Below are 70,204 nucleotides of genomic sequence, written 5' to 3'. Positions count from 1 at the left end.
GGGGGTGCGGCGCCTCCCCACTGCCCCCTCGGTGGAGATGGACTTCTACCTCTGTAATGTAGAGGGCCGGGCCAGTCGTTGCTCCCGCCTGGCCTTGGTTGTTTCCTTCTTGGCGCTCTGTCCACACCTGCAGATGGAGCACATGTCTTTGAAACAATCCATCCCTCCCAATATCGTCTCTGCTTTCAGGCATTCTAGAACAAGGTCCTGTTGGTTGATGTCAGAAAAGTATTGTTTTAGAAGTCAGGTCTGCAAGCTCCAGGAGCTGAGGAAGGAGTTGTAGACCTCCCTAAGTCACATAAGATCCTGTCTCAAGCACTGCACTAAAACCAGAAGAATAGAACTAATAGAACTATTAGTTCTGTGTAGACAGGCAGAAAGAGGCCACTGCCAAAAGGCCAATTCCAGGTTGAGGAGGAAAAGAAGCTGGGCACCGGTGGCTCACGCCTGCCATCCTAGCTACTCAGGAAGCTGAGATCCGAGGATCATGGTTAGAAGCCAGCCTGGGCAGGAAAGTCTGTGACTCTAATCTCCAGTAAACTACTCAGAAAAACAGCACTGCCGCTGTGGCTCAAATGTTAAGTGGCTACCTTGAGTGAAAGGAGTGCAGAGACAGTGCCCAGGCCTGGATTTCAAGCCCTAGGACCAAGGAAAAAGACTCATCGCCGCACAGAGCCCTGAGGAGTGGAAATTACACACCTGCTCAGGGTAAAAGCACTTCCACATTCTCTGGAAGACAAATCTTGCTTAACAATGTGGCCATTTACACCGGAAAGTTTTTACATACTCCAAAATGTCCTCTCACCCTAAGATCCAGGTGGGGGAATCTTCCCGCTCTGAGGCCAGTAGCGACGGGAAATGACTGAATCCTGCAGATAGGAGAACATCCCCCGAGAGCTCCAGCACTCCACCAGCACTCCACCACTCCATCACTCCACCAACACTCCATCACTCCATCAGTACTCCACCAACACTACACCAGCACTACACCAACACTACACCACTCCACCAGCACTCCACCACTCCACCAGCATTCCATCACTCCACCAACACTCCACCAGCACTCCACCAACACTCCAGCACTCCACCAACACTCCACCAACACTCCACCAGCATTCCATCACTCCACCAACACTCCACCACTCCACCAACACTCCACCAACACTCCACCAGCACTCCACCAGCACTCCACCAACACTCCACCAGCACTCCACCAGCACTCCACCAGCACTCCACCAGCACTCCACCAACACTCCACCAGCACTCCACCAGCACTCCACCAACACTCCATCAACACTCCACCAACACTCCACCAACACTCCACCAGCACTCCAGCACTCCACCAGCACTCCACCAGCACTCCACCAGCACTCCACCAGCACTCCACCAACACTCCACCAGCACTCCATCAACACTCCACCAGCACTCCACCAACACTCCACCAGCACTCCATCAACACTCCACCAGCACTCCACCAGCACTCCACCAGCACTCCACCAACACTCCACCAGCACTCCACCAGCACTCCACCAACACTCCACCAGCACTCCACCAACACTCCATCAACACTCCACCAGCACTCCACCAGCACTCCACCAACACTCCACCAGCACTCCACCAGCACTCCACCAGCACTCCACCACTCCACCAGCACTCCACCAACACTCCAGCACTCCAGCACTCCACCAGCACTCCACCAGCACTCCACCAACACTCCATCAACACTCCACCAGCACTCCACCAGCACTCCACCAGCACTCCACCACTCCACCAGCACTCCACCAACACTCCAGCACTCCATCACTCCACCAGCACTCCACCAGCACTCCATCACTCCACCAGCACTCCACCAGCACTCCACCAGCACTCCACCAGCACTCCACCAGCACTCCACCAACACTCCACCAGCACTCCACCAGCACTCCACCAGCACTCCATCAACACTCCACCAGCACTCCACCAGCACTCCACCAGCACTCCACCAACACTCCATCAACACTCCACCAGCACTCCACCAGCACTCCACCAGCACTCCATCAACACTCCACCAGCACTCCACCAGCACTCCACCAGCACTCCATCAACACTCCACCAGCACTCCACCAGCACTCCACCAGCACTCCACCAACACTCCACCAGCACTCCACCAGCACTCCACCAGCACTCCATCAACACTCCACCAGCACTCCATCACTCCACCAACACTCCACCAGCACTCCACCAACACTCCACCAACACTCCACCAGCACTCCATCAACACTCCACCAGCACTCCATCAACACTCCACCAGCACTCCACCAGCACTCCACCAGCACTCCACCAACACTCCACCAGCACTCCACCAGCACTCCATCAACACTCCATCAACACTCCACCAACACTCCACCAGCACTACACCAGCACTCCAGCACTCCACCAACACTCCACCAGCACTCCACCACTCCACCAGCACTCCATCACTCCACCACTCCATCATTTCATCATCACTCCAGCACGCCATCAGGAGAAGCATAGGCTGGCACTCCCCAGGCCCTGTTGCTTTGGCCGGCATGATGCAGAACACCATGGCGAGTTCGTTCACACACCGCGGCTGGAAGCGAGGAGAGAGGAAGGCTCCAGCTCCAGCCACTTCCTCCAATGGCCTAGTGTCCACTGAGTTTCAGAGTGTTGTCTCCAGGAAGCATCTGCACGCCATGGCAAGGATGTACGGCCGAGACCAGGGGATCGTGACTACCAGCCACTGCTCGCCAGGGAAAATGAGGCACACAGAGTTCAAGGATCACTGGACAGACCCCAGGCCTGACTGGAAATAGGGCTCAGGGGCTCTTGCAGAGGGGCTGGGTGGGATGGGGCACAGCAGGTCCCCTGCTCTGAATGCCCTGTGGCCTGCGCCTAGGCTGGTGGCACGGAGAGAATGACTGGGTGGAGGGCGGGCCTGGGGAGCACAGGGCCCGGGGTGAAGGTCTGCAGGAGTATTTCCCACTTTCCTTTCCCTCTCCAAGTCAGGCCTCTAGTTTGTTAGGCCAAGCACACCTGCCAGCCAGGCCTGGCTACTTTCCTGAGCTGCTGCTTACTCCCAGATCCTGCCCAGCCTGGACCCGGGTTCTGAGAGCCCCTCCCCTCAACAAGAGGCGCCCACACTGCTCCCGTGACAGCCATTCTCTTTGGAATGCTTCAGGAGTGAGTGTATACAGTTGTTGTACGTGCACTGTCTTCCAGATATCCATGACTGTATGATGATGATCTTCCAGGCTGGCCTGGAACCCGGTCCTCCCGGTCCCAGCCGCAAGTGTGTGCCACCTCACCCAGCTAGCTGTGGGCTGAGGATTCTTTCGAACTTTTGCCCTGGGCCTGAACTATCCTCTCCTGGTCTCAGGCTCCTGCACAGGTAGGGTTGTGGCCAGTAGCCACAGCACCCACTCTCAAGTCTCCCTTTACACTTAGTGTTCTCTTCTGCCCACATTGCCCCGCTCTTAGTCAGACTGTGATATTTTAATCCGGGCACTTAATCACGTCCACGCTGTCCCAACTGCTGCTGTCCTAGAACAGTCATGCGGGCCTTTGTGTGTGTGTGTGTGTGCACATGCATGCATGTACGTACCTGCTCATCCTAGGGTTTGAACTCGGGGCCTGGCCATTGTCCTTTAGCTTTTCTCCAAGGCTGGCTAGTGCTTACCACTTGAGCCAGAACTCTACTTCTATTTGCTGGTTGACTGGAGACAAGAGTCCCATGGAAGATGGGCGCCGGTGGCTCACACCTGTAATCCTAGGTACTCAGGAGGCTGAGATCTGAGGATCATGGTTCAAAGCCAGCCTGGGCAGCAAAGTCCATGAGACACTTATCTCCAATTAACCACCAGAAAACTGGAAGTGGTGTTATGGCTGAAGTGGTAGAGCGCTCACCTTAAGCTGAAGAGCTCAAGGTGACAGCGCCCAGGCCCAGAGTTCAAGCTCCATGATTGACCCAAAAAAAAAAAAAAAAAAAAAGACTCATGGACTTTCCTGCTCAGGCTGGCTTCAAATGGCGATCCTCAGATCTCAGCCTCCTGAGTAGCCAGAGCCATAGGTGTGAGCCACCAACACTTCTCAGTGCTCATTTGCTCCTAACCAACTCTCCCACCTCTCCTCTGCACATCGTGTTTCCTTCCTGTGGAATTCCCTGAGAAGTTCCTCATCAAAGGCAAGTGGGCTCCTCTGGGAGAAGGATGTAGAAACCCACTCCTCCCCAGGCTTCCAGAGACTTCCATGATTGCCAGCCTTTTGCACTGGGCACTCTGGCCAAGCCATGGGAATTTCAGGGAACTGATTCTAGCCCACTCACCGGAGCTCATTCTTGGCAGAACTGGGAATTGTGGGCTGCAGATGTCCCTTAAAGGAACTGCGGTGGTTGGACACACAGTAGGCCTTTTTTGCATTTTAAATGATTTTGTTGTTTTGTGGTGCTGGGAATCGAACCCTGGGCTTTCACATGGCAGGTAAGGACTCGACCACTGAGCTACACCAGCCATACCTGAAGGGGCCATTGAAGTAGATTATGTCTCCTCTCAGTGATAAAATGTGGACAAATACAGGCAAGACTAAAAAGTCTTAAATTCTAGTGCAATGCTAAAATGAATCCACAGATGTGAAACCTGCTATTACTTTTCCCCTTAAATTTTATGTTTCTATATCTTTTAAACGCTGGAAAAAGAATCAGGTTCATATATTTTTTTTCCAGTTTATGCCTTAATTTTTTTAAAAGCAAGTCGAGGCCTACATACTGAAATCTGAAAAATGATCCCTCACTGCATTCCCTCCAAGATTTATTGCACAGTGAATTAGCCTGGTTTTACTCCACTATAATAAGTGACTTTGGCAGAACAAATTGGATTTTTCCTTCTCAAACAATGGGTGGCTTATTTTCCAGTAGGTGAAAGGTGATGTGAAGGGGGCGGGGACCGCCCGCTTCACCGATGCGTGGTCTGCGGTGCTGAGCACTGAGTACTTAGTAAGAATACCACTGATTCAAGGCACCCTGAGAGCCTGGGGCCCTGTGCTCCCTCAGCTCCCAGAGTTGCTGCCCCCTGGCGGCCACGGTGGGAACAACCAGGAGGGTAAGCTGTCCACCACCACTGGGCAACAGGCCACATTGCCTTGAGCGAGGATGTTCCTTTGCTGTCTGCTGTTCTCTTCCTCTGTTCTAGATTGTTCCACTGGTGCACTCAAGCCGTGATGCCCAGCCAGTGAGGGTGTCCAGACCTGCTGTTTCTTCGTAGGTTGAACGCTCGTTTCTATGGTTTGTGTACTCGTAGGGCCAAGGCAACAGGAACAGTGCTGATGAGCTGTCCCGAGCGCTTGCCCGTGGCTGGCCAGTCAGGCAGCCCCACTTTATGGGGCCAGCTTTAAAAGCCTGGCTTGGGCCCTGCGCCGGTGGCTCACACTAATCCTAGTTACTCGGGAGGCTGAGATATGAGGATTGTGGTTCGAAGCTGGTCTGGGCAGGAAAGTCTGTGCGACTCCTTTCTCCAGTGAACCACCCAAAAGGCCAGAGCAGAGCTGTGGCTCAAGTGGGAGAGCGCTTAGCCTTGATTAAAATCTCAGGGACAGCGCCCAGGCCCTGAGTTCAAGTCCCAGGACGGTCACCTCTCTGACCCCCCAGAACTCTGCAGCTTGCAGTGACTTCTCCAGGCGCTGGTTATTCCCAAACTGCTCTGGGCTCGCAGGGGACCCGGTGCGGAGGAGCCTTGTCTACTTCATGACTGCGGGAGGCTGCTCTTTGCCTGGCCCACCTGGGATCGAGGGCAAGGGATGGCGACCTGCTCCCCCGCCCCCCACCTCCTGCCCCGGGCTGCAGATTCACTCCAACACTCCTCCCGTGAGTGGCCTGGTCTCCCCATCAACTGGTGACTTTCTGTGGGTTGCAGTTTCCAGTGGGGGAAGAAATTCCGCGAAGAAAGCCTTTAGCCTCCCGCTGGCTGTGAGGATCACAGCCAGACACAAAGCCTCGTGCTTCGCTCCCTTCCAAACAGCAGTTTGGGGTTCTAAGTCATTCACCTCATAGTGAGAACGAGATGCTGATTTATAAACGTGGAAGGGAGGAGAAGCAGCTGGAGTGTGGAGATTGGGGCAGGAGGGGGAGGGGAGAGAGGCTCCCACAACCACAGTGCAGCAGCGCTGCTGGCGCGGCCGGCCTGCGTCCCCGCATGCAGCCGGTGCAGTCTGCAGATCACCAGGTGGAGAGTTTGAGGCCCCCGTGGGCTCCATGGTCAGGTGAAGGAATGTCCTGAGCTGCCCAGTGAGACTTTTCAAACCCTGTTTGCTCAGCATGTCCTGGGGTGGCCAAAGTGAGCATCATATAAACAGTAATTGAAGCAAATCAAGGTGGGCCCCATGCGGACAGGAAATCCAGGCTCAGCTGCCTGCCCTGCGACGCAGCTCAGGGCGGGCCCAGTGCGGAGAGGCTGGTTCATTCAATAGGCACGAATCAAGTAGCTTCTGAAGAGAGAATACTTGAACTCTCAATTACAGAGGAAAGCAAAAGTAGGCCACACGTGCCAGCATATTTCCCCATGGCTCTGCTCTCCAAGCAGAATCAGAACACAGGTACACAATACAGTGCTGAGGAGTGAACTCCAGGCCTCACATGTCAGACAAACGCTCTACACTGAGCTCCCAGCCCTAAACTCTCTTCTGTCCCTCCCTCCTCCCGCGTTCATTCGTGTTAGGCAGCATTTTCCTACGAAGTCGTCGTCCTCTTTCCTGTCCCAACCTCTTCCCTCATCCACTCATTCATTGCAGACACCTTGTGTGTGTGTGCCAGTCCTGGGCGCTGTCCCTGAGCTCTTGTGTTCAAGGCTAGTGTTCTACCACTTGAGCCACAGCGCCACTTCCAGCTTTTTTGGTAGTTAATTGTGGGTAAGTTATGGGCTTTATTGCCCAGGCTAGCCGTGATCCTCAGATCTCAGCCTCCTGAGTAGCTGGGATTACAGGCGTGGCCACAGTGCTGGGCTCAGACAGCATCTTGCTGTGTAGTCCCCTGGCTTCACAATCTCTATCCCCCAAGTTCAGGTATTACACACCACAGGAATTACAAGCATGCTCTACACACCTGGCTCTTTCAAGAGGTGACAGTTAAGGGTTTGGGGATTAAAATAGCCACTGAAATGTGCTGCTTTGGTACATTTCACGGTGGCCCTGCATGGCTGTGCTCTGGTGGGGAGATAGGGGGTATCTTCAATGCAGATGGCTTCCCCGAGGTTAGAGAACCCATCTAGGGTTGTGTGCCACATTCCCCAGGCGCCGTGATGGGAGAGGCTTGCTCGGCCAGGAGAGAGCGGCCTTGCCTGAAGTCCGACCTGCGGGTCCCCCCCTCCCCCCAACAATCCAAGCTCATTCCTTTCTGGCATAAAACCTCTTAGTGACTTGAGTGTCGTGGTTCTAAGGCAGCCTGGGCAGGAAAGTCCGTGAGACTCATCCCCAATTAGCCACTTCAAAAAAGCCAAATGTGGAGCTCTGGCTCAAGTGGTGGAGCGCTATCCTTGAGCAAAAAAGGCTCAGGGACCGCACTTAGGTTCAAGCCCAACAAACCAAAAAAATCCAGAATGGCCAAATAGAATGATTTCAACAGAGTATTTGTGATTTAGTGCCTTGCAGCTGGCCCCCAGCCCTGAGAGGTGCTGGCACGCAGGTGTGTCCCAGGGGGCCTGGCCTGGTGCTCTGTATGGGGACTTCCAGGCCAGCCTGGCGGAGCCTGTGTGCTTCACCACGTGGGCTCTGGCCTCCAAAAGCTCTAAGAGGTCCCGCAGCAAGTAAATTCTGAATAACTATTTTTAACCAGTTTTCAAGGTTTAGTTGACCTCAGAAAAATCTGTGATGTCTCTCCACTCCCTTCTCTCTTATATAATACCTATAAGCACAGGAGGAGGCGGCGCCCTTGCCCGGAGCAGGGACTTCCTGCTGTGTGGGGTTGGTATGTGATTTGAAGCGAGATTGGACAAGCTTCCACAGGCTCGTTGCATTTCTAAGCAATGCGAGAAGTCATTCTGCCCGCGGTGGGCAGGAGATGGAGGTGCTGGTTACACGTCCAAACCCCAATGCTCCCAATTCTACCAGACGGAGGAAAAAAAGGAATGGACTCCAGAATAAAAATACAAGACTCCAGATGCCATGTGTGGGCTAGGGCTGTGTTCATGAGGCCTTTGCGTGTGACCTCTAGTATTGCAAACCAAACCAAAAGTTCCATTTACATTGTAGTTTATTTTTCATGGTATTTGATAACAGAAAAACACTTCAGCACATTTCAACACTTAGTTTATGGATTTAGAAATACTAAGAATTAGAGGAAAAGTTTTCATTTCACCTTTTCCAGGTTTGAGACGCCGGAGTGCGGTGTCTGTGGCTGAGAGAACTGGGCTGCCTGCCCCCACCGGAAGGTAAGAAGCACCAGGGAGAACAGTCTCCAGCTCAGTGTTCACTGTAGTCCCTGGTACATAGCAGCCTATCAATAGTGACCAGATGGCTGGCGCTGGTGGCTCACGCCTGTAACCCAAGCTACTCAGAAGGCTGAGATCTGAGGATTGCAGTTTAAAGCCAACCCAGGCAGGAAAGTCCATGAGACTATTATCTCCAATTAACTACCAGAAAACTGGAAATGGCGCTGTGGCTGAAAGTGGTAGAGCGATAGGGTAATAGCCAGCAGGGCACCCATAATCATAGCAGCCTTGAAAAGAGGATCTCAGGCACAGTGCCTGAGATCAAGCCCCATAGTCCAACCAATATATATGTATGTGTATATACAGAGACTAGCTGGATGGATGTACACCCACACCCACGTGTAAATACTGCATGGGTGAAGCTCAGAGACGCTGCCACGAGATGGCAGTGTTTACTTGGTTCTAGGGGCATCCTGGCGCTGAGGCAGGCTGGACCTCAAAGTCGCCCCCTTGTGGCAGCTCCACGACACAGCGTTTTTTTTTTTTTTTTATTGGATGTAATCTTAAGATATTTTCTTGTATTTCAACTCCTCACATTTTCAGGCCAAGAAAATGGGGGCTAGGAGCCCGCGCCTGGCAGGGATGGCAGAGCTGTTGTGGTATGGTGGCTATTGTGTAGCCGTCCTTGAGCAGAAGGCCCTCTTCAGGCTCCTGTGTGGAAGTCACGGTTCTTCGCTTCTGACATTGTTTCAGGAATTGGTAGGAACTCGAAGGGGTGAGGCCTCAGCAGAGGAAGACCTCAACCCCCAGCCCCCTCCTCCTGGCCCTCGCTGGTCCCACTTCCTGCCTACCATGATGCTCTGATTCATCACAGGCCTGAGAGCACTGGCACCTGCTGGACATGGACTGCAGCAGCCCAACTGTGAGCCCAGTCTCTCCTCTGCTTACATTCCTTCTCTCAGGTATTTGTCACTAAGTAGCCTAGACTGGCCTCAAATGCGTGATCCTCCTGGGAGCTGGGATTACAGGTGTATACCACAACACCCAGTCTCATGAAGCTGTTTGAACAGTCTTACTGTAACAGACAGACAGATCTGTTGCGGCATGTACCACAGGGGATGTGGCAAAGCACAAGGGATAATGCTTCAGTACTTTCTATCCATAATGAGGCTATAGTTTCTTTGTCTTGTTGCTAAATGTGCAGTGTTTTCTGTTCTTGTGGCTGGAGCTACTGAGTCAGTCAAAGCTGACTCAGTAAAATTGGGTCTAAACATAGGATCATAGTTTTATGCAGAACTGGAGCTCTACAGGAAATCATGGGCTACAGGCACAGTTGAAGTAGGGGTTTAGGAATTGGAGGCATTGAGAGGAAAGTTAACATTTTTAAAAGAATGTTTCAGGGGCTGGGAAGGTGGCTCAGTGGTAGAGCACTCGCCTTGCATGCATGAGGCCCTGGGTTCAATCCTCAGCACCACATAAGCAAAAAGAGAAAGGCCAGAAGTGGCGCTGTGGCTCAAGTGGTAGAGCGCTAGCCTTGAGCTGAAGAGCTGAGGGACAGCGCCCAGGCCCAGAGTTCAAGTCCCACGACTGGACCTCCCCCCCAACAAAAAAAGAATGTTTCACACTTCCCCCAACAGCTTGACTTCTTGTAAGTGGATTCAGACAATGAAATTACACTCTAACCTGGTTTCAAAGTATCCAGACATTTTGAGTTTTGTTATCTTTGTAGCTAATGTTAACAAAAGGAAAGAAAAATCCAGGCACAGGTGGTGGCTCGCACCTGTAATCCTCGCTACTCAGGAGGCTAAGATCTGAGGATCCAGGTTCAAAGCCATGCAGGGCAGGAAAGTCTGAGACTCTAAGGCCTAGGAGTGGGCTGCAGAGGTCAATATAACAGCCAGAATAATAATGAATCAAGATGGGCTCAAAGGAGTATCTCTTTGTGTATGTTCGCCAGTCCTAGGGCTAGAACACAGGTCCTGGCCTTTTTAGCTCAAGGCTGCCACTCCACCACTTGAGCCACAGCTCCACGTCTGGCTTTTTGGTGGTTAATTGGAGATAAAAGCCTTACAGACTCTAATCTCCAATAAAGTACTCAGAAAAAGTCAGAAATGGTCCAGTGGCTCAAGTGGTAGAGCACAAGCCTTGAGCACAAAGAGGCTCAGGGACAGAGCCCAGGCCCCGAGGGACAGCCCCAGGGCTTTACTAACGGAGTACTCCATGTTTGTAGTGTAAAAAACAAAACTGAGTGGACGGACGGACGTGAAGAAGTGTCACAGAAGACTGCCCAGGCTGCAAACGGCTATGTCTGGATATTGCGCAGCCTTTCGCGGGGCACTTGTGAGGCTCCGGGTTCTGAAGGGCAAAGCCGCTCACCCAAGCCCAGGCTGCTTAGGTCGGCGCCAGAGCCGAGGGAGGGAAGGGACTGGGGTGGGGATGAGCGATCCTCGCCCACCCGGCTCCGCGTGTCCTTTCCGGGCCAAGGCCCCCCACGTCCTCCCGTCCTCCCTCGCGGGGGTCCACTCCCCTCCCCGGGCCCGCGTCCTCCCCGCGGGGGTCCCCTCCCCTCCCCTCCCCGGGCCCGCGTCCTCCCCGCGGGGGTCCCCTCCCCTCCCCTCCCCGGGCCCGCGCCCTCCCCGCGGGGGTCCACTCCACTCCCCTCCCCGGGCCCGCGCCCTCCCCGCGGGGGTCCACTCCACTCCCCTCCCCGGGCCCGCGTCCTCCCCGCGGGGGTCCCCTCCCCTCCCCTCCCCGGGGCCCCCGGCGCTGCTTCTCTCGGACGGGCTGCTCGACTACTCACGCTGGGCCGGAGCCCCCGTCCCGCGGGCCGGGCCGAAAGGACGGGGGCGGGCGCGGCCGGGCGCGGAGTTCCCCCGGCCGCCCGGGCCACGCTGGGCCCCGGGGTTCCCCGGCGGGCGGGTCGGTCCCGCGGAGGAGGGCGTGGGGTGCGGGCCCGTGACCGCGGCTCCGGGGCGGGGTCCCGAGCTGCAGGCCGCCCTGAAGAGAACCAGCGCCGCCGGCGGCCCCTGGAGACGTCGTCGGCCGCCGCAGGCCGCGTCCGCAGCGCCGCCGGGAGGGGGCGGCCGCCAGCCTCGTCCGCCGTGGGCCGCGCCGGGGCGGGGGAGGCGACCGAGCTCCGGCCGGGGACGGGCCCGCCGTGCTCTCCAGCCGCGTCCCCGCGGGCCGTGCTGGCGACGAGGGCCGGGAGGCCGGAGAGCACCCCGCGGTCGGGGACCGCGGCCTGGCGCCGCCGGCGGCCGCGCGGCTTCCCTTCCCAAGGGCGTAGCCCCGGATGCGCCACTTCTGGACTCCCGAGAGCCCTCGCGCGGCGGCCGGGCGCGCTGACGTCACGGCGCGCCGGCAACGGTCCAGCTGGGCAGCTCTGGGGGTCGCGGGAGCTGAGCGGCTGTGAGCGCGGGCGTCTCTCGGTGGGCGCCGCCGCTTCGTGGTGAGAGGAGGCCTCCGGGGCGGGCGGGGGCTCCGGGCGAGCCCGCCTCCGAGGCCTCCGGGACGGACGGCGAGGCTTCCGGGCCTCCGGGGCGGGGCGGGGGTCCCGGGGCGGCGGGGCCTCCGGGGCGGGGCGGGGGTCCCGGGGCGGCGGGGCCTCCGGGACGGGCGGGCTCGTGTGCGCGGAGCTGGCCGCCTTGGGCTTCGGTTTCACCCCGAGGCCCCGCGTCCGGCGCGGCGGTGACGAGGAACGGGGTTTCCCGACGGTTTGGTTGCGGCCTTGACGCCGGGGTTTCCTCCCGGTTGTGGCCGCGTCCGGAGCTGGGCGGGCGGCCGAGTCTCGGGTTCCCCCGCCGGGCTGCGCCGCCGCGGCCCGAGCGCTGAGCCGCCGGGGCCCGCGGGTAAACCCCGGGTGCTTCCCGGCTTGCCCGGCGCCTGCCGTAGTGGGCCCGGGGAGCGGGCCTGGGCGTGGGGGCGCGGAGGCTCCGGGCGGCGGCTGCTGCTGCCCAGGCCCCGCCAGGCCCCGCCAGGCCCCGCCAGGCCCGGCCTCGGCTTTAATTTTTGGTTTGCTTTGGAATCGCCGAGGAAGGCTTTATGGGTTTATGTGGCTAATGGCTCCTCTTGTTAAAGGCACCGGCCCCCCGAGCGGCTGGCTGTTCAAAAGGAACTCTGGAGTCTTCCCCTTGCGGTGGACCCAGTGGGTCGCCCTCGCCCAGGTCCCCTAGAGCTCAGCAAAGTGCTAGAGCGGTCTTTAACATCGGAAAGGGAAGGGCCCTGGGGTAATTACTTTTTTTTTTTTAAATGGCACATTGTGAGACAGTTTTTGCTGTGATGGGCGTATTGCGTGCGGTCAGCAGTTTTCCCAACCAGAAACTAAGGGTGATCAGTGGCTGGAATCAAACTCTATTATCAAAACAGTAAATCATTCTTAGACTTTACTGAAGAAGAAGTTGAAGAGTCTGTAAGTTGTATTTGACACGTAAGCACACTTTTCTAAACTACCTTTTTTTTTTTTTTCCTTTTCAGATTTACAGCCCTGGACAATCTTTCCTTTCTTTTTTAACCCCCTGCAGAGATAAACTCCATTGTGGAAACCTTAAAACTTTATAAAGGGACGTGGTGTGAATTCGATGGAGTGTAATTTTGTGTATGAATTGTATTTGAAGTGTTTTGGAGCATTTTCAGAAAGAAGGCTCGATTCGATATAATCAGTTCCTTTAATATTTTGTTAGGCATTTACAATAACAAAAGCTAACTCTCTAGATAAACTGATTCATCCTTACTTATACATAACTCATAACAGAATGGCCCTTACATGAAGAGCAGGTTAATTTTTTTCATGTAGTATAAAGTGTATGTTGTGAAATTTTATGGATAACAAGTTTATGGGGAACATGCTGTCCATTGGCCAGGTATAATAAAGTGGTAGGGTTAGAAGTGGAAGTATACAATATTTAACTGAGAAGAGTAAATTTGTGAGCTTTCAGCAAAGTTCATTTGTCACATATACTATACCAGGCTTAGACTCAATAAAGCTTCAGATGCTGCCTTCCCCAAAAGTTGACTGGAACTAATTTGACCCACTTTTAGTATTGTAATGGTTAACTATATGAAATTTTAGGTGATGTTAACTGTAGGAGACTAATTACTTGTGTTAGAAAAAAATGAGGATGTTTTAGATGTCCTGCTAAAGTGCTTATCAGGGTCAGAAGCCTGCATGCTAACTTGTGGCATGATCAGTACTTGGCTCCATACACAGGCTTCATTGCTTGTCATCAAAAGCAAATTAAAGGCATATTGTAGATGTTTAATAGCTTCTTAAAATTTTGAGAATGTGAACTTTTTTGAAAGAAATTTAATGCTTTCAGAAAATCATAAACTTCGGTTCTTTAGGTGTATTTGATCAGCTTATGAGTAAAAGACTTAATATAATCCCATAGAGTACTAACTAGTATCTTGCTCACTTAAGAGAGATTCAACTAAATAGGAATTATATATAAATAGGGGTTTATCATTCTTTTTAGTGATAAGAATCCACTTTAGTGGGAAGTGATAAGAAACTGGACGTAGAAGTATTTAGGTATCTAAAAGTATTGTTACCTATTCATGCACAAAACTACCTCCCAAAGTTGCTTAAGGTCCCATATATCAACTAGGTGTATAATGGAAGATAGAACCTTCTTGTCAAATTGGACAGAAGACAAACAGAAAATGAAGTATGACTTTTCCTGTGAACTGTACCGCATGTCCACATACTCAACTTTCCCCACCGGGATTCCTGTCTCAGAAAGGAGTCTTGCCCGGGCTGGCTTCTATTACACTGGGGTGAAGGACAAGGTCAAGTGCTTCTGCTGTGGCCTGATGCTGGACAACTGGAAGCAAGGCGACAGCCCTGCGGGAAAGCACAAACAGCTGTACCCCAGCTGCAGCTTTGCTCAGAGCCTAACTCCAGCTACTCTGCAGTCCGCCTCTAAGAACACCTCTCCAGTGAGAAGTGCCTCTGCACATTCCTTGTCCTCTCCTCTGGAACACAGCAGCTTATTCAGCGGTTCTTACTCTAGCCTTCCGCCAAACCCTCTTCACTCTAGAGCAGTGGAAGACCTCTCTTCACTGAGGACAAACCTCTACAGTTATGCAATGAGCACTGAAGAAGCCAGAGTTCTTACTTACAATGGGTGGCCCTTGAGCTTTTTGTCACCATTAGAATTGGCAAGAGCTGGCTTCTACTATATAGGACCTGGAGACAGGGTAGCCTGTTTTGCCTGTGGTGGAAAGCTGAGTAACTGGGAACCAAAGGATGATGCTATGTCAGAACATCGGAGGCATTTTCCCCACTGTCCATTTTTGGAGAATTCTCTAGAAACACTGAGATTTAGTATTTCAAATCTGAGCATGCAGACACATGCAGCTCGAATGCGAACATTTATGTACTGGCCACCTACTGTTGCAGTTCAGCCTGAGCGGCTTGCAAGTGCTGGCTTCTACTACGTGGGTGAGAAATGAGTAGTTGTACATTGTACTGTGTTTGTCTCGTATTAGGACATACAGATAGCCAATTTTTGGCTTTTTTCCTCTCCTTAGATCGCAATGACGATGTCAAATGCTTTTGTTGTGATGGTGGCTTGAGGTGTTGGGAATCTGGAGATGATCCATGGGTAGAACATGCCAAATGGTTTCCAAGGTAATTTAAGATTTTATTTTGTCTTACTTTTTGGCAATGCTGAGGTTTGAACTCAAGACATTGCACCTGTTAGACATACACTGCCACTGAGCTACACTCCCAACTCCCCTCAGAGTAATTGTTTTGAAAAGTATTCCTACAAAAAAACTGTAGGCGTAAAAGTAGAACTGTGCTTACATGGTTATGATGACTTACTAGTTTTTTGGAAACAGTCTCCATGTATAGCTGGGTAGACCTTGTAGTTTTATCCTCCTTTCTCAGCCTCCTCAGAGCTGGAATTACAGGCATGAAAAGCCATGTCCAACCCAGTACAGTTTTTTTCTTTTTATGATGGGTCTATCGCATGCCTTCTGTTTAGCCAATGTGTCCCCTGCTTATTTTGCCATACTTGGAATTGAACCTAGGGCTTTTTTTGGGGGGGGAGGGGAGCGTCCAGTCGTGGGGCCTCTGAACTCTGGGCCTGGGTGCTGTCCCTCAGCTCTTCAGCTCAAGGCTAGCGCTCTACCACTTGAGCCACAGTACCACTTCCGGCTTTTTTCTTTTGGCTTATGTGGTGCTGAGGAATCGAACCCAGGGCCTGAGGCATGCAAGGCAAGCGCTCTACCACTGAGCCACCTTCCCAGTCCCCCTAGGGCTTTTTGTATGCTAGGCATGCACTTTTAACACTGAGCTGCATCTCCAGCCACTTAATAATATCTTCATTATAGCCTAGCAAGAATTTGGGTGCTCCGTTGTTAGAATTATAAATTAGTTCTGAATTTGTAATTGAGTTAGCTTTGAGAACTTGGGCTTTATTTGTAAAATGAAGGGGCTGGATTAACTGATTTTAGTTACTGTCACAAAATATAGCATAAAATTGACTATTTTAACCACTTTTAAGTGTATGTTGTTAGCAGTAAGTCCATTTACATTCTCATCACTACCATTCATCTCCAGAACCTTTCATCTTCTCAAACCAAAACTCTGTAGATAATACACACAAACTCCTTTTCCCCATACATCCTCTGGCAACCACAGTTCCACTTTCTGTTTCTAAATTGACTGTAGTCAGATTTAAGTAGAATCATGCAGTATATGGTTTTGTACATTGTGAAAGTGCATTTCACAGCTTAAAGATCTCTTGAACCTTTTCAGGAAATTTAAAACCCTTATTTTTGTGTGAAACAATGACAAATTTCAATTTTATTAGGGATCAGTACATTGCTTGAACTCAGGGCCTGGGTACTGTCCCTGAGCTTTTTCACTCAAGGCTAACACTCTACTACTTAGAGCTAGAGTGCCACTTCTGGTTTTCTTGTGGTTAATTGGAGGTAATAGTCTCACTAATTTTCCTGCCTGGGCTGGGTTTGAACCATGATCCTCAGAGCTCAGCCTAGTTGAATAGCTAGCTAGGCTTAGAGGCATAAGCCACTGGCAAGAAATTATACTCTTGTGTCATCACTATATCAAGATATATGACTTTTTTCACTCTGAAAGGTTACATGTTTAATGTACTTAAAATTAATTTTGTAAGAAACATGTTTTAGTGTCACAATTATAGATGACTTAATTTCACTTGACTCTATGGAATTATGTACATATAATCTGAACTTTAATTCATGATACCAAAACCAGTTTCCAGAATTCTGGCATTTGAATTACTAATATTTTGTGCTTTATGAAACAAAACAAATCTTTATATTTGAAATTTGTGTTGTGTTTAAAATAGCTGAGGGAGAAGTGCTTCTCTGAAAACCACAGGTATCATTGGCGAGTAAGCTTTTATGTCAGTAAATTAAAAATGTAATTGGATAGTCATTATCAGTATATGTTAGCCCAGCTCACTTACTCATCTGATGGTCTGTGCTCCCGTGAGTTAGAGATAGGGGAATATGGAGCAGCCAGCGTCATTGTTGCTGGTGTCTTTATCCACTATAGATTTGGACCAGTCAAGTAAAATTTAGTTAGAAAGCATAGACATTTTACCATAGACATTTCATGTCTGTAACTAGTACAGTATGAACCAGTCAGCAATAAAATTTGTAGTTCGACAGACTGTCATCTGGGGGACAAGTTTGGATGTTCGGGATGCTTGCATCTTCTTTACCAAATTCTGTATGAGTTCAGTAGATTTATTCTCTAACAGTATTCTGCGTTCAAGGGGAAGGAATGATTTTGTCATTAGTTTCTTTTGAAAAGATTTTTTTGAGGTCTAAGAGTTGATTTAATAAGTTTTCTTGCATACAGTCACCTAACCATGGATGCAATTAAGACAGAGGACATTTCCATTGCCCAAAAGGTTTCCTCAGACTCCTTGGGAGACACTCTCTCCTCCTACCCCAGGTCCTACTACCTCAGGTCCTTCCTATCCCAGGTCTGTTCTCTGTCCTGTAGTTTTGCCATTTCCAGGGTGTCATATAAGTAGAATAAGTCATACAGCTTGTCATGTGCACAGCATAAATCATACAGCCTTTCATGTACACAGAAAAAATCATACAGCCTGTCATGTACACAGAACAAATCACACAGCTTGCAACTTGAGTCTGACTTCCTTCAGTTAACATGGTGCTTTTTGTTATTCATCCGTGTTGCTTGTATATGAGTAGTTTGACCTTTTTTTATTACTAAGTAGTAATTCATTAGATTTTACATCACAATTTGCCCACTTACTAAATGGACACTTGGGCATTTGGGTTATTTTAAGCATAGGTAGACACTGGGTGGATATGTTTTCATTTTGCCTAGGAATGGAATTGATGGGTTATATGGCTCCCTGTTGATTTTAACTTTCTAACTGCTCAATTGATTGGAGAGGGGAAGGGAGGGTGAATATGGTCAAAATACTTTATGAAGGTTGCTGAGATTGGTTTGGGAAGGGGGAGGGGATTTGGGAAATGATGGAGGTGAGGTAATTATATGCATATATGGACATGTAAAAGGAAGCTTTTGTGAATAATTGATGCTAATAAAAATGTGAAAAAAAAAAACCAGAAGAAACCAAATTGTTTTCTGAAGAGACTACCATTTTGATTTTACCTGGCAGTATTTAAGATGTACTGGAGTTATATATCTTTACTAATACTTGGCATGGTCAGTCTTTTTTATTTTAGCCATTCTGATGTAATATAATGATATTTCCCTAATAACTTTAAGAATCATATATGTTTGTGTCAGTTTAAATTTTTTACCTATGAAAATTAAGAAACTGAAAAAAATTATACTTTTTAAAAGATGAAGTCTTGCTGAGCAATCGTGCCTGATAGCTGTGATCTTATATACTTGGGAGGTTAATTTGGGAATGTTGTGGTTTGAGGCCAGTGTCAAAAAAGGCTGAAAGTAGTAGAGTGCCTGCCTATCAAGCATAGACCCTGAGTTGAGATTCTAGGACGGCCAAACACCTGATTAGGTCCTGAGTGTTAATACATTCTGCATACAAGTCCTTTTATCAGGTGTGTCTTTTGAACTTCATGATTGTTTACAATAAGCTTTTTGAGGTATAATTGCCAAAATTAGATCTGTTGAAAGTGTGCAGGGATGGTTGGATATAAGAATGCTTTTTGAAAGTTTACCAGAGTCAGGATTAATACCCAGCATCTCACATAGAAACTTTGTATTCCTTTGGTGAAAATAATACCTACTACCAGCAACTTTCAGGTGTACAGTGTAGAGTCATGTCATCATGTTGTACATTAGATCCTCAGAACTTAGAACTGAAAGTCTGTACTATATGTCTTTTGTAGGGGTAGGATTGTAGTAATGAGGTTTGCATTTGCTGAGCTGTGCTCTACTGCTGAGGTACACATCTAGCTTTTTTTGCACTGGTTATTTTGAGATCAGGTCTTGTTCTTTGCTGGGCTCACATCTGGACTACTGGGTTGTTGGGTAAAATGCTTTTGCTATGAAAGCCAATTTTCTTGAATGATCAGGTTATATTTTGGTATGGTACAATTTTTAAAAGTATTTCTCCTCTTTTAGGTGTGAATTCTTGATATGCATGAAAGGTCAGGAGTTTGTTGATGAGATTCAAGCTAGATATCCTCATCTTCTTGAACAGGTAAATATATTTTAAAAATTAATACTGAAGACTGACCTTAGTGACTCATGCCTCTAATCTTACCTATTCAGGAGGCAAAAATTTTGAGGCTAATGGTCTAAGGCCAGCCTGGTAAAAATGTTAAAAGTCTTGTCTGCAAAATAAAAAGAGTTAAGGAAGATATGGCTCAAGTGGTAAAGAACCTACTTAGCAAGCACAAGGCCTTCAGTTCAAAGCATAGTACCATCAACAAAGGGAAAAAATAATGTTTATTTCTGATATTATAGAAGTATTATTACAAGTGGTACTTATTTCTATGTTCTTACTAATTTAGATACATATTTTATATCTATATTAGTGATGCTTCTTGCAATTTTGGTATATAATGACTCATGTAATACCCGCAATCAGTAGGCAGAGACAGCTAGGACACCAGGTGTGTGCTACCAGGCCCAGCTCTTGGTTGAGGAGAGCTTGGTGACTTCCTCTTCCCAGGCTGATCTTCAGTTATAGTCCTCCCAGTCTCTGCCTCTTAAATAATTGCTAGTATTAGAGGTGTGAACGACCAGCATTGGGCTAGTTGAGACCATTTGAAAGTAACTCAGTTCAGTTACTTTCCAAATGGAATGAGAAACCATTAGTACATCTTCCTGTTCTACTGAGGTGAGAGACTTACTTGAATTCTGATTTACGGTAAGTAAAGCTTAAGGAAAGCTATGTAGTCATCACAATACAACAAGGAAAGCCATGTATTTAAATGACCAGTTTTGCCAGATGTGATGACACATAACTGTAAACCCCACACTTACTTGGCAGGCAGAGGCTGAAAGTTAAAATTTTGAGGTCAACTTGGACTACATTGAGAGTTCCAGCTGGTCTGGGATACATAGCAAGATCTTATCTCAAAAGAAAAAAAAAATATATGTACATTTACTTAAGCTTACTCTTTACACTGTTTGAATTTTCTGATTTTATCTGTTAACTTTTATTGTATTATTTATAGTTGTTGTCAACTTCAGACACTGCTGGAGAAGAAAATGCTGATACACCAAGTATGTATGAGAATATTTCAAATACAGAATGGCAAGTGTCATGAGAATGTTCATTATAAAAGTATATAAACGCAAAGGAAGGAGACTGGGTACTGGTGGCTCACACTTGTTATCCTAACTACTCTGGAGGCCGAGATCTAAGGTTGCAGTTAAAAGTCAGCCTAGGCTAATAAGAATCTCCATGAGACTCCTATCTACAATTAAGTACCAAAAAGCTAGAAATACAGAGCTGTGGCTCAAAGTGGATATGCCCATGCCCTGAGTTCAAGCCCTAGTACCAACACACACACACACACACACACACACAGAATTTAAAAAACAAGAAACGGGCGCCGGTGGCTCATGCCTGTCATCCTAGCTACTCAGGAGGCTGAGATCTGAGGATCGCGCTTCAAAGCCAGCCAGGGCAGGAAAGTCTGTGAAACTCTTATCTCCAGTAAACCACCAGAAAACCGGAAGTGGCTCTGTAGCTCAAGTGGTAGAGCACTAGCCTTGAGCTGAAGAGCTGAGGGACAGCGCTCAGGCCCAGAGTTCAAGGCCCACAACTAACCAAAAAAAAAAAGTGTTGCCGAGAAGAAAGACCTAGGAAAAGCATCGAGAAAGTTATCTACAAAAATTCATGGTATTCTGAAAGATTCTAGTGAGTTTGCCAGTGTTTCAAGTGCCAGCTTTTCTCAGTTGAAAAGTCAAGACACAAGCAAAAGCTGGAACCGCAGATACCTCCAAGTAGTGCTACATAAGAGGTGCAGGTGGCCTGGCTGGGTGGGGTGAGAGGGGGAGGAGGGGATGAGCTGTGGGGGAGGGGAAGGCACCTCTAAGCAAGCTAGCCTGGTTTAGAAAAGGCTCAGGTAAAACACATCACTAAAGGTTGAGCAAAACTTAGTATCTTTGGATTGGAACTTAATTTTAGCCACATCTGTCAATAATTACATGTATGCAATATACATATATTATGTCCATATCAGTGAAGATAATTGTTTTATGTACTAGTTACAGCTAGAAAGAGGTGTTAAGTTCTTGGTATATTAAGAGAGATACTGGCACATTTGCAACTGGAACAGAGAAAGGTGACAGAGATGTGTCAAGCCCCAGGACTGGCTCTGAGGACTGGCAGGAGGGTTTGGTAGCATTGGAAAGCAGGGAGTGCCTGAGGACACACAGCCGTCTCTGGTGTCAGAGCGGGCAGCCGTTACCCCATCTCACAGTCTGTACCCACTGGTGTCGGGGCCTCCAGGCCTTCATTCCCTATGCCAGTTTCAAAATGACTTACTTCATATTTTTATCCATACATTTCTAAAATCTATTTCCCACCTTGCTCTTAGTTCATCTCCTTGCTTCACTGAGAAAAATCATACAGTCTAAAGAACCCAAAGGAAAGTTTTTCCTTCTCATTAGCAAAACCACCAGTCTACATCATATATCCATGTACTCTCCTGTCTTTTCTTTTTTACGTTTTCTTTTTGAGACACGAAATAGCTATGTAGCTGGCTTGGAACTTGTGATCATCTGGCCCATCTTCCCAAGTGCTAGGTTTACAGATAGGCCCCATCATGCCTGACCTCATTCTCTGGATTCTAGGTTTGGTCCCTCACTGGATTTTTTTTGACGGGGAGGGGGCAGTCCTGGGGCTTGAACTCAGAGCCTGTGCACTGTTTCTGAGCTGCTTTGGCTCAAGTCTAGTGCTCCACCACTTGAGCCACAGCGCCATTTCCAGCTTTTTCTGTTTATGTGAGGAATTGAACCCAGAGCTTCATGCATGGTAGGCAAGCATCCACATTCCTAGCCCTTACTGTGGATTTTAACATTTTGCTTTAGCAACATCTTGTGTCATGTTCACTAAAAAATTGCTAGCTTGTTACTTGACCTGTTAGCACTGGTGGACATGTAGAATGTTTTGGGGACAGTCTCATTGTGTAGCTCTGGCTGGCCTTGAATGTGGTCCTCCAGCCTCAGCCTCTCCAGTGCTGGGATTTCAGCCTCTCACTGCCATGCCTTCTCTAGTTGGTTGGCTTCCCTGACACCACACTTTTTTCTCCCCCTATTTCTTTGTTGGACAACAATTTCCTTCTCTAGCTGCTGTTTTATTATGTTTCTCATCTTCATGTTATTTGATCTCAGCCATCTTTTTCCAGTTTAGGGGAACCAACCCAGGTCCTGATAAGTCCTAGGCAAGCATTCTACCACTGTTTATACCCTCAGCTCTCAGTCTAGTTTGTGTGTATGCTCATGTGTGCATGTACACAAATAGTGCAAGTGTGTACACTAGGGATAGAATCCAGGGCCTCGAACCTCTAACACTCCTGTTCTCTACCATTGAGCCCCCCAGCTTCTGTCTCCCTGGCCCCTCCCCCTCCTCTTGCAATGCTGTCTATCAAATCCATGGCGTTGAAAAGCTAGAGAAGCATTTCAGCACTGAGTCTTGCCCTCGGCTCAGCCCATTTTCTATTTTGTGGTGAAGGTATGCTCGCTCATCTGAGCACAAGGACACAGTGTGTAAGGCTGGGGAGGGCGTCCAGGGCCTGCCTCATGCATGTCAGTCCCATGTCTATAATGAACCTTTTACTTCACCTTTTTTCCTGGCTAGAGGTCATTTTTCACTTCTAGATTTGTGAAGTGTATTGATTTCTAAAAAGAAATGTTTATCAGAATCATTTGGGGATATTTTTAAAGAGATACGTATTCCTAGAGTATTAACTGGGATCCAATCTGGGAGTAATTTTTTAAAATGTTGCATATTAGCTCTGCTCCATTTAAACATTACTCGGTTCAGCTTGTGTTGGAGTTGTAGATAACTGAAGCACAACTCGTCTCCTTGATCGGGGTGTGAGAGGAGTGGCTAGTCATGGTCCTTGTTCTTCCCATAGTTGTCTGATTATGGAACTTAATACTCAAAATGTCTTTTCAAATAGTTGTTCGTTTTGGACATGGAGAAAGTTCTTCAGAAGATGCAGTCATGATGAACACGCCGGTGGTGAAAGCTGCGCTAGAGATGGGCTTTAGTCGAAGCCTGGTGAGACAGACAGTTCAGAGTAGAATCCTCACCACAGGGGAGAACTACAAAACAGTTAATGATATTGTTTCAGCACTTCTTAATGCAGAAGATGAAAGAAGAGAAGAAGAGAAGGAAAGACAAGCAGAAGAGATAGCATCAGGTATTGGACTGTTGGTGACCTATGTTCTTCAGTGCAGCTCCTTGGATGTGCCAACTATGGTGATTGCTCTCAAGGAACACGTAACTAGTGGGGAAGACTATTTTTAAGCTTGTAAGGAAAGATTGGAATAGTTGATGCAACCATGTTGTGTGCCCATGGAGCAAAATGTTTAGAAACTGACTTTTACATTGAGATGCATTTGTGTTTCAGTTCTGGCTGGCATCAGCCATGAAGTTTGCACTTTATTCACCTAGATTTCAGCTTGCCAGCCTGTGGAACAGGGATGGTAATCCCAGTCCTGTGAAGCTGAGATTTTGTAAACAGAATATCCCTCAGCGCCATACCACTTATCAAAAACATTTTTTCCTATTAGATTTATTTGGAAGGGGGTTGCAGATTAAACACAGGGCTTCACATGTGCATGCACTCTTCCACTGAACTACACTTACAGACTATTAGATTGATAGGGAAGCAGGAGGGACAATGAAAGAAAGGTCTGAGAAGAGTGAAAAGGTTGAGGGTCTTAAGTAGTAGAGTCACCCAGATTGAGTTACATGAAATCAGTAATCTAGTCAACCTTAGGTTTGTGACTCTGCTATGTTGTAGAGACTTGGGTTGTTGGGGAGGGCTGTGTAAGGAATAAGAGTCATGCAGGATGTTACAAGAATGCCTTTGACACCTGTAGCTGAGGCCTGGATTAGAATGCTGTTAGACCTGGATTCACTTTTATAGTAGTGGACTTGGATGTGATGTGGGGACCTCAGAAAAGGGAAAGAGTAGACTTGGATTTGCAAGCAATCTAGATGGATATGAAGGAGAATGATAGCTTGTCATCAGAGAAGGGAATGTGATAGCTGTGCTGTGGACAGAAAGTCCCCTTCCAAGCCGGGTGCCGGTGGCTCACGCCTGTAATCCTAGCTACTCAGGAAGCTGAGATCTGAGGATCACAGTTCAAAGCCAGCCTGGGCAGGAAAGTCCGTGAGACGACTCTCATCTCCAATAAAGCACTAGAAAACCGGAAGTAGTGCTCTGGCTGAAGCAGTAGAGCGCTTGCCTTGAGCTGAAGAGCGCAGGCTCAGCGCCCAGGCCCAGAGTTCAAGCCCCACGACTGACCAAAAAAAAAAAAAAAAAAAAGTCCCCTTCCATAGGATGTAGAGGGGGAAGGAAATTGGGCTTCTGTTTTTCTAATGTATTGCTCAGTAGATTTATGCCTTGCAGCAGTATAGATTTTCTTTTGAAAAATCTGCAGTAAGCATCTGAAGGAGTTACATGGAAAATACCTTGGGAATTCATAGACTTGATAAGTACAGTAAATTAACTGGAGTTTTTTTGTGTGAATTAATATAAAACATTTGCTTTTGTGGGGATTCCAATACTGGGGCTTAAACTCAGGGCCTTGAGCTTTTGCTAAGCTTTTTCTGCTCACAACTGGAACTCTGCCACTTGAGTCCACACATCTACTTCAGGCTTTTTGTTGGTTAATTAGAGGTAGGACTCTTGGGGATTTGTTTGGCCAGGCTGGCTTTGTACCATGATCCTCAGATCCCAGTCTCTTGAGTAGCTAGAATTTTAGACTTAAGCCACTGGCACCTTACAAGAATTTGCTTTTTAAGTAAGATCAAGCTTGATTTATACATAGTTTAAAAAAATTGTCACACCGCTGGGCGCCGGTGGCTCATGCCTGTAATCCTAGCTATTTAGGAGGCTGAGATCTGAGGATCACGATTCAAAGCCAGCCCGGGCAGAAAAGTGTGTGAGACTCTTCAATATACCACTAGAAAACTGGAAGTGGAGCTGTGGCTCAAGCGGTAGAGTGCTCGCCTTGAGCTGAAGAGCACAGGGACAGCACCCAGGCCCAGAGTTCAAGCCCCATGACCGACCCAAAAAAAAAAATTGTCACAAATCTAGAGTTATAAAATGATAATGTGTCAGACATTGCGTTAAGTACTTCGTGTCTTAGATAATTCAGTGTTTTGAGGAAGGTATCACAACTGGGTAGGAGTCTGAGATGGATGAGAAGACACTAGGTACTTGGCTACTAGGCTGCAGTAGCCGTGCATGGGAGAGTGAGAGGCGTGAGTGGGTATTGAGAGAGCCCCAGGCCTGTGACACGGGGCTCTGCAGCTCACTCTCTTCTCAGTGTCCCTATCTGCAAGTGAGACAGTTTATCTGAAGGCACTTACACAAAGTAAAGTGATGCAACCAGAAGTCAGTATTTTTAATTCCATGTAGATGGAATGCACAGGGGAAAAAGCTTTCTGTTTATTTTCCACAGAATAAAAGAGAAGTAGGGTCATAAGAGGTGTTAGTATGTTAAATATAAAAATTATACAAAGAGCCGGGCGCTGGTGGCTCACGCCTGTAATCCTAGCTACTCAGGAGGCTGAGATCTGAGGATCGCGGTTCAAAGCCAGCCCGGGCAGGAGAGACCGTGAGACTCCTATCTCCAATAAACCACCAGAAAACCGGAAGTGGCGCTGTAGCTCAAGTGGTAGAGTGCTCGCCTTGAGCTGAAGAGCTGAGGGACAGCGCCCAGGCCCAGAGTTCAAGCCCCACGACCGACCAAAAAAAAAAAAAAATTATACAAAGAGTCCCTGGGTATATTCTAAATTGTGTCTTGGTTTAATCAGGAAATTTCCCAAATGACAGATACTGAAGTGCAGACAATAACCTTTTCTTTTCCAAACTATATTTACTGATTCAGTTGTTTATGGGGTTAGTTGGTTCATTATGTGTGTATGGTTGAAGGTGTTTAAAATTTAATGCCTTTTTTCTTTTCTTATCTTTAAATGAAGATGACTTGTCATTGATTCGGAAGAATAGAATGGCTCTGTTTCAACAATTGACGTGTGTCCTTCCTATCCTGGATAATCTTTTAAAGGCTAAAGTAATTAACAAACAGGAACATGATATTATTAAACAAAAAACACAGATACCTTTACAAGCAAGAGAACTGATTGATACCATTTTAGTTAAAGGAAATGCTGCAGCCAACATCTTCAAAAACTGTCTACAAGAAATTGACTCTGCATTATATGAGAACTTATTTGGTGAGTTAAGAAAATTATTTTAAAATCCTTAAGATTATGGTCATCTCTTTTTTTTTTTTTTTTTGGGTCCGGTCGTGGGGCCTGAACTCTGGGCCTGGGTGCTGTCCCTCAGCTCTTCAGCTCAAGGCTAGCGCTCTACCATTTGATCCACAGCACCACTTCTGGCTTTTTCTTTTTGCTTATGTGATGCTGAGGAATTGAACCCAGGGCCTCCTGCATGCAAGGCAAGCGCTCTACCACTGGAGCCACCTTCCCAGCCCTTGTCATCTCTTTATTAGCAAAATAAATCCAGTTAACAAACTACAATCTATATATTACACTTATTTTAAAATACTGGCGTCTTTAATTGTCTAAGCCTAAATGTAATGCATAGCTGGGGTGGGGTCCCCGCCATCTAGTAGGTAGTGGGTGAAACAGTGATGCTTTCTGTGTGTTCTCTCCATTTAGTGGAAAAGAATATGAAGTACATTCCCACAGAAGATGTTTCAGGTAAAGTAGAATTGAGTCTTTTTTTTTTTGTCAGTCATGGGGCTTGAACTCTAGGCCTGGGCACTGTCCTTCAGCTCTTCAGCTCAAGGCTAGTGCTCTACCAACTGAGCCACAGCGCCACTTCCATTTTCTGGTGGTTAATTGGAGATTAGAGTGTCGTGGACTTTTCCTGCTTGGGCTGGCTTTGAACCTTGATCCTCAGATCTCAGCTACCTTAGTAGCTAGGATTACAGGTATGAGCCATCTGTCCCCAGCTAGAATTGAGTCTTAAAAGCAACATAAAATGTTATATTTGTTGTTTTCAATGAGTAAAAATTGAATTTGTCTAAATTAATTGAATTCTGGGTTCAGAATTACTGAATTCTACGGTTCTTTTTTATTAGGTCTGTCACTGGAAGAGCAACTGAGGAGACTGCAAGAAGAACGAACTTGTAAAGTGTGTATGGACAGAGAAGTCTCTGTTGTATTCATCCCTTGTGGCCATCTGGTGGTATGCCAGGAGTGTGCTCCTTCTTTAAGAAAATGCCCTATCTGCAGGGGTATAATCAAGGGCACTGTTCGGACATTTCTCTCGTAAAGAAAAGTAGCCTTCATATAGTGTTGACTTTGGAAGCCATCTGAAACAACGAATTCCTGATTCTTCAAATTAGCCATTTTGCTCTACTGCTTTCATAATCTTGTTTGATAAAGTCAGTATTGCGTACTGCATCTGTTCGTGTAGTTGCAAGGGACAATTGATATTTGATGCGCCAAGTTTGTAATGTGTGTGAGCGTAGGAAGTCTTGATGGCGTAGCAGTGACTAGTAGGTGCCTGGACTGCCTGGACTGGATGTTCTCCATGAGCTCTGACAACTGGCGGCCATGCCTTATACCAAATTCTCTTTGGTGTTTATTATGGAAAATAGGATTTTTCTGTTACTGGTAAATAAGGTCTCTCATAGTTTGTGAGAAACATTTTAATAAAATGCTTAAAACGGTTTACATCATTGAAATGTTCTTTCTGCCTGATTTCAAAAGTAGTTTTCATGTCTTCATTGCACCCAGTTGCCACTAGGTAAAGTATTTACATTAATGAGACAAATTAAGAAGTTCTTTTTAAAATGCTGTGAATCATGAGAATTCCTTTATATAATAATCTGTAGTTGTCTCTTTTCATGTAAATTTAATATTGAATGAGACAATTAGTACCACAAAAATCTTTAATAAATGAAGTTAGATAAATCTGTACTAGGATTTTTAAAAAAAAAATAGTATAAATGTTTGTTGTTGTTGTTAGTGGTGGAATAAGGTGGTAGTACACAGGCAGTGTCAGTGCCTCCGTTTAGACAGTAGTCATTTTTTACCTTTCCTAGATCTAGCTTTAGCTGGGTAAGGAGATTGAATACATAAAATTCTCCATTATTCTTGGGCCACAAGATAACTCTTTAGATCTTTGAAAATAAGAATAAACTGGGATGGATGGATGACATGTGTTCTCTAGTCCCTTCTGGATCTTTTCCATCCTGATGGAATATACTGGGAGGAATGATGGATGACATGTGTTCTAGTCCCTTCTGGACCTTTTCCATCCTGATGGAATATACTGGGAGGAATGATGGATGACATGTGTTCTAGTCCCTTCTGGACCTTTTCCATTCTGATGTTCTGATCCATGATAGGCCTGGAATCCAGGCCTATCAGCAAGAGAAAAATCTCTCCCTGCCATTATGGAGAGTGTAGACTGAGGGAATTTTCCATCTCTTAAATTAATAGGCAGAAAATTTCTTCTTTCATCCCGAACCTGTTGGGAAAGCTGATCATCTTTTATGAATCCTAAGGAGTCAAAAGCCCTTTAGTCATACAACATCCAGCATGTCTAAATCATAGAACTAATCCTGAGATGAGGATATAGTGTAGTTCAGCGATAGGGTCCTGAGCTCAGTCCCCAGCACTGTATAGCCAAAAACAAAAGAACTGGTCCCCTTGTTAATATGAAATGTTTTTTGTGGGTTTTTTTGGTTGTGGGCTTCAACTCAAGGCTTGGACGCTATCCCTGAGGTCTTTTTGTTCAAGGCTAGTGCTCTTACCATTTTGAGCCACAGCACCACTTTTGATTTTCTGGTGGTTAATAGGAGATCAGATCGTCTCATGGACTTTCCTACCTGGGCTGGCCTTGAACCACGGTGATCCTCATATCACAGCTTTCTGAGTAGCTAGGATTATAGGCAAGAGCCACCAGTGCCTGGCTACTAAGTCTTAAATTTTAGATACTTTGCTTTTTTATTTTGCTTTTTTGCTTAACAGGAGGTACTCTTATCAAGGACCCATGTGCCAAGCATGGTGCCACATGCAGTACAAAACAGATGGCTAGACTTTTATCCTCCCTGGAAATTCTCATTTTGAGTTACTAATCCTTAGTAACTCAGAATGTGACTATATTTGGAAATACGATGTTTTTAAAAGGTAAGATGAGATGTTGGTGAACTCTTAATTCAGTATGTATGACCAATGTCTTGAGATTTGGATATAAGCATTCCCAAAAAGAAAACTGTCCTGGGGAGAGGACTCCCAACACCTTGATCTCAGACTTCTAGCCACTGTAGCTGTGACAAATGAATTTCTTTTGCTTTTAACAGTCTCTGGATTTGGTTATGGCAGGCTATTAAGATGTATTAATACGTGTATTAAAATATATCGATCTGCCTGTCTATATGTATAAATATAGTGGTACTGAGGATTGAACCCAGGTTTTCTCACAATCATTGAGTTAACATCCCCAATTCCTTTTTGGTTGTATTTTGAGACAGAGTCTATGTAAGCTACCCAGACTGAATTCAAACTGATTATTACCCTGACTCAGCCTCTGATGTAGCTTGGAATGTAGGGATAAGCCATGATACTGCTAGTCATAACCATTTAAGTTTAAATGAGTTCCATTTACCTAATTTTTTAGTTTTAATATGCTAGAGTTTGCCTATGGAGTACCCTCTGAAGGCCCATGTGTAGAAGGCTTGGTTGTCGGCCTGTGGTGCTATCAGAGGGTGGCAGTGGACCTGGAGGAGGTGGGCCTTGTTGAATGAAGTGAGGTCACTGGGGGACATAACTGCAGAAGGGATTTTGGGATCCTAGTGGGTATGAGGTAAACACTTCCTACATCACACGCTGTTATAATATACCATGCTGAAGCATCAGAACTACAAAATGCAAGAAAATACCATCTGTGGAAGTGGTGTGCACCTACCAGAGCCTGAGACCAGAAAGGCTAGTCCTGGGTGTACACACATAAGTTTGCCCCAAGGACTATATACAAGACTTTACAGTGGCATTATCTGCTGGAAACCCCTCAGGTAGTAGGTGAACAGATTGATGTGTTCCACATAAAAATAAATTAAGCAAATACATAACTACCATATGGACGAATCTCCTAGGGCTTTCAATAGAAAAATCTTTTTTTTTTTTTTTGGGGGGGGGGGGGTCCGGTTGTAGGGCCTGAACTCTGGGCCTGGGCACTGTCCCTCAGCTCTTCAGCTCAAGGCTAGTGCTCTACCACTTGAGCCACAGCGCCACTTCTGGCTTTTTTCTTTTTGCTTATGTGGTGCTGAGGAATCGAACCCAGGGCCTCATGCATGCAAGGCAAGCGCTCTACCACTGAGCCACCTTCCCAGCCCCTCAATAGAAAAATCTTGATGCAAGAGAAATACTCATAATTTGAAGATCTTATGTAGGTGGCCCTGACCAACATGTTAGCAATCAGGTGGTTACCTCGTGAGAAAGAAGTGTGGAGACGACCTGGGTGGTGTCTTAAGGATTAGGTTTATTCACTTGGTGATAGTTCATTGTGTGGTGTAAGTTTTCAGACTGTATATATTTCTGGTACTGTCCTGGAGAATTTCTGTGTATAGTTGAGAAGAATGCAATGTGTATAAGTACATTTGGTCTAATACGTAGTTCAAGCCCTGTATTATTTTGTCTGATGCATTCATTGTTACATGTATGAGACTGAAGTGCCCTACAATGCATGTTTAGTTGTGGTGGGCACATATATAATTGTATCCCTTTAAGGAATGGGCCCCTCTATCATATAATGAACTTTTTTGTTTATGTAGTTTTTAACTTTAATCTGTTTTACCTAAGTATGGTTAGTTTTTTCTGCTCTTTTGTTTTCTATTTGGCATAGAATGCCTTTCCATCTCCCCACCTCCTAGCCCCCTTTCTCCCTGAGACAGTCTTCCCCAGCCCACTGCTCGCTTTCAGATACTTGTCTCTGAAGGTGAAGTGAACCTGTCTCGGGCAGCATGAAGTTGGGTCTCGCTTTTGGAATTCATTCTGCCATGTTTTGATTGGAGGGCTTAGTTCATTTATATTTTAAAGTAATTACATAGTGTAGCCTTAGTCTGGAAATTCTTCAGAATCTGAAACTTGGGAGTGTTTAATGCCGTAAGAAATACTATACCTGACCCCATGTGGGGTTGTATTTAAGATGCAGACAAACTAAAAATACTGCATGAATTAACTTCTCAGAATGTAGCTCAGGCTGCCCTTGAACTGAATTCTCTTGTCTATATCTCATGAGTGTTGGATCATCATTTCTGACCCCGTTCTTTCTATGTCTCAAGGTAAGTCACTTTATTAACTACCTTGCATTTTTAGGACCTTTGTATTTTGCTATATCCCCTCCCTATATGATAAAATGTTTAATAACTGTATGTATGCTTGGATTCTCTTGTCCATCTACTGTTGATTTTTGCCTTGTGGTTTTAAGGCCTACTGAAGTCATTTTTACAGGTGTAATGGTATGTTAAGCTGATAGCAAGTTCACTGTATGAAAAACTTTTACTCTACCCTCATTTTCTTCATATCATAATTTAAAGCTTTTTTTGGGGTTGGTCCTGAGGCTTGCTTGAACTCAGGGCCTGGGCGCTGTTCCTGAGCCTCTTTGTGTTCAGGGCTAGTGCTCTACCCAGCTGAGCCACAGCACCACTTCTGGCTTTTTCTGCGTAGTATATTGGAGATGAGAGTCTCATGGACTTTTTTTTGCCAGGGCTGGCTTTGAACTGTGATCCTCAGATCTCAGCCTCCTGGGTAGCTAGGATTACAAGTATGAGCCACCAGCACCTGGCTAAAGCTTTTTTATAGTGTATATCCATTAACAAATTAGTGTAATTGTTTTTAATGGTTTTCCACTTTAACACTCATACTAAAGACATAATTTATACACCATTATTCTAGCATTATGGCTTTGACTACATAATTTTGCCAGTCTTTTTATGTTTCCATGTTGCTGATACTTTTGTTTTCGTTGAACTTCCTACTTTAGCATTTCTTAGCAGGCAAGTTTAGTGATGATGAACACCCACAGCTTTTGCTTGGGTTTAGTCTTCTTTATCTCTCCATTTCGGAAGGATAGCTTTGCCAAGGGAAGTACCTTGTTCTTCTTCAGCACTTTAACTATAGTCTCATCCTCTTCTGAGTTACAATGGTTTTGCTCCGAAATGTGTGATAGTGAAATTGGAGTTGTGTGTAACATACTTCCTTCTGGTTCATAATCCTCTTTTTCTTTGACAATTTATTGTCTTGGAATAATTTTATTGGATCCAATCGGATTTGTAACTTCGGACCTTTTTGTAACTTTTTCCAGACTTTCTGACATTTATTCAGCTATTATATAAGCTCTTTTTTTCCTTTTTCTTCTGTGGTACTAGAGCTTGAACCCTGTACTTGCTAGACACACTACCATTTGAGTTACTTTTGTGTGTGTGCTGGTCCTGAGGCTTGAACTTGGTCTGGGTGCTGTCCCTGAGCTCCCATTCCTTCCCCTCCCCCCCCCCCCCCCCCCCATTGCTAGTGCTCTATCACTTAAGCTGCAGCCCCACCTCTGGTCCTAGTCCTTTAAACTTTTAAAGGTTTCAGTTTGTTCCCAGGAAGCCTCAGACTGCAGTCTTCCCACCCATGCCTCCTACCGAGCTGTGATTACCAGCATGGACCACCAACACTGGGTTACTCCAACAGGATCTTAGTAACTTTCTGCATTGGCTAGCCTTGAACCCTACCTCCCAAGTTACCAAAATGGCATTTCTCTAAATCCAAGAATTTGAATACTTTCTCTTGGTGCTGTTTAGTGAACTCTATGGGATCCCATTTTGTTTCTTTTCTGACTGTATATAATTGGCCCTCCACACCTGAAGATTCCACTTCTCTGGGGTGAAAAATATTTGAAAACACAATTGTGACTGTATTGAACATTTACATACCATAATAATGTAGCATTTATATTCTTAGGCATTGTAACACAATGATATCAAGTCTAAAAGCATTGTGGATTATATGCAAACGTGATGTCTTATTTATATAAAGGTTTAGTTCACTAGTGGATTTTGGTATCTTGGGGTGGGTCCTGAAACTAGTACCTTGCAGGAACTTTATTTTTGTTGTTGTTGTTGGTCGTGGGACTTGAACTCTGGGCCTGAGTGCTGTCCCTGAGCTCTTCAGCTCAAGGCTAGTACCACTTGAGCCACAGCACCACTTCTGGTTTTTCTGGTGGTTTATTGGAGTTAAGAGTCTCACGGACTTTCCTGCCTGGGCTGGCTTTGAACCACAATCCTCAGCCTGCTGACCAGCTAGGTTTACAGGTGTGAGTGGTAACTGTATTTTTAAAGAGCCTGTCTTTGAGTTCACAAGCTGTTTCTTCTGGTCCATCACTTTGACATACTGCTATGGTCTGGGTAAGTGTCCCTCAAAGGCCCATGGGTTAATGCCCTGTCCCCAGCTCATGATGCTATTATGAAATGGTGGGACCTTTCAGAGGTGTGTGGCCTAGCAGGAGGAAGTCAGGTCACTTGAGTTAGGCCCTTCAAGAGGATATTAATGCCAAGCCCCTTTGCTTCCTGGCTGCACTGAGGTGAGCAGCCTCCTCTCATGTGTTCCTATCAAGATGTACGACTTACCACAGGCCCCAGGACATGCCAGCTGACCGTGGACAGCTGTCCCAAAACAGCCCCAATCAACCTTCCTTCCTTGTGTTTTGTTCCAGAAATATAAAGCTTTAGTTTGTTTCTTTTTTTGTATCATTCTGTCCCTTGTCTTGATTTTATCAAGTTTTTTTTAATCTGTGGGTTGTACAAGGGATTGAACCCAGGGCTTTGTTTTCAGCATGTACTCTACTACTTGGGCCATACCTCTAGCTCTCTACTTTTTTATGCTTGACAGTCTTCCTTAAAACATTTTGAAGTCTTTGTTGTATAATTTGCAGATCTCCAGTTCTTTGAGGCCAGACCCTAGAAGGTTGTGTGCATGTCTCCTTGATTCTTCAGGTTTTTTTTGGGGGCGGGGTGGTGTGCTGGTACTGGGGCTTGAATGTAAGAGCCTTTTGCTTATAGCTGGAGCTCTACCACTTGTTCTGTGCCTTCACTTCCTTTTTTTCGTTTTTTGCCACTTAACTGGGTAAGAATCTTGCATATTTGTCTCCTTGGGCTGTCTCTGAATCTTGAAACTTGGGTCTCAGCCTCTTGTGTAGCATTACAGGAGTGAAGCACCAGCGCCTGGCTCTTAGGTTAATTTCTGTGCATTTGGGGAGTTAGCATTTCTTTTTAACTTGGTAGGCTGGTTTCAGGGTTAGACTTCCCTTGGGTGAGGCAGGGGAAGGCTAGGTGGAGTTCATTGCTTCTGGCAAAGCATTAGGTGTGGCAGTCTCTGGGCAGCTGTTGGTGCCATTAAGAGACATTGCAAGGCTCCTCAGAAGTCTACACTGCCGTCTTGGAAGGATTTTGGATCTTCAGAGGTGATACCTCCTCTTCCTTCCACTGGGTGTATGCAGCACTAGGGTGGCTTTGGTGTGGAGTACAGACAGGAAAGAAGTAACAGGGCACAGCCCTCAGGCCCACTTGCACCGAGCAGCAGTGGTTCTGGCAGAGCAATCCAGATGACTGAGCAACCCTGATGCCTTCAGCCTCTGCTCCTCTCCATTGTCTCCCTGTACATCAGAATGCTGATCAAAGCAGCGATCCTGCATGTGGATAATCTGTTTCACTCAGCTGTGTTGCTGCCGATTTTTGAGTCATCCAGGTATTGGTTTGTGGATGGCTACTTTTGTGTTCTGCCTATACAATGAATATTTAGGCTATTTGTAGATGTGTTTGTAGCAGTTCAGGAAATGGCAGACTATTAAAAATTGTTCCCAACAGAAGAAGGCAGCAGGTTTACTGAAAGTCCTTTGAACAGTGGTTTTCAGACCCTGGTGGGCTTGCTACACCCAAGATTGCTCAACTCCACCTATGAAGTTCCTCGTTCAGCAGGTCTGGGCTGGGTGTAGGTAATGCCTGCAGCTTGCACAGGCACCCACACCTAGAACATTTCTTTACAGTTCTAGGTCTGTACTTGTAATTGACTGCATTATGTTGGGCTTTTATACTCTGTTGATTTTCCTTGAATTTAACAGAATGAAGCAAGGCCGAAGAAAGAAAGGTCAAAAGTTTTCCCAGGCTGGAGCTGGCTGACCTTACTGCTCAGTGGGTAAGCATGGGCACTTGCCCACCTTAGAGGAACAAAACTGTAGGTTCTAGACAGGCCAGCAGGTGGCGACAAGGGCCCTGCAGCCTTCATCATTTTGCCAAGCAGTGGAAGAAAGGTGGGGGCAGGTGTAAACAAACACAGCAGTGGCTCAAATAAATGACCAGTGTGAAGATCTGACACTCAGTGTTATTGAAGAGTTTACTGATGAGCTCAAATCTGGCAAAATTCCCAAACCTGGGGAAAGGTTTCTCATGAGAGCCAATGGAAGGATGACCTCTTTTACCTACAGGACCTGGCTTCAGTGTTCATGGGGGAAATATGCCTTCACTGTGAATGCAGACAAGGCATGAACCTCGTCTCTAAAAAACCACAACATTAAGACCTTTAAATGAAGAGCAAGTTTTATTCTAAAAATAGATCTCAGTAACAAATACCAAAAGCTGGTCACCTTAATAGAAAAGAACAGTAACAAGATTTGCTTGAATTTTTTTGTTTTGAAAATACAAAATTAAGTCATATTGTAATAAGCTGCCGACTCTTATTTGTCTATTTGAATTATTCCTTTCATATATTATCCCAGATTTTTTTTAGGTGTGGATCGTTTTTATCTTCAAGTAAACATAATTAGGAAGACAATTTATGTTTAGGGCAATGTGTTCCAAAGTAACTGTTTTGCATTACTGTTTTCTTCAGTTTCTGCAGAGTAAAATAATTCACGGAAAATAACCAATCACTTATATACAGAGAAAAGTCTAAACTACATTATTATCAACCCAAAAAGCAAGAGCACACTTTCAAGGCAAATACTGGCACTCAGTACTGTAAAAGTAGTTTTCTATCTTCAAAGTGCTAAAGCAACAAGTATTCAAGAGAAACCTGAGGCTGGTACTGAAGTACGTGAGAGGCTACACAAGACACTATGCAGGGAAATGAAAGCGCTGGCTGCACAACCAGCTAAACTAGCTAGACCAAGTTAGTCACAGACAACTGACTCATTTCAAGATCAACCTGAACTATACAAGGTTTATACCATTTCCTGCATGATCTGTAGATCAAGCCATGGTGAATAATTTTTATCATCTACACTCATCACATCAATCAGTTGGTCATAATGCACAGCAGGTAGAAATGATCTTTTCACATCAATATCTTGCTATCTGGCATTCTCTCCAAACCAAAAGCTGATGGCATACGTTATTTTTTTTTGTGTCTTATTTTTTTAATCTAAAGATAGGTGTCCATTCACCAGGGCATTTTTATTCATTTTTACTTTCAGAAATTTCTTACTTACCAATTTCAGAAATTGGTAAGATTTTGGCTCTCTAGGACAGAAACGTTATCTTAGTATTTAGTGACTAAGTTTCCCCTTTTATTAAAGCTTGACCCTGAGTTTGAGTGCTAGAATATAAACTGTAAAACTGTGAAAACACTCCAACAATACACTGGCTAGCATTGGTGTTTCTATAATACTGTGCTTTTTCTCTTAACATAGTGCATCTGAAAGTACTTCCCCAATAACAAAGAAGGATAGGAGTTGTCTAGGGGGTACCCAGGTAAGCAAAGTTTCTATCTAAAATAAGAATTTACTCCAAAATATACTTATAAAATGTCATTTCCCCATACCCAAGTAAAACTACAGTGTATTAAAATGCAGGTGTATAAATTGGTGAGATCTTCTTGGTCCTGCTTTAATAAACACAGCATTCGCCTATAATTCTGACAATCTACAGTTCTAAATATTGTTTAGGAAATCAACTAGAGTTCTATAAAAAAAATGCTTTTACATTCCATTAAAATTATCTAGAAATTGAAAGCAGCTCTACATTTCCTAAAAAATTCACTAAATATAAAATTGAGACATGAATATGAAAAGCCATTTCCAGTGACAATATTTTCACAGTAACAAATAATTTGCCAAAAGTTTTCCTATAATATATCTTACAACCGACTCTTTTAAAACGCTATCATGTGTTCTGCCTAAATAACATTGAGGTTTGCCTAAAATACAGAGGAAAAAAAACCCCTAACAATAAAAGCGCAAAAATGTTAACAGAAATGCATATTGTCCAAGTGTAATTTGTGAGTCTCTAATAGAGTAAAGCAATGCATATTGTTAGGGGCTTTAGTTGAAGAATGTGTTCTTAGATGAGCTACTGTACTATAAAAACACAGTACTGGCGCTTTCTTACATTACATGGTGTGTGGCCTTAAGGATTAGAATGTAACCATCTCTGTGTGAACAAGAAAGACACAAAAAAATGGCAAGGGTTGTGATAAGTGCCTGACTATGGACCAGTTGGCATCCTGCCCTCTGAGGTCATCTTTTAATTATTGGTCCCATGTGACCAGGGCCACAAAAAAAAACTCAAAAAACAAAAAAGACAGAGAACTTGTCTTAGTATATTTGTTAAAAGTGAATCTAATCATTGTATAAATCTAATCATTGTACACATTATTTGTTACAGTAATTTAAAACCAAACCTTTAGTAATGATGAGGAATCCTCATGATTTACGTAATACACTGCACAATGTAAGCATGGCCTCTTACACTTTTTAATTTAAAGAAATAACCAAGATTAGTTGATAGAGCTGCAGTTTTCTCCTTTCCTTCATCCACAGATGTCCTTAAATGATGGCATCATGCTCGTCACTGTAATATATAAGACATTAAAATAACTTGGTTTTGTGTTTGTATCAAAGCTACACATAATGCACAGTAATGTTGGAACAACTGCAAGATTTATCATCCAAATTAATTGTATGTAGTATACTGTCGTGGTTAAGACTGTCAAGCAGACCTGTACTTTGAACTCTGACTTTACCAGCTAGCTATCTTCTAAAAGCCACCAAAGAAGAACTGGCCTGAACTTAATGGTATTTTCACTACTGTAAGAGGAGGGTGATCCCGAGTCTGAACTTCTGCCAGCACAGTACAAGCAGCAATTGAAAACTTACATGGTTCTATACCGAATTCCTCTTCTTGAGTAATATATTTTACATCCAATATAAAGAATAGATAAGACTCCCAGTGTTAACACAATACCACCAACAAAGCTGCCAGTATCAAATTTTGATCCTTTGTTTTCTTCAGAACGAACAGTTGCTGTAACAGAGAGAAAACAAAGCAAAATAGGCATTAGTGTATTTTAATGTTATAATGAAAACTGAATTTGTTTAAGAACACTGCTTAAATTTCCCTTCATCCCAAGTTTCTATATTCATTTTCATAGAATACAGTGATTACCTAAATGTGCCTTAACAGCTTACTTGCAGCATAGAAAAAGCAGGACAGTGTAAATACATACTTGCCAGCGATACTGGTAAACTATTGTGGGTGGTGGTTGTTGTGGCTGTGGATATCTTGGTTACATTCTGTGCAACACTTGTTGCTCTGGGCGTAGACTTCAAGGTTGTAGAAGTCACATTTGTTGAGAGCTTTGTGGTTGCCACTTTAGGAGTTGCTGTGGATTTCACTGTGACTTGTGTCACAATGCTCGAGACCAGTGGAACTGAAGTTGTTGAATTCACAGGGTCATTAGATTCACTTGTATGGTTGGAAGACACATATTTGGTAGTATTCCCTGAAAAAATGTCAGGAAACATTAAAGCTGGTTATTACCGCTTAGGAAAAAACTAGGTCTTACTTATTTTAAATCATGGTTAATGAATTTCAGAGTTTCAGCGTTTCAACAATGGCAAACTACGGAATGGCTATGATGATACTTCATTTCCTCCTGAATTGAGAGAAGTTATTTATTCCTTATAAAGCACAAACTCATGCACACTCACCCCTCTGGGAGTAAAAGACAGACAGCTCCTGACTGTCTTCAGTTTTGGGAGGAACCTGACAGGGAAATTTGGAGTTACAATTCCTAAGTCACGAATTTTAAGAAGTGAAGAGATGGGCTAGAGGCATGGTTCAAGTGAAATGGCACCAGACAACATGCAGACCAAGCAATCTTGAGGCCCTGAGTTCATACCCTAGTTCCAACTAAATAAAACACCACCTTTTTATATTCATTTGTTCATCTAGGTAAATATTTACTTGACAACCGCCAATGTGTTAGAGGGCAGAGGCCACCAATGCTACCTTGCCCCCGTGAGCCTTCTATGCCTGAGGCAGGCCTGGGTCACCAAGTGGGAGTTTGTTTCCACTCATTGCTACAGTTGGCATTATTCTGCACAGAAATTATACCTCACTAAACTATTTATTCAATAAATGGAACAGTAATAACTGCAGACAGTGAAGGTGGAAGCCCCCTAAATCTTTTTTTTTCTTTCTTTTTTGGTCCATCATGGGTCTTGAATTCAGGGCCTGGGCACCGTCCCTGAGCTTTTTCGCTCAAGGCTAGTGCTCTACCACTTCGAGCCAGAGTTGCCACTTCCAGTTGTCTGGTAGTTAATTGGAGATACAAAGTCTCATTGGCTTTTCTGCCTGGGCTGGCTCTGAGCTGTGATCCTCACATCTGAGCATCCTGAGTAACCAGGACCACAAGCATGAACCATTGGTGCCCACCTTCTAGATCTTTTTATTTATTTGTTATTAAGGTGTCTCCCAGCCAAATCTTTATATTGAAGTTCTAGCCTCCAGTATTCCATCATATGGCCTTACTTGGGGACAGTCTTTTCAGACATGAGGTTCCAGCAAGCTATACTTCATGATGGTACCCTTATGAAAAGGGAATATTTATCCATAAAGAACAAATACCACAGGGCTGGGAAGGTGGCTCAGTGGTAGAGTGCTTGCCTCACATGCATGAGGCCCTGGGTTCTATTCCTCAGCAACACATAAGGAGAAAAGCCGGAATTGGCGCTGTGGCTCAAATGGTAGAGCACTAGCCTTGAGCTAAAGAGCTGAAGGACAGTGCCCAGGCCCAGAGGTCCCATAACTGGCCAAAAAACCAAACCAAAACAAAAAACAACAAGACCAAATACCAGGTGAAGACAAAGGCCAAGACCGTGGAGATACTTGTGTAAGTCAGTATTCCCCAGAGTCAGCAAGCTGGCCACAATGGGCTGGGCCACACCACTCAGGAGGAAGCAGCCATGCTGACACCTTGTCTCCCATTCTGGCCTCCAGAGCTATGGGATGAGAAACTCTTCTTTAGGCCACCCACCGAGTTTGCAGTGCATTGTTCAGGTGGTTGTAGAAAATAAGTACAAAGGGGCTGGGAAGGTAGCTTAGTAGTAGGGTGCTTGCCTTGCATGCATGAGGCCTGGGTTCGATTCCTCAGCACCACATAAGCAAAAAGAAAAAAGCCCGAAGTGGCGCTGTGGCTCAAGTGGTAGAGCACTAGCCTTGAGCTGAAGAGCTGAGGGACAGCACCCAGGCCCAGAGTTCAGGCCCCAGGACCGGACTCCCCCCCCAAAAAAAAAAATGGATACAAAAATGTAACTGTAAGACCAGCAGGAATGATTGTGCTGACTTTTAACAGCTCACAAAAATGAATTTTTAGAACACCTGTCAGACAACATCTGTTAACTATCACTTAGGTCCTCTGTAGACTCCAGAAATGTGAGGCTGATCTGATTCCTGCTTTTATTATCTGACACCACAGGAAAAAAGAACACTGTAACAACAGCAGCCAGTGCACAGCCACAACAGACAGGGGCACAGTAACACTTCTCCATTTGTTCTGTGGCAAAACTACTGCCTCGCTCCTTTAGGGTCTACTGAATTCTACCAGACTGTAGATGTTTTCTAGGTCTACTGTGTACGTGGCGCTAGGTTTCTGTCAGTTCACCCACGTACTTGCTGGTTACTGTGGACAAGTTGCTTGCCTGCTCTAAGACGCTTCTGTATCTCTAAGGTATTGGGGCATGACTGGGTGGGGCACTGAGCCACTAAGATGCCTGCTGTTGTGGACACAACAGCCAGGAAGAACGGCCTCAAGCCGAGCCAGCCATCTTCCTCTTCCAGCAAGGCCAAGGGAACCGGGAAGAACCAGATAAAGCACTAGGTCTGGATTAGTGCCAACTATTTTAGTGTAAATACTGCTACTTTGAAGTAACTTTCCTATTCTTATAAACAAGTTCCCAAATTCCTAAGGTCCATTTTCCCCCTTTAAATAAGGCACCAAACACACCTAAATCAAGCTGGAGTACACATCCCAAATCTGAAATCTGAAAGTTATTTTTAAATAGTGGTTTTTAATTTCCTCTTATAAGTTGTCAAAAATAGAGCTATTTTAGACATGGACCATAAACTGCCAGTGTTATTTTGAGAATATGATACTAAGCTTGGTTAGTAGTTTGATACTACTATGATACTAAGCTTGGTTAGTAGTTTGAATAAATTATGGAATAGCTACTTTTATGTGGGATTCTGAATTTTTTGTGTGTGCCCATTCTGGGGTTTGAAGTCTGGGCTTTAAAACCTGCTTGTTCTATCACTTGCGCCACACTCACCTCTAGCCTGTTTTTTTTGCTGGTGATTTTGGGAGATGGGATTTTGGAGATTTAGGTAGATTTTTCTGCATGAGCTGGCTTTGAACTATGATCCTCTAGATCTCAGTCTCCTGATAGCTAGAATTACAAGTCACTGGTGCCTGGCTGGGAACTTTAAAAAACAAAACACAAAAACTCTGAAATTTTCTTTTATATAATGTTTTACAACCTTAATGAAATCCCAGAAGTACTCATTATTTACAAAGCAAATCAGCAGACTCATTCTAAAAATTGTTTAATTTCAATTACCTTTAAAGGTCAAAATACATGTGAAAATCTAGATCATATATACCCTCTCACCCCAACCCTCCTTTTCTTTTTCTGGTCCTGGGGCTTGAACTGGGTATCTGGGTGCTATTCCTGATCTCTTTTTGCTTAAGGGAGTGATCTACCACTTTAGCCATAGCTCTACTTTTGGTTTTTTGGTGGTTAATTGGAGATAACAGTTTCACTGACTTTCCTGCCCAGGATGGCTTTGAACCGCAATCCTAAAATCTTAGCCTCCTGAGTAGCTAGGATTACAGGTGCAAGCCAATATCTGGTTTAGATAAAAAAAATACAAACAAAAAACCAACTACAAAAATCTAGATTCATTAAAAAAAAATAGTGAAATCTGGGGTTTTTACTAGAGGATCATTGGGGCTGGGAATGTGTCTTGGTGTAGAGTGCTTGCCTAGTATACGTGAAGCCCTGGGTTCCATTCCCCAGTACCACATACACAGAAAAGGCAGGCAATGGTGCTGTGGCTCAAGTGGTAGAGTGCTACCCTTGAGCAAAAGAAGCTTAGAAACAGTACTGGAGGAGCAGGGGAGTTATCCACTGACTTTTGGGAAAGAGGAAGAGAGGGCTGGAGATTAAGCTGTATAAAACTTGTCAACAGAGTTGATGAGCTGCTTGCCATAAAGCAGTAAACATAATTAAATGCTTGCCTTAAGTTCTGTGATCCATTGTGGGAAGCTGGCTAACTTTAGGAGGGCGTGGGAACTCCTGGCAGGAGCAAGCCTTGCCACTGGCGCCGGAACTGAGTGCAGTGCCATGGGCTGAATCCTTAATTTGTGGGAAAGACACTAATTCCAGGTGGATAGTATCAGAATTGGCCTGAATTATAGGGAAAAATTTTCCAGATCTTGTGTTATCTGGCTATTCATTATAAGAACTACACTTGTATTTTCCCTCCCTGACTGGGACTCTAACTTGGTATTTGATGCTTTCACTCATTGGCTAGTGCTCTACCACCTGAGCCTTGCCTCAACTCCTGTATTTGCATTGTATCCTACTAAAGTGCCAAACAATGTTGTGAAAATAGAATCATTTCTGCCATAATGTCAGATGTTCAAGGTCCCAGTAAGGATACCCAGACCCAAGAGGCATGGCAAACCCTTTGGAGACAGACAGCCCCTTCTCCCACACCTTCCTGTTGCCTTGTCTGCCCAGCAGGTTCACCACCCACCTTTCTCCTTGCCTGAGAATCATTTTTTGTGGGTTTAACTTCCTCTGCCTGACCTGCAGGCCACCTATACAAGCTGCTGTCCGCCCTGAGAAGTGATACTTACAGCTAAAGCTAAAGGGTGGTCACCAATGCCTCTAATTTCGGCCTCTCTACTCCCTATACTACTAACCACTGCCAGCCAGGAATCACATTCTTGTTTAAGCACTGCTGGCTTCAAATGAGCTCCCAAGTGGAGCCACTGCCACAGTGACTCTGGGAGGCTTGCAGATGATGGCACACAAGTTGAGTAGCTTGCCTGGGTCACCCTCGTCAGCAAGTAGAGGACCTAAGGTTTGAACTTGGGCAGTTTGGCCTCAAAGTCCCCACACTGGGTCACCATCGTCCTGTCAGTCACCAGGAGTAGCAGTGCCACAAGGTCAAACGTCCCTGGTTGGGATGGGTGAGCTAACTTTTAACATATTTCTGGCTGTGAGAAACTTCAGCTACAACAAAGTTACCACAGACATGCTCCAGATGACTCCTGGTATTTCATAAGCCTGAGGCTGGGATTGTCCAAAATCTTTTGATGCTCCATGTCCAACAAATCTGCACAGGAATACTACCCGAGTGTGTCCCTATCTTAAACCCACACAGGAGCATAAACACTCAGAGCTAACAACATGCTTGAAGCCTTGGGTGGGCTGTGCAGCCCGTGCTGTCACTCAGTGACAGGACTTAAGGCCTAAATGCAGACAATAAGTACGCAGTAATGTGCAGCTGCACATACGAATCTGGTCATTAACAAGATCAACGCACCACAATAAAGGGAGATTCAGTCAGCAAAATAGCCATCTGCTCAAATGTCAGCACAAAGAGTTCCCCAGAGATGACAACTGTACTGTGTAGTATCCTAGTGAATGATTTTAATTCATTGTAAAAGGTACTAGATAATATTTTTCCCTATAAGACAAAGGAAAAATGCAAATTTTGTAAGTACTAAAGATACGTATGTATGTAATATTTTGTAGAAATGGTATCAGATTCAAGGGCAATAACAGAAGCAGCAAGAAAATATATTTGCTGCAGGCCAGTCACTTAAGTGCATTTCATATTTCTGCAAGATTTCCCACAAAGTGCAAAGCATGGGCAGCAGTTCACTCTACAAGCTATCCGTGAGAAACTGCCTAGCCTCAGCCACACTCATTAACTGTGCTGAGACAAGACAGCCCTGACTCTGCCAGCCAGGGTTTGATCACTAGACTTTTCATTTAAAATTTTATACTTTATTGATGAAACCCCACCTGAATGCTAGAGTCCACTACGGGGTACTACCCACACATACTGACTGGTTATTGGCATCTTCATGGCACTAGAGTGACCATTGACAAACCTGTGCACACCTGATCAAAAATGTTGATGGCCAAACAAGGGATTCATGGATTCAAAGTCAAAATTTAAAAATCAGAGTCACAGTTTTTAGGATGCTTTTTTTTCCTGTTGTATTTCAGTGTTGGGGATTAACCTCAGAGTCTCCTAGATGCTAAGCACGAACTCTTCACTGAGATATGTACCAATCTACTCTTAAAATGATCTATGTCGACTCACCATACCTTGCAATGACACAATCTCACTAGGATGGAGAACAGTTGCTGGCTTTTTTGAGAAGTCTGCTGTGGCACTTTCAGTCTGGTTTCAAGGTGACATAACTAACACAAATGCATGCAGCTCAGCTGCTGATGCTGGCTCAGGAAATCAGGGCTGTGTTACATTGGGGCATTTCCAGTTTCCAAAGAGCATTAACCTTTAGTGACATATTCCTAAACAGAACATGGTGCGTTAAAATAGGACAAAAAAAAAATCTGTGCTATTAGGTCAAAAGAAGGAAAAGCGAGGGCACTCCTACTTGCCTCCTCTAGTCGGTATCATATCCCATAAACATCGGGATGAAACTGATGCCGAGGTATTACAAGATGATTTTACTGATCAATCTTTTCTTAGATGATCTCAAGTCCAGTTAGTTACAGGTGCAAGGCCTTTCAAACCAACACAAACCAGCAAAATGTATGCACCCAGATTATTCGAGCAAAGCCAGGTGCTGGGCCAGAACCATCTGGCTAGGTGAAGTAACCTGTTATCTCCCGGTAGATAAATCTAATCAACGGCCCAACACAGCAGCACGTGTGGATGGCAGTGAAATCCTTCCTCACTCAAGGCAACTGGGGGGCCCCATTTCTACAGGAGGTGTCGGAGGTTCCTGACCTCATCCAGAAAGTTCTCAAAGTCTGCAAAGGCCCAGCTAGGAAGCACACTCTCCGCCGCGGCAGGAAAACGTCCACGTCGGCGGTTCCGACCCGGCCCCGGGCTCCCGACCCCGGGCGGCGGCGACCTCGGGGCCGAGCGGTCCGCGAGGGTCCTCACCGGCCCGGCGAGGCCCCGGGGCCCCCGAGCGGTCGCCCTGCCGGGCAGACCCTGGCCGCCGGAACCGGGGCCGCCTTTCCCCCTCACCCGCCGGCCGCCCCGCGCGCCTCGCACGCAACAGGTGACGGGCCCGCGCCCGGCCCGCCGCGCCCGCGCGCTCAGCGCCGCCCGGGGCAGGCGGGGACCCCAGCCTCAGGCTCCCCGAGTCCTGCCCGGCAGCCCCCCCCACGCCCCGTCGGCCCGCGCCCCAGGACAGCCGCCTCGAACTTTCCACAGGACGGCGCAACTCGGGGGGCCCCCTCCCCGGCCCGCCGCCTTACCCGCGGGGTCGACGGCGTCCACGGCCGCCCCCAGCAGCGCCAGCAGCGCCCCCAGGAGCAGCGCGGCCCGAGCCCCGCGCGCGCCGAGCCCCATTGTTCCGGACGAGACGCGGCCCCGGGAGTCCTCGGCCGCGACGGGTAAGGCCGCTCTGCGCACGCGAGCCGCCCGCGTCCGCTTCCGCCGCGCGACTCCGGGCCCGGGCCCCCAATGACCAAATAGGGCGCCGAGCCCTGCCGAGGGGGCGTGGCGGGAGCGCGGGGCGGGGCCAGGGCGAGGAGGGGCGGGGCCAGGGGCGGAGTCGAGCCTGTGAGCGAGGGCGAACAGCCGGCCTGGGCTTCGGAGGGTGTGGCTATGCGGGGGGCGGGCCTGAGCTGGACGGACATAACTACAGGGCAGGGTCGAGGGGTGGGCGTGGTTCTCTGGGGCGGGATGGTGGGCGGGGCGACATGCGGCTCAAAGAGTGGCGCCGAAGGGCGGGACGCTGTGGCTGCGGCGTGGCGGGAGTCCGGGTCCCGGCGTTCGGCTGCGGGCTCCTCACGGCCCGGAGCTGTCTCCTTTCTTTTCCCCGAAGGGCGGTGTACTGTCCCGGAAGAAAGTGAGTGTCGCCCCCTCTGGAGTCTGAGTTCACTTCCCGGGCTGTGGGGCCGCGGAGGAGGTTTCGGAGCGGGGTCCGGGGGCACGAGGCTGAGGGAAAGTCGAGGCAGGCCTCTGAAGGCCGGTACCTGACGGGTGGGGTTCCCCCTGTGCCGTCCGGGCGGCCTGACACCAGTCTGGGGCACAGGGTCGGAAACTTCAGAGGTGAGGCGTCCGCCCTCGCCGAGCCCCAGCTGGGGCGGCTTTGGACGTGGAGGACGCCCGGCCCAGAGGCGTGGCGGGGGCCCGGGAGCCCCTCCGACCCGGAGCCCTGTCAGACCCGGAGCCCCTCAGACCCGGGACCCCTCCGACCCGGAGCCCCTCCGACCCGGGACCCTGTCAGACCCGGAGCCCCTCCGACCCGGAGCCCTGTCAGACCCGGGACCCCTCAGACCCGGAGCCCTGTCAGACCCGGAGCCCCTCAGACCCGGAGCCCCTCAGACCCGGAGCCCCTCAGACCCGGAGCCCTGTCAGACCCGGAGCCCCTCAGACCCGGAACCCTGTCAGACCCGGAACCCCTCAGACCCGGAGCCCCTCAGACCCGGAGCCCTGTCAGACCCGGAGCCCTGTCAGACCCGGAGCCCTGTCAGACCCGGAGCCCTGTCAGACCCGGAGCCCCTCAGACCCGGAGCCCCTCAGACCCGGAGCCCCTCAGACCCGGAGCCCTGTCAGACCCGGAGCCCCTCAGACCCGGAACCCTGTCAGACCCGGAACCCCTCAGACCCGGAGCCCCTCAGACCCGGAGCCCTGTCAGACCCGGAGCCCTGTCAGACCCGGAGCCCTGTCAGACCCGGAGCCCTGTCAGACCCGGAGCCCCTCAGACCCGGAGCCCCTCAGACCCGGAGCCCCTCAGACCCGGAGCCCTGTCAGACCCGGAGCCCCTCAGACCCGGGGCCCTGTCAGACCCGGGACCCTGTCAGACCCGGAGCCCCTCAGACCCGGGGCCCTGTCAGACCCGGGGCCCTGTCAGACCCGGGGCCCTGTCAGACCCGGGACCCTGTCAGACCCGGAGCCCCTCAGACCCGGAGCCCCTCAGACCCGGAGCCCCTCAGACCCGAGCCCCACTCCTACGCTTGAGCCTCTTCTCTGGCAGGTGAGCGCCCTCTCCCCTTGACGCCTGCAACCTGGTTTGGAAGGACCTGTTGGTTGTAAACTGTTTTTGAGTAAATCCTCAGCATTTGGAGCCAGTGCTGCTCCCCAAGTCTGCAATTAGTGCCCTCTCAGGACCCTGAAGTTGACTCGTGGCTGATTCAGGATGGCACAGACTGAGGCCTGGTTGGTGGTGCAAGACTGGAGGATGGGGATGATGTTGTGCCAGTCCTGGGACTTGAACTCAGGGTCTGGGAGCTGTCCCTTAGCTTTTTCTCTCAAGCCTAGCTCTACCACGTGAGCCACAGCTTCACTTCTGTGTATTTGTGTGTTTGCTGGTTAATTGGAAATAAGAACCTCACGGATTTTCTTCCCTGGGTTGGCTTTGAACTACAATCCTCAGATCTCAGCCTCCTGATGTAGGGCATTTTACAGCTGGTAAATTCCCACGTTGCACAACTTTGGCACCTGTCCCAGATTTTATTACATAAAGGTGGTGTAGCAATTACACTCTCAAAACTCTATTATGCAAAATAATACTTTGTGATCTTAGGGAAATCTTAATCAGAATAGATGTGATAGGTCATAAAGATTGACCAGGGTAATCTATTCCACATTTACAAAGGCTTCTCTACCTGAGAATTCAGTCAGACTGCAAAATATTTTTCAGTGTCCACCCCAGGCAAAAAGGAAGCAATAACCATTTAGATTTGTGTTGCTCTTTCTCATGGAAACATCTGGTTTGAGAATCTGGGGTAGAGTAGAAAGTGCTTCCAGATGGCAAATGGGAAAGTGCCACCTGTAGTCTGTGTGTTTGTCTGCACCCCCACTCCCCAATCTGAATTTTGTGAAGCCTAAAGAGGTGGGGCCTTTGAGAGATCCTGAAGCAGAGCTCTCCCCAGTGGGCATGGTGACCTGGTAAACAGGCCTGAGGGAATTTGCTGGCCCCTTCAGCCATGTTAAGAACACAGAGCCGGGTACTGGTGGCTCATGCCTGTAATCCTAGCTACTCAGGAGGCTGAGATATGAGGATCACAGTTCAAAGCCAGCCTGGACAGGAAAATCTTGTGAGACACATCTCCAATAAATGACTAGAAAACTGGAAGTGGTGCTGTGGCTCAAGTGGTAGAGTGCTTCCCTTGAGCTGAAGAGCACAGAGACAACCCTAGAGTTCAAGCCCCACGACTGCAAAAAAAAAAAAAACAAAAAACCCAAAACCAAAAACACAAACACACACACAGAAAGAAGAGTGTATGTCCTTGCTAGATTATATATCTTATTTCTGTGATTTATGGATTACATGGACTGAAGTTGTTATTGCAGCAAGAATAAACCAAGGCAATATGAACCCCAAAATGTCTACCATTTACCCCGTGACTGACCTCCATGGAGACACTAACACCACGGTGTGAGTGGGATGACCTCCCTGGAACCTCATCCCGCCACCTACACTTCCAAACTTGCCAGGACCTTTCATGCCTCTGGCCTTTGTTCTTGTTCTTCTTGTGAAAGAAATGTGAACATTGTCAGAATCAAAACAGTCACTTGCTGCCATCTCCACTGCTGCAAGGTACCTGAAAGGGGAATGGCATAGCAGGAGAAAGTCAAACACAAAGCCAATCTCAGGAATCAAAGCGGGGAAACCAGGGGGCACTCGTCTCAGAGGATAAAGGCCCCTAGTTCATCTCCCAAGCAGTTTCTATTGTCCATCATGATGTAGTGATGAGTAAGTAAATTTTCTCTCTGACACAAAGTGGACATCATTCTAGTAGAAAAAAGTAACCCTGAGCTCAGTAAGCTCTTAAGATAACATCCTTGAGTGAGCTAGCTACTTTCTTGTCTTGGTCTGGGAGAAGGGCTAGGGAGCCAAGCTGAGCATAAACTCTTACGCTAACATTCTTGAGCAAACTAGCTATCTTGGTTTGAGAGAGGGGTCAGGGATAGGGGCCAGGGCCACTGACCTCTGCCTAAGCGACCCCTGACACTTAGGCATCCCTGGCCTGGTGTTGTCTGTAGCCAAGTGTGTCTTCAGCCTTGCTTAGGTGGATCAGTGGCCACCAACAACTTAAGTCAACCCACTACCAGAGTAAGTAAATGAAGCTTGCAGGTTACAAAGGAAGGATTTGTTTTTTTTTTTTTTTTTTTTTTTTTGTCGGTCGTGGGGCTTGAACTCTGGGCCTGGGCGCTGTCCCTCAGCTCTTCAGCTCAAGGCGAGCGCTCTACCACTTGAGCTACAGCACCACTTCCGGGTTTCTGGTGGTTTATTGGAGATAGGAGTCTCATGGTCTTTCTTGCCCAGGCTGGCTTTGAACCGCGATCCTCAGATCTCAGCCTCCTGAGTAGCTAGGATTACAGGCGTGAGCCACCAGCGCCCGGCCAAAGGAAGGATTTGTATTAATAGTTACCTGATAGCAGCTCACATAAGACTGCCAGAGCCTGCACACACGCCACACAAGCTTACACACCCTTAACCCAGAGATGCTCCCAAGCTCTGCCTCCAGAGTAGCTGGAATTACAGGTGAGAGCCACTGCACCCAATCTTTCACCTCACCTTCCACTCTCTTTGCTGTTTCCTCAGCTCTACCTCCTTGCCATGCTCTAGATACGCCAAGTCAATTTCCATCCCAGAGCATTTGTACTTGCTGCCTTTAACACCATGCAGGTCTTTGCTCTTTGAAAAAGCCTTTCTCTCTCCCTCCCCACCCCCCCCTTCTCTCTCTCCTTGGTGCCAGGTTTTCTCCCTCTCCCACTCTCTTTTTTTTTTTTTTTTGTGGGTCCTGGGGCTTAAACACTGGGCCTGGGCACTGTCCCTCAGCTCTTCAGCTCAAGGCTAGTGCTGTACCACTTGAGCCACAGTGCCACTTCCAGTTTTTCTTGTGGTTTATTGGAGATAAGAGTCTTACGGACTTTCTTGCCTGGGCTGGCTTTGAACTGTGATCCTCAGATCTCAGTCTCCTGAGTGGCTAGGATTACAAGCGTGAGCCACCGGTGCCCGGCTGCCCATGCTTACTTTGAACTATGATTCACAGCTATCAGATGTAGGGCTTGGCACTTTCTAGCCAGATACTCCACTGCTTGAACTATGTCCCCAGCCCTTTTATGTTTTAGTTATATTTGGATAGGGTCTTATGCTTTTTGCCTAGGCTAGCCTTGGACTGCCTCGGCCTCCTGCATAGTTGGAATCACAGATACATGCTACCATATCTGGCTTGTTTGTTGAAATATGTGGTCTTGCTAATGTTTTTCCCACTCTCCTCCTAATCTTTATCCCTGAGTGAGGGTTACAGATGTAAGCCACTTTTACTTCTGCAAGATGAAAAGTATTACTGGCATGAATGGTGGTTTTGGCTTTATACAATGTGAATGAATATGTTTTAACACTACTCAGCTCCCTAAAATAACAATACATTTGATATAGGATAAAGGATAAAAATTGAGTTGGTTTCCACATAGGAATAGCAAGAACTGTTTGTTACCATGGTACAAAAGATAGGGATTTCGTGTTTTCTCAGAGAAACTTGCTTAAAACCCACAGTAAATGTTTATTCATTGAGAAACAGATGACAGAAGAAAGCTTCTAAGGCTTGCTGTCCATGGTAATTATCATCCAGCTATTAGTAAATCAGACTTTGTGATGAATCAATATTTGCATGAGAAAAGAATCAGAGCCCGTCTGGCTTTGAGACTGAGAGGTTACAAATTATGGAAGCTGTGGAAAGACAGAACAGTGTCCATTGGTCTTGGGCCAACTCCAGTGTTGCCAAGTTCCTGTCAATCCCCGATTTAGCAGATTGACAGCTCACTGTACCCTGTGATTAAGCCTTTCCAGTGAGAGCCGACTGGGAGCTTTCCTTCCTGCATGCTGCTGCTCCCCTTCCTCCTCCTCCTCCTCTGCCTTCCCCTTCTCACTTTAAGTGCCAACTCTGGCCTGTGTGAAGGTAATTAATGAAAAAGAATTGACTGGGTACCTATTTTGCATTCAACGGTATTTGGTATTCTAGGTGCAAATGAGTAAAAATAAAAGTAATGAGCAAAAATATACAATAAGCAAAGAACAACGAACCCCATGCACATATGGATTTTCTTCTTGAAAGTAGTAGGTCAGAGAAGAAAGAGTTCTAGATGGACAGAAGGTCATTTTTTTAGCACTGGGAATTGAACCCATGGCTTGGCACTCTTTAGGTCAGACACTATCCGTAAGCCATCCTTCCAGTCCCTAACTTGGCTTCGTTATTCTTGGAGGAGATAGGGCTTTTTCATTCGTAGGCTGGCCTGGGATGCGCTCCCCCTATTTCTCTGTGTTGCTGAGGGTAATAGGCATGGGCCATTGTGTTTCCCCTGTAGCTGGGATGACAGTGTGCCATAAAGTCCAGTCATTGGTTGAGATGGACTCTTGTGAGCTATGCTCTCAAATCTTGACCTCCTAATCTTAGCCTCCCAGGTGCTAGGATTACAGGCTTGAGCCCCTGTGTCCACCTGGATATGGGGCTAGGCCTGGCAGGTGAGACTTGATCCCCAGCACTGAGGATGTGTCGTAGGGGAACTGTGCTTGCATCCAGAGTTTGATGGATTCCAGATGGTGAAGAGGAGCTCTCTCTGTGTTAGTTCTAGACAGGATTATATTGGCTACAAGGTCTATAAAAAGGGTGAGCTCACAGAGATGCCCCAAAGGTCTTTCCTTTGTTAGTTCTCAGGTTGCTTCTGAGCATCTACATTGCTCTTGTTTTTTCTCTGTAGGATTGCTGGTGAATCTTTGCTGTGTAAAGTCTCTGCCACCTAGTCCATCCTTTACTCTTGTTATTTCTTCTGTTTCATGCATGGAGTTCATTCTAAGCCCTCAGCATTGCTCCTTGCTGCTCTGAACACAAACACTTGTCACTTTTGCAAAGGCTTTGGCTGGGACTGTAACTCAGAGGTAGAGTATTTGCCTCATGTACTTGCCCAAAGCCCTAGGTTTGATCCCATATCATTTCAAAAGATCTGTAGCAAAGCTTTCACTCATGATATAAAAACTGACAAAATGTACAAAAATCTCATGTAGAGAAGGTTTTAGAGAAGAAAATAAAGTATTTCCCATGTCTTATACAGAGGACAAAGGGGTAGGCCTACCATATAAATGGCAGTTTCAGCTGAAGACCAACTAGAAAGTTATGTTGTGCCAAGAAAACACAGCAATGTGTTAAAAGCAGTTGGTGGCACTTTAGGATAGGTGGTTGGGGAAAAGCCTTCCAGAGCAGGTTAGCTTTCTATAAGAAGCCACGTGAAACCCAGGGGAAGTGAAAACCAGGGGAAGTATGCTTCACTAGCAGAGTGTGTTGGGGAAGCCTAGAGGAAGCCTGCGTGAGTGGGGCAGTGAGGGAAAGGGGAAGTGGGAGCTTTTTGGTGAGAAGCTTAGGTTCTTTTGGAAAAAAATAAAGAATAGGAATAGTAGTAGATAGAACACCTGCTTAGCATGTGCAAGTCCCAACTTCCATCTCTAGCAGGACAAAAATAAAAAAGATGAAGGCTGAAGACATGGCTCAGTGGTAGTGTCTGCCTGTCAATCATATGCCCTGAGTTCAAACCCTAATACCACTAAAAAAAAAAAGAATAAAGATAAAAAACCATTCAAGAGTTGACAAGTGATGTAATTGATTTATGTTTTTCAAAAGGCTGTGATTGGACCAAGAGTAGAAATAAGAAGAGGGGTTAAAGGCTGCTGCTTCATGATGGTTTGAACTAACATAGAAGTAGTGAAAGTGGGATGAATGAACGTATTTTGGAAGTAGACTGAGTCAGTGGACATGGTGGTGTGGGAAGGAGGGATTAGGGCTCTCTTGTCTCTGCAGCTAGAAATAGTCACAGTTTTCAGATTTGGGCTTCCTGTCTATCCGTCATTACTGAATCTCAGATAGCAGCCTCCACACAAAATGCAGACAGAAAAAAATCAAATCAAGACCTTCAGAGACCACCTGTCCCTAGGTATGATAGAATGGGAGCTGAGCCTCAGTAGGTGTGGCCTGGGTCTACACTCCCCAGATGTGTACTTTAGAGTTACTTGGACTGAAAGAGGAGACTAAGAGGATGGAGGCAGAGGCCTGACTTTATTTCCATATTGGAAGTGTGAGAGAGAAACAAAGAAATCCTTCCTCTACAACTGCACAGCCACTGGATCTGAACCCCAAGTCAGGAAGCCCTATGTTGCAACCAATTTGAATCTAAGCCCAGAAATACAAGTACATGAGAAACATCATGTTCCTTTATGTGTCATGAATCAACCTAATTTTGACGCCAAGTTTCAGCTGAGGTGGCTGGGAGGATTGTGAGTGAAAATCGCCTTGTAGCATCAGCAGCCCCACCTGTTACCTGCACTCTCATCCCAGAGGTCTTACGAAGTAAACACTTACTCACCTCTCCACCCAGGTGCTGCTGATCTGCTGATTGCCTGTAAACGATCCTGTCTCCTGGCAGTCCTGAAAGCTCCTACCAATTTCCCCAGGGTATTTAGGACACCTGAAAATGTAGCATATTTCTTTCTTTTTAAAAATTTTTTTTATTGTGAAAATACTGTACAGAGGGGTTACAATTACATGGGCAAGATAATGAGTACATTTCTTCTTTCTGGTGTGGAGTCTCTCGCTGTTTTCAGGGACTGTGCTCCTGTCTGCCTCTAGGCCGGGAGGCTTCTTTCCCCCAGTTCCTCCAATGTAATCTCTAGTCTGGTAGGTGTTTTTTTCTTTTATTTCACTGCAGGTTTTCAACGTTCATGGAATCCATGACTTAAAAACACATTCCTGGGCTGGGAAGGTGGCTCAGTGGTAGAGCGCTTGCCTTGTATGCATGAGGCCCTGGGTTCAATTCCTCAGCACCACATAAGGAGAAAAAGCCAAAGTGGCGCTGTGGCCACAAGAGTGCTAGTATTGAGCTGAAGAGCTCAGGGACAACACCCAGGCCCAGAGTTCAGGCCCCATGGCCGACCAAGAAAAATAAATAAATTTCTCTTTGCTCTGGGGAAGAGTGGGTTTTTGTCTTCAAAGGGGGAAGATGCTTTTGCATTTCCTTTTTCTAGTGCATCAAAAAAAAAGGGAGAGATAACCTGTTAAGAATGTCAGTATTTCATGGAAAGGGTATTGGCAAGTACAAGGAAGAACCTAAGCCTCTGTCGGGCTGGATGAGGGGAATTTATGGGATGGGCAGTGGGCTGGGAAGTAACTAACAGTGACTTCTTTGGACATGGGTGTTCCTGATTTTAATGACTGAGCATTGTAAGGAGCCTCTGGTCAGTGTCCATGAATCAAACCTGGGACATCCAGTTACCCAGTAGATAGATAGGGCTGGCGGGGTGGGGTGTTAAAGAGGGAGGGGCTCGGCTTTGTACGTACATCCTCAACTCTGAGAAGATGGTTTTGTAATTCTGTTGAAGGTGAATATAGGTGCCAGGATTTTGCTCTAATTTGTGGATTGGTGGGGGATGGCAGGAGCCACATCAACTAATTTTATTGATTGATACTCAAGATGGAATCTTGCTATATAGTCCATAGTAGCCTCAAATTTGTAATACTCCTACGTCAGCTTTCTGAGTTCTAAGGATGACAGGTGGGAGCCATCATGCCAGGCTTAACTATTATGGGATTTTGTTTTTAAGAGCATGAAACAGATTCCAGTTGTTTTTTAGACTGCCTAAAGAGGTAAATAATAGTTTTTGTTTTGCTGATGGAAAGAGACAAGTGAATTTGTCACAGTAGTACGGCTAACATGTGGCATCAGACCCATGCTAGGTTCACTTGAGTAGATCATTTATTGTGAAACATTGACAGTTTAGGAGTGAAAGGGGCTGCTATTAGTAATCGTGCCAGCAACACAAGTGTAAATTGGAGTTCTCTAGTGTGGTCAGTCTGTTGTTTCTCTATTCTATTGATCTAATTTTTGAATTTTGATTTCAATTTGTTTTTATGCCTTAGATTGGGCAACAATGCTAATTTACAGTTTTATTTATTTATATTTGGTCCTGGGAATGGAATCCAATCACAAAGGCCAGTCAAGTGTTTTATATCTGAGCCATATTGCTAGTTTTTTTTTTTTTTTTTTGGTCAGACATGGGGCTTGAACTCAGGGCCTGGGCGCTGTCCCTGAGCTCTTTTGCTCAAGGCTAGCACTCTACCACTTTGAGCCACAGCGCCACTTGTACTTTTTGAGTGGTTAAATGGGAGACTTTTCTGCTTGGGCTGGCTTCGAACTGTGATCCTCAGATCTCAGCCTTCTGAGTAGTTAGGATTACAGGGTGACCACCAGTGCCCAGCTCCTAGTTCCTTTATTTTTAAATTAACTTTTAAGAGAATAAAAAATAATTTTGGGAATCATTTCCTTTTTTAGAAAAGTCTTTATTTTTCTGATTTGTGAACTTAGTTATACTATTTACTTTCTTACAGGAAGATAAGCTAGATGGTCATCTCCTTTGATGAAGCCAATATAATAACCCTAGTACTAAACCTGGTAAGATTAGTATAATGAAAGTAGATTTTAGTCTTGTCTCAGTGTAAACACAGATGCACAGATTCTAATAAGCATTAGGTTTTAGTAATTCAATGTTATAATATATAACAATCAAAAGAGTATATCATTACTTAATTCGTTTCCCTTCCTTCCTTCCTTTTTATTGTAAAGATGCTGTTCAGAGGGGTTACAGTTACATGAGTAAGGCAATACGTACATTTCTTATCCAGCATCGTTACCCCTTCCCTTGTTCTCCTACTATCCTTTCCCTCCTTCACCTCCCTCCTTTCTCCCTCACTCCCTGCCCAAAGTTGTAAAATTCATTTCCAATATACTGTCTTGTGGGCATCATTGTTGCAATGGATGTCTGTGTCCTTGGTTCAGTGTTCTGTTATTTCCCTTCCCCTCCCCCATTTTTTTTTCTTTACAGTTTTAAGAGTTTATTTGCTAAAGAGAAAATAAAGGCCACTCGAGAATGAACAGAGGAACCTGGAAACCAATTGTCCCCCATAATTCTTTTTTTTTTTTTTTTGTCGGTCGTGGGGCTTGAACTCTGGGCCTAGGCACTGTCCCTCAGCTCTTCAGCTCAAGGCTAGTGTTCTACCACTTGAGCCACAGTGCCACTTCCGGCTTTTTTCTCTTTTCTTATGGGTGCTGAGGAATCAAACCTAGGGCCTCAGGCATGTAAGGCAAGCGCTCTACCACTGAGTCACCTTCCCAGCCCTGTCCCCCATAATTCTTTAGAATGCATGGACATAGTTCTATATTAGAAAAAATATGAATGCGATTTTGAATACTGGGAAAATATATACAAATACCTTAAATGTAAAATTTACACTCCCAAAATTGTTGTTCACTAGAGTATGGCCTATAGATTCATGTAACCTGAGTTTCCTTTCTGACCGCTGGGGCATTGATAACTGGATGCTATTGATAAAAGAGAGTACAAAGCAAAATTTACCCTTGCTCATTTTTAGCACCTTTATAGTAGCAAGTATACTTTTGGTTAGAATTAAAAAATGCCAGGGCTGGGCATTTTCAGCCTTGAGCTGAAGAGCTGAGGAACAGTGCCTAGGCCCAGAGTTCAAGCTCACGACCGACAAAAAAAAAAAAAAAAAAAAAAAAAAAAAAAAATATATATATATATATATATATATATATAGAATTAATAAATGCCGGGCTGGGGAAATGGCTCAGTGGTAGAGTGCTTGCCTTGCATGCATGAGGCCCTGGGTTCGATTCCTCAGCACCACATAAGCAAAAAGAAAAAAGCCGGAAGTGGGGCTGTGGCTCAAGTGGTAGAGCACTAGCCTTGAACTGAGGGACAGCGCCCAGGCCCAGAGTTCAGGCCCCATGACCGGACCCCCCCCCAAAAAAATTAATAAATGCCTTGTGGTTTAATGATAGACATTTTCACAAAGAGGAAGGGTGACCCCATGTGGCCACTTAGAAACATAACTGCAAATTTAAAGTAGGGATGCAAATTACTTCATTTTAACTCTGAAAATGGCTGAGATTCCTTAAAAAAAATTACTGGTAGCATATGGCAGAAGTGATGCTATATGACGTCTAAGGCTATGACCATAAAGGCACACCAACTAGGACCCGCATGCGTAGGTGCTACATGTTGGCGATGTGGTTAACTGTCCCAACCAAACCCAGATTTGTAGTCATTCAAACTAAAGGTAGTGAACAAACATGCAAGTCCTTGCTTGAACTCCTAACTCATAGAATTCATGCTAGAATGAAATGAGCTAATATAGGGGGGAAATTTTTATGCAGTGATAGATAATTAGACACTCCTGGGGTTAGATCAGGTCCCCTAAAGGCAGATTCCAAGATGGGATTAGGCTTGGAAGAGAATTGGGGGAGCTATGTAGGAAGGATACAGGGGAAGAAGGAGTGGAGTGGGGAGAGATGGGCTCACACCAGGATGTGGGGCTTGGGCCAGGCCATAGACTACATCACAGGTCTAAGAAGGTTTGGCCAGCCTGGTAGAGAATCTTTAAGAATGTCAGGAATATCCAGTCAAGTGGAGTTTAGACTTGCTTATTATCTGTAGCTAGGTGAAGAGAAGATTTTTTTTTTCTTTTGGTGCCAGGATCAAACCATGGCCATATGCTCTATCATTAGGCTATACTCCAGCCCCACTATTTTAAGGTTTTATATCCTCTTTGAGCTCTATAACCTGTGGTTGTTTTCCTCGTAGAACACAATAACTGTGCATTCATATCCTTTTCGATCAATTTTAGAGAGTTGGTAAGTCTAATCAAGGGCAAAACCCAAATATTTTAACATTTATAGGACTTCAGAATCATATAATATTATCAACTAATATTTTATGACCAGCGGGGCATTGAATTTTAGGACTGGAAGGGTCACAAATCCTGCTTTATAAAATAAGAGAATTAAAACAAAGGATTGGGAATGAGGATGTAGCCCAGTGGTAGAGCATTTCCCTAGCAGACTTAAGGCACTGGACTCAATCCCAAGGGAAGAGATGGAACAAAGGAAGGAAGGAAGGAAGGAAGGAAGGAAGGAAGGAAGGAAGGAAGGAAGGAAGGAAGGAAGGAAGGAAGGAAGGAAGGAAGGAAGGAAGGAAGGAAGGAAGGAAGGAAAAGAAGCAAGCCAGGCATAGTATTGTATACCTATAAACTTGGCACTGAGAAGGAGGTTTGCAAGTTCAAGGCCAGCCTGGCTTAAAATAGCAGCTTTGGGGCCAACTTGGGATACATAGGAAGACCCTTCTCAACAAAACAAAACAATAATGACAATGATCATTAGGAAAACCCAAATTCTCCTTAGAGGGTCAAGTATAACCAGGATTCAAGCATAACTTCTGGCACAGCTCAGTGTTCTTGTTGCTACCTAGCATTACTTGTACGCTAACAACAATGCTATAAAGGCAGCCCTGGTTAGCTTTATTCTGGGTCTATATCCTCTCTGTCATTTTTCACCTGTCCATGTTCTATGTTGGGCTCTTTTTCTGGAAGGTTTTATGGCAAAATGGTGAAGAAGGTTAGTGAGTACAGGAAGGTGAACATAATGTTTTATTACTTCATGGATGAACTAGTTAGTTTTGGTCCTATTAGTCCAGAAGGAAATTTATTGGGAAGACATTAGCATTGGTGTGAGTGGAGAATTCAAGTCCACACTACCATTGTGTTAGGGGTCCCTCTGTGTTCTTATGTCTAGCAGTGTTTTTTTTTATTTTTATTTTTTATTTTTTGGTCCGGTCATGGGGCCTGAACTCTGGGCCTGGGCGCTGTCCCTCAGCTCTTCAGCTCAAGGCTAGTGCTCTACCACTTAAGCCACAGCGCCACTTCCGGATTTTTTTCTTTTTGCTTACGTGGTGCTGAGGAATCGAACCCAGGGCCTCGAGCATGCAAGGCAAGCGCTCTACCACTGAGCCACCTTCCCAGCCCCCTAGCAGTGTTTTTGTTTAATGAAGTTGGGTGCCCTGACATTTGGTGCATATATATTAACAATTGTTATTTCCTCTTGAAGGACTACTCTGTTTATTAATATGAAATAACCTTTGCCTCTTCTGATTTTGGTTTACAGACTATTTGATCAGACATGAACATAGCTTCTCCTTCCTGCTTTTGGGGTCCATTTACTTGATTTATATATTTTTTCTACCTTTTGCCTCAGGCCAACATTTGTGGCTGCCAGTCTCATCATTTGCTTTTTAGTCCTTGCCCTTCTGTGTCCTTTGATTGGAGAATTGAGACCATAACCTTCAGTGCTGGTTTTGAAAGGTATGTAGTGTTCCTGCCATTTGTTTTCTTGTCCTGTTTGCTTCTTTCCTGCTCTTCCTTTGCCTAGATGCTCATCTGTGGAGACTTATTTTCTCCCATCTTCACAGTTGCATTTATTTTCCTCTTGTCAATAGGAACCCTTTCAGTAACTTTTGTCAGATCTCTTTTTTTAGCTGCAGTTTATTGACTTTAAAGTTACTACAAAAACCAATAAAACAAATCTACAAAATGCAAACAAATATTGTGAATTTCTGTACATACATAGTATCTTGGCCTTGGCAAACAGGTGTTTTTATTTACTAAATATGACAATCCTTTCCACAAATAAGTGTCAAAACCAGCCAATGTTACATTAATCTCACATTGGTTTTTCTTTCCTACTAAACAGTACAGGAATAGAGGTGGAAGGAACACTAAGTATAAATCAAATACTTTATAAATATAATTTCATTTTTTTAGCCCCAGCTGAGAACCTTAGGGGATATTCAGCAATGCTTGATAACAGATTCCATTGTCTCAGCTCAGCATATTCTATTGGCATCTGGAGAGAGAAGCCTGTTTTTGTTTTTGTTTTTAAATTTCATTGTATAGTATATCTTCCCTTGCCATGGAACAGAACTTCTCCCAAGTATAAGTAATTTGGGATAAAAAGTTAATTATTTGTTAATATAACAATAACTAACATCTACCAACTGCTTGTTGCCTGAGGACTGGTGTCACTGTGTAAAGGAGGTAATCCTCAAAGGTGGGTGGGAAGTGTGTGAAATCCAACCACAGTGCCAGTGAGAATGAAGTCCTCACAGAGTGGAGTACAGGAAGAGCATCTGTTCATTCTGCTTGGGGATTACTGATATGGAACCAGATGAAATCTCCCTGGAATGTCTAACATGCTCGAATCATCTCTTTCCTGTTAAAGAAAATGAAAACATTCTGATATGGTATCAAATGCATTAAAAATGATCTTATAACTATACAAATACAGAAAGCATCTCAGTGTCTGTACATCATTCATTTGCCTAGGCCAAGATTCTGCACAACAACCTCCAAAGGTGAAGAAAGCTGTGGACACTGGGGATCGGGTGTTCAGCATCCTTCTGTTCCATTTTTCCATCTATATGGTGTGGAAGCTAATGCTCAAGAACTCACTACAGCAATCAGTTTCTTCCTGTTCAGTCTAACCTATCGGTCTCAGATCCTCTTTAATCTCTGTTTTCTGTATGGCTCTAAAATAGGGTACCATGGAATATTCTGTGAGTTCCACTGTTTTCCATAGGAGAGGGCTATGTTTTCTATTTTGGGCAATAACCTTATTAACAATAGTATCTTGTTGAGTGTTTTGGATAGCAACAACTGTTCATGTTGGACCTCTAAGGTCCAAAAGAGCATTTTTCAGAGTTTTCCCTGAAGCATTATTTTGTTAGATTGCAGTAGCTATTAATTTAGGAAACTTTCCTCATTTTTGTCCAGAGACATAGATTTTTTTTTATCCTGGTCCTTTGATTCATTTCTTTGCTAATTTCATCAACAAATCAACAAATTTCAAACCCAACTGAATTTGATTACAACAAAAATGTGTAGATTGGGAGATGAGGTATTTGAATATAAGCTTCATGACCCATATTACTAGTAATTACTGTTCATAGTTAACCATTTTCCCTGCATGAATGCAGAAGCAAGAAATAATTGTGTACTTTTTCATCACCTTGGACCAAATCCTTGGGAGCTGTGGAGGATGCTGTGCTCTTCCTTCAGCCCACTCCTACAGCATTTAAGCTGGACAAGGAGGAGCAGTGTGTGGCAGCCAGAGAACAATGTTGGTAGTTTTTGCATAATATCATCATGTCAAGCTTTAAAATACTGAAGCTTAAAGCTGGGCGCTGGTGGCTCACACCTGTAATTCTAGCTACTTAGGAGGCTGAGATCTGATGGCCGTGGTTCAAAGCCAGCCTGGGCAGGAAAGTCCATGAGACTCTTATCTCCAGTTAACCACTAGAAAACCAGAAGTGGTGCTGTGGTTCAAGTGGTAGAGCACTTGCCTTGAGCTGAAGAGCTCAGGGACAGTGCCCAGGCCCAGAGTCCAAGCCCCATGACTGACAAAAAGTAAAAAAAAAAAAATACCAAAGCTTAAAATACAAACCATGTGTTACTTTTATGACTTAGAGTGCTGTGGCCTGGACTCAGGGTTTCACATGTGCTTTAATACCCAGGCTGCAGCTCCATTCCTCCTTGCTAGGCTGACAGGTGTAAGTGTCACTGTGGTTTTAAATAACTGTGCCCAAAATTCTCCCAAGTCTTTTCTAAGAAGAAAATGAGAAATCCTTTCTATTTGAAACCATAAACATTACCATATAATTTCTGAATGCCTTTGATGTCATCTGGTGCAAGTTTGAAATCTTGTTTCTCTTCCGTTTTATAGGTTGGGTACATCACAGCATCAAAATCAGAGGAATGACCCAAGCCCAAAGAATGGCCAAGTTCATGAGTTGCAGCATATAGGAAGTTAATTCCTACAACCAAAGGAGTGACATCCAGTGGCCATTAAAATAACCATATAATGCCTTTAACATAATAGCATAAATTTTTTTTGGGGGGTCCGGTAGTGGGGCCTGAACTCTGGGCCTGGGTGCTGTCCCTCAGCTCTTCAGCTCAAGGCTAGCGCTCTACCACTTGAGCCATAGCGTCACTTCCGGCTTTTTTCTTTTTGCTTATGTGGTGCTGAGGAATCGAACCCAGGGCCTCATGCATGCAAGGCAAGTGCTCTACCACTGAGCTACCTTCCCAGCCCAAGAGCATAAAATTTAAAACAAAAAAAAAATCCAACTTGGCAGTGAAGCTGTGGCTCAAAGGGGTAGAGTGTTAGCCTTGAGCAAAAGAGCTCAGGAACAGCAACTTGATATCAAACCCTACAACTGAAAGTCCCCCTCCCCAACAAAAACACCCACAAAAAATAACTCTCAGTCCTCCACTGTTAGTTTACTGCCTTCAAATGTGGGATGGGGTTAGAAAGAGAATCAGACAGTAATACTATGGGATCATCAGTACTTATGCTTATTAAGAACTGCCATGTTTTTCTACTTATTTGCTTCTTATACAACCAATATTCCAGAATAGAAATCAAGGCTTTGAAAGCCCTAATAAGACCTGAGTTTGAAACAGCCCTGTTTTCTACAAGCTTGACAATACTAGGAATTTTTTTTTTTTTTTTTTTGTCATGGGGACTGAACTCTGGGCCTGGGTGCTGTCCCTCAGCTCTTCAGCTGTGGACTAGCGCTCTACCACTTGAGCCTCAGCCCCACTTCCAGCTTTTTCTGCTTACGTGGTGCTGAGGAATCGAACCCAGGGCCTCATGTATGCAAGGCAAGCACTCTACCCCTGAGCCACCTTCCCAGCCCCCACTAGGAAAATTAATGGATAGGGCTATTTCAGGTCTTTACCTCTTAAACCCAGATCATGATTCCTGCCCTATAGATTTGTCATGATAAGCAAAATTTCTCAATATCTGGAACATAATTGCTATTTAATAAATTATTATGGCTTTGAATTTTTAGTAGAGCAAAATATAGCTTTAAGAAAGCCAGGACTGGAGGCAAGAAGCCAGGCAATGCTGGATTTTGTTTTTTATTTTGCATCATAAAATTGTATTGATAAAAATATATTGCCAAACACAAATGTGAAGTTCTGTTTTAGGGCCAGTTAGTAGCCATTTTTTTTGAAAAAAGAATTGTCTCCAGTTAGGATTATTCATACCACAGTCCTGTGGGCTGCTAGTCCCCATCTGTGGGGTGGTAAAATGATGGGTTGGGTCATGGAGCTGACAGACAGTAGAGTGTCACCATGGAGTGTGTATAATTCCCATTGTAATCTCTGCTACTCTATCTTCTCCACTTGAGACACTTAATTTTGAGAAATACGAAGAAAGTAATAATGTATTGAATTATTAAATATTACAAATACGATGTTCAATACCACATTTAATTTCGACAACAATCTTTCTCAGGTGGGAACTATTAATATTTCCACTTCATTGATGAGACTGAGGCCCAGAGAAGTTAAGTCACTTGTCCAAGGACACACAGTGAACAACGGAATGAAGCCCAGCAAATTGAGCCCAGTGTTCCTTAACTCCAGGCCTCAGTTTCTATCTCCTGTGTATGTAACTTTGCTAGTAGATTCAATCAGACAAAGGACCTATTACCTATAGCAAGGTGGGTGGCCTTTTTGCTCTCAGTAATGATTATAAATGACAGCAATGATTAACTCTAGTAAAGGTATAGTAGAAGGGGCCTGGGTGACGTACCTAAGCTGCTGCTGCTGTCAGTCCAATGTTCATCCTTGTCAAAGTGAGCATCTCCTCCCAGGCCTGGTCCAGGTGCAAAGGCATGGGCCAGGGTGTTTCCTGGTCCATCAAATGGGTAGAAGTCTCCATGCACTGTGAGAAAATGGAGTAATTTTCCTTGGTGACTAAACTTTAATCTCTCATGCAGCTTTTCAGTTAAAAGGACTATTGAGGTTGAAAAAGCATCTCAGTCCATGCATTTGGCCCTGTTGACATCAGCAGCAGCCGGGTACAAACACAGGGTGGTTTGTCTGCTTGTTGGGTACAGGTCTGTTTCTTTTATTAGAATCACTACCCATCACTGATGACCTCCATAGATAGAGGGATTTGCACACACTCCTATGAGTTTATTAGAGTTGATTACTTTGATTGGCTGGATGGTGTTGGGAATGACAATGAGTGTGAGCATGGGTTTTAGCAAGTAGTCTGTGCACCATTTCATGCTTTTTCTTTAATTTGGCTTATCATGTGTGTGAGTATTAGGTTGTTAGAGAAGCATGCTCAAGGTCTGTTTTCAGATTGTATCAGGTTATGTCTGGTCCTTCCAGTTCTTGAAAAACTATGGTACTGTTATTAGTGCTACTCATTGCATCTTCTTCGGTACTGTTGATGTTGTGGGCTCTAGCTCAAGTTTCAGCTAAATTCCTTATGTGGCTGTGCACGTGTTTTGTGCTACAAAGCAGGAGTTGGAAGCTTTTTCTATGAGGGATCCAGATAAGAACTTGAAACTTTGTGGACTTGATGGGCGATATCACAGTTATAACTGTTAGAAATTTATCAAGGGACAGTTGATAAGTGCAAGGGCATGATTGTATTCCATAAAACCTTATTTACAAAATACATGGTAGATTTGGTTTGGCTCATGAGCCCTAATTTGCCAATCACTGCTATATAAGTAGTTCTAAATTAACAAACTTGAAAATCTGCTCTGCATATGTATATGTAGAGAACTTCTCTGTCTCTCTTTATCTTTGTATCTCTTTTAGTGTGTGATTGTGTGTGTGTGTGTGTGTGTACGAGTATGTGTACATCTGTACTGAAGCCCAGCTTGTCCCTGCACTCTGTCCTAGTGAAAGGTTTTGATCTTGGAAAGAGGAGAGCATGGATAGACAAAACAAAGAGACTGGCCTACAGCAGCCATCCGTACCGCCTCTGGCAAAGCTGATCATGATGTCCGCAATTCCAGATTTCACTCTGTAGAACTTGAGTGGTGTCTTCTCACTCCACAAACTGAGAGCTTTTGCCACTATTTCATCCACTACATCCTGGGGCAAGTCTGAAGTGTATGACACTATCCTAGCAGCAAGCAAGGAAACATTATTTGGCTTCTGAGGAAAAGAGCTTTATTGTTTTGGTCAAGGTGAGCCAAAACAAAACTCACCTGTAACTGATTATATTGAAAGGCCATTTTGACGGACCTGGAGACAGTGAGAATTCTGCAACATCTGGCACTCCACACCTGGGCTTCTGCATTATTTCTATGACGCGTGAGTTTAGCTTTCCAGTTACAGGCAGGCCAAAGAATCGTTGCATCTCCTTGAGTTTGGTTTCAAATGTATTGGCTTCTTTCCTTTTTGAGTTATGAACATAAAATCTCTCAAGATAATTCTATTAAAAAGAGTAAATCATAACTTGTTTATGGCCTTTTACTTCAGAAACATGTACAACTCCTATATTGGGTTCTTGTGGATTCAAATAGTGGCGTGCAGAGAGAATGACAAGGTCGTCCCTAAATAGGTATTTCCTAGTGAGGAGGACTCAGAAGTTTGGTAATGAAGCACTGGCTGCCCTCTCAGGAGCAGAGGAGAAAAAGCCTCACATTGTCTTTATTCCTATTCAGCGTTTTGAGAAGAAACGTACTTCACACTTTTCAAGCCTAGGCCTGTTTCTAGAGCAAGCAGAAAGTGAAACCTGTGTGGCTTCCACAAGCACACCAAGTACCTGGGATAATGTGTTCTGTGGGGAGACATGAGACCACCAGTTCACCAAAGATCCTGCTGAGATCAGGTCCCCGCCACAGTTTATAGGGGTTTCCCATTTCAGGTTGGGAGAGGATATTGGGAGCTTATTCATTTAATTAGAATTAATTTTCCAGGTAAAGAAACCAAAGCTCATAGCATCCAAATGACACATGAAATTCGTAGCAGTATTAGCCTGAAATTCCTGCCCCTCCAATTCCCCTTTCCTCCCCCAACCCCTTTTCTACTGCTATATCCCAAGCAAACACACTTTGGGAACTGTCAGAATATGGCCGGCTTTTCAGATATATTCCAGGGGTAATTGTGTTCCTGGGAGTTTCTTAAAGCTTCCAAGTGTTTGGAAACGAGAATGGGAGCCATCATACCAAGGAATGGGGCCCACACTTAGATAATCATGATAGTATTATTGTTGAAAGCATTTACAATTGGCTCAGTAACATTCAGTCAACATTGGACTAGACAGTAATGGTTACTAGTGTGAGAATCTTTTAGTACTGTCCCTACTGTTTTCTATTGTTAACAGTGATTGTGTTTCATTCAGTGCAACAAATTGTAATTGTGCATCCATGACAATTATGAGTGAATTTCATATTTTAAAGGGAAAACAATCCACTTTATCCCTTTCAGAGCTATGGCTTTTACAAAGGTCTCTCCCCACCCCAAACCCCCCATTCTTAAAATGAACTTTCCTTGTTTCCATTCAACCCAGCAAAATTCTTAGTGACAACCTGAATGTAAAGAAACTTTCTGCTCTTGTAAAGGTAGCCTTTCTGCAGAACTTACTAGGTAGATAGAAATTGCTAGAAAATCGTTGGGAGGTTAAATAAAGTAGCTAAACATTGGCAACCTTCTATGTTCAACTGGTGCATTATATTGGATCTGTTTTTATTTTTATATCGGTTGTGGGGCTTTAACACTGGGCCTAGGTGCTGTCCCAGAGCTGTTTAGCTCAAGGCAAGTGCTCTACCACTTGAGTCACACCACTTCCAATTTTCTGGTGGTTACTTGGAGGTGAGAGTCTTATGGACTTTTCTGCTGGCTGGCTTTGAACTGCAATCCTTAGATCTCAGCCTCCTGAGTAGCTAGGATTACAGGTGTGAGCCACCAGTACCTGGCTTTACTTTGGATCTTTTAAAAAGTCCAAGTTAATGTAAAAATTAGATTTCTCTTATGTTAGAGTTTAAATTTATAATTATAAGTCATCATCCTATAATTTAGCAAATAACAATTTTATGATATGTTACTTGTTAATATATTGGAAAGATACATATTTGAGGTGGAAAGACCTGCCTTGCCTTGATTCCTACCTCTTTCAGTAACAAGAATGCAAATCAATTTTGATTACTTCTCCTCAGGAAACAGCTAAGGATCCAGTGACAATGTATATGGACATACCTTATCATCTCCAACTGGTATACTCATGCTAGTTAGCATTATCATGCTGTTTATTTACTAGAATAAATCTTGTGGGACAGAAACACCAAGTTGTATTGCTGAGGACAAATGAACAAAGCAGTTCAGAAGTGAATGCCTGGCCTGTTGAGTTAGGTTTCTCCAAAGTTGTAATTTTGCTTTGCAACTTCAGATCTCTTTTTACAAGTAGTCATCATCTCAAAAGGCAACGTTCAGTGCACTTTATGAGAACTAATTTTAAGTAACAGCAAGTAACAAAAGTTGAATTTGCTGAGTATGAGCAATGTTTAGGTACTATGATAATGTGCTTTATCATACCCTAATTGGGTGATATCATTAATTTATCCAACCTTCAAATTAGAAGGATGAAAATCTGAGAAGTTTAATGACCTTTCTAAGTTTGCATGGTACGTGGAGGCATTGGAACTCAACCCTCATCTACACTGGCTCTAAAGCCTGCTTGCAGAATCACATCTTGTCTTTATAATCAGCAGCATGCCAACATGAGAAATCACTGTAATACTAATGTGGAAGGAGGAAAAACTGAACACCCCTCTAATGCAGGTGGGGAGATGGCCACCCCTCACCCAGGTGAGTTGCCCTGACTTACCTCCGCCTGCTCCCACTGCAGCTGGCCCGGCCCCCCTGCCTCCTGGCGCAGTGGCAGGGCCAGGGAGCCCGGCAGCTGGCACAAGGCAAACAGCAGGGTCAGCCGCATGTCTGCCATGGGAGACACTTGTTCTCTGGGCTACGGTTGGTTGGATGTTTTCTGCTAAAGGCTGGAGACATTTATAGAGCTTCCCAGCCCTGAATGTGGAAATAGGTGACTCATTGAAGCATTCTTTCTTTTTAGGAAGGACGTGTTTTTTTTTTTTATTAACAACAATGAGGAAATGTTATATCCTTTATTGGCAGGAGGCATACAACATATTTATCTTGCAAAGGATTTTTTTCCCCTTAATTCTGAGCCCATGAGAAAACTCATCTTATTTGCTTGAATCAAAATCCACTTCACACAAATCTTTTCAATTAAAAACTCAGATCATATCACTTTGAATATTATTGTACTATGTATCTTAAATAGATTAATTTTTTTCTGAAAAAAATCAAAAGGTATGAGGAAATGTATAAACTCACAAATAATATTATTTAGGTAACTATTGTGGCTGTCATTAAATTGAAAAAAAAAAAGAACCATAGTGCTGTGTATGGAGGTGCATGCCTGTAATCTCAGTTTTTCAGGACATTAGAGGTAGAAGGATCTCAAATTCAAGGCCAGCCTGAGATACATTGTGAGACTCTAAAAAAGAAAGAAGGAAGGAAAAAGGGAAGGAAGGAAAGGAGGGAAGAAAGGAAAAGGACACTACCAACACCAGCACGCAGTGGTTCTTTGTAGAAGATGGTGATGGCACGCAGTGGTTCTTTGTAGAAGATGGTGATGGAGATGCTGTGTTGTGGGCATCACTTCAGTTCTGTGCTCGATCTTCTCAGCCCTCAGGTATCTCAGCTAAAGCAGTGAGAATTCATTTCTTTAAACAGAACAGTTAAAGAGCATTTTAATCTTTTTCTCAGGTTAATTCTCTTCTTAATGATCGACACAACTCCTAGCTTTTCATGAATTGCATGAAAAAGAAAAGCCAAACAAAATCCTTCAAACACAGACTTAACCACTGTCCAGGTTTCTCTAAAGCTAGCCCTTTCATGTGGAAATCATTTTACTTGATCTTTTTCTTCCAGTCTTGCTGACTCCAACTGCTATCCAGCTTATAGGTAGCACTGTCCAAAATAAATGTTTGTAGAATCAGTGAATATTTACAGACTCTACTTGGATTGGCTAATAATGAAGCTACATGAGATATTCAGTCTGAAGAGGCAATGTACTATAGTACATTCTAGGGAAAACAAAATTATAGACACAGTAAAGGGTTGGGATTTATAGAGGACAAGATGGATAGGTCAAGCACAGGGCTAAGGCAGTGAAGATACTGTGTATGATATGACTTTGGTAAGTGTAATCATACATTCCCAATGTATAATGGCTATATAATGAATGTACAACACAAGAATGAGCCCCAAGGCAAACTTTGGGTGGGACATTGGATGAGTGGGGGAGGCAGTCAGTGTGGCAGGGGTTCAGGAAAATAAGTCGCTGGAAAGCCGATTGGGTTTAGGTAGTTGATAGCCTTGTATGCCAGGGAGTTTGGGTTTCCTCTGAATTTGCATGAAGGAATGTTTTTAAAGGAAGAAAGTAGCATGGGGAAATTTATAGCATTGTGAGAAGATGCCAGCAGGTGTAGAGGTAGAAAGAGAGATGGCTTTCTGTGGAGGGGCAGAAGAGGGGCGGAGACCAAGGTGAAAGTCAATCCAATAACCCAGGTGAGAGAGGAAGTATGAGAGGCTTTTGACCAAAAACAGTGACTCTAAGTGGAGCAGAAGAAGGTGACCCAAGAAATATTTAGAAACTCTAGAAGCTAAGACAGGCATTTTAATTAAAACAAAACTTTGGAGCTGGTTAGTTTCAGGAACAAGGAAGAAAGAATTCGTGATGGGCGGAGCTTAGTGGGTAGCGCAGCTCTTAAAGGTTCAAGGTTCATAGAGGATGGAGCAAGTAGTGGATTTTTCAG

The 70,204-nt window shown here is 45.2% G+C and overlaps 3 protein-coding genes and 1 long non-coding RNA gene across 6 annotated transcripts; 2 read left to right on the top strand and 2 right to left on the bottom strand.

Annotated features, from left to right (window-relative positions):
* Positions 1–11,778: 11,778 nt before the first annotated feature.
* Positions 11,779–27,775, top strand: LOC138824460 (baculoviral IAP repeat-containing protein 2). 3 transcript variants are annotated; one of them, XM_070018338.1, is made up of 9 exons: positions 11,779–11,859; positions 12,885–14,850; positions 14,940–15,039; positions 18,994–19,072; positions 20,055–20,103; positions 23,013–23,255; positions 26,051–26,305; positions 26,753–26,794; positions 27,178–27,775. In XM_070018338.1, exons 2-9 carry the CDS (start codon positions 13,965–13,967, stop codon positions 27,369–27,371), a joined length of 1,848 nt encoding a protein of 615 aa, XP_069874439.1. In that variant the 5' UTR covers positions 11,779–11,859; positions 12,885–13,964; the 3' UTR covers positions 27,372–27,775. The 3 variants fall into 3 exon arrangements, with proteins under 3 accessions (XP_069874439.1, XP_069874441.1, XP_069874440.1); XM_070018340.1 differs by lacking the exon at positions 11,779–11,859 and adding an exon at positions 12,674–12,837 and having other exon boundaries at positions 14,015–14,850; XM_070018339.1 differs by lacking the exon at positions 11,779–11,859 and having other exon boundaries at positions 12,868–14,850.
* A 7,885-nt stretch (positions 27,776–35,660) lies between these two features.
* Positions 35,661–46,073, bottom strand: LOC138824459 (porimin-like). The gene is made up of 4 exons (XM_070018337.1): positions 45,897–46,073; positions 38,588–38,863; positions 38,238–38,385; positions 35,661–37,932 (listed from the first exon to the last, which is right to left on the bottom strand). The coding sequence occupies exons 1-4, from the start codon at positions 45,988–45,990 to the stop codon at positions 37,908–37,910; spliced, it is 543 nt and encodes a 180-aa protein (XP_069874438.1). The 5' UTR covers positions 45,991–46,073; the 3' UTR covers positions 35,661–37,907.
* Positions 46,074–46,376: 303 nt separating this feature from the next.
* On the top strand, positions 46,377–62,402 carry LOC138824419 (uncharacterized). Its single transcript, XR_011371080.1, has 3 exons — positions 46,377–46,492; positions 59,746–59,852; positions 62,269–62,402. It is a non-coding gene; the product is annotated as an uncharacterized lncRNA (long non-coding RNA).
* On the bottom strand, positions 59,939–68,343 carry LOC138824418 (matrilysin-like). The gene is made up of 6 exons (XM_070018267.1): positions 68,191–68,343; positions 65,570–65,796; positions 65,336–65,484; positions 64,150–64,281; positions 62,198–62,359; positions 59,939–60,759 (listed from the first exon to the last, which is right to left on the bottom strand). The coding sequence occupies exons 1-6, from the start codon at positions 68,305–68,307 to the stop codon at positions 60,749–60,751; spliced, it is 798 nt and encodes a 265-aa protein (XP_069874368.1). The 5' UTR covers positions 68,308–68,343; the 3' UTR covers positions 59,939–60,748.
* Positions 68,344–70,204: the final 1,861 nt, after the last annotated feature.

This window comes from Dipodomys merriami, unplaced genomic scaffold (genome assembly GCF_024711535.1).
Source record: "Dipodomys merriami isolate MVZ:Mamm:240054 unplaced genomic scaffold, mDipMer1.0.p SCAF_129, whole genome shotgun sequence".
Lineage (NCBI taxonomy): Eukaryota > Metazoa > Chordata > Mammalia > Rodentia > Heteromyidae > Dipodomys > Dipodomys merriami.
Note: the sequence above shows the minus strand (reverse complement) of the source record. Positions and strands in the feature narration are given on the sequence as shown.

Bases quoted from the DNA above. Each gene is read 5' to 3' on its own strand.
- LOC138824460 (XM_070018338.1), top strand. From the start codon at position 13,965: ATGCACAAAACTACCTCCCAAAGTTGCTTAAGGTCCCATATATCAACT. The intron at 14,851-14,939 runs GTGAGAAATGAG...TCCTCTCCTTAG, and splicing joins TGCTGGCTTCTACTACGTGG to ATCGCAATGACGATGTCAAA. The intron at 20,104-23,012 runs GTATGTATGAGA...CTTTTCAAATAG, and splicing joins AGAAAATGCTGATACACCAA to TTGTTCGTTTTGGACATGGA.
- LOC138824459 (XM_070018337.1), bottom strand. From the start codon at position 45,990: ATGGGGCTCGGCGCGCGCGGGGCTCGGGCCGCGCTGCTCCTGGGGGCG. The intron at 38,386-38,587 runs GTATGTATTTAC...TCTCTGTTACAG, and splicing joins TTTACCAGTATCGCTGGCAA to CAACTGTTCGTTCTGAAGAA. The intron at 37,933-38,237 runs GTAAGTTTTCAA...TATATATTACAG, and splicing joins GGAATTCGGTATAGAACCAT to TGACGAGCATGATGCCATCA.
- LOC138824418 (XM_070018267.1), bottom strand. From the start codon at position 68,307: ATGGCAGACATGCGGCTGACCCTGCTGTTTGCCTTGTGCCAGCTGCCG. The intron at 65,485-65,569 runs GTGAGTTTTGTT...GCTTGCTGCTAG, and splicing joins TTCAATATAATCAGTTACAG to GATAGTGTCATACACTTCAG. The intron at 62,360-64,149 runs GTACGTCACCCA...CTTTGGTTGTAG, and splicing joins TGACAGCAGCAGCAGCTTAG to GAATTAACTTCCTATATGCT.